Source organism: Zalophus californianus, chromosome 5 (assembly GCF_009762305.2).
Source record: "Zalophus californianus isolate mZalCal1 chromosome 5, mZalCal1.pri.v2, whole genome shotgun sequence".
Taxonomy (NCBI): Eukaryota; Metazoa; Chordata; class Mammalia; order Carnivora; family Otariidae; genus Zalophus; species Zalophus californianus.
Window position 1 is genome coordinate 5,305,971 of NC_045599.1, and position 71,036 is coordinate 5,377,006.

Consider the following 71,036-nt stretch of genomic DNA (forward strand, 5'->3'; position numbering starts at 1 on the left):
CCATGAAAAGTGAGTACCTAAAGTCATTGCGCACGCACACACGCACATCCATAGTTTTCTAAGAGGATTCTGCCTTTTCTGGTTTATGAAATACAGTGAACATTTATGGACACAGAGCTGAGGTGATGAGGTGGGGGAAGGGTCTAGTCCATGCTTGGAAGAATGCACAGAATTTTAGTGGGGGCCAAGTGAGGGGGGGGTAGGGTGTTGCACACATGAGTATGACTGACCACTGACTTAGCCTGCTGGGTGTGGAGAAATAGTTGAGGAAGGCCTCCTGGATAGGAGGAATCCCCAGCAGAGGCTGGAAAGCTAGCAGGAATGTGCTAGGCCAGTGGTTTAGGCAGAAAGGGCACTGGGACCCAAAAGAGGTAAGCACCTGCATGCTGTCTTCAGGAAATCCAAGGTCACCTGGTCTTGCTGGAGATGGGGAGAAGTGGGCTGGAGGGTTAGTAGGGCCTTGAGGTGGACTGGGGCTGCAAACTGGAGATCCATGGACTCGCTTCAATTCACTGAATTTAGCCCAGTTTTGTTTGTTTTTTAAAAATTGACTTAGTTGCCAACATTTGCAAATTGGGAGCTTTCACTTGAAAAATCTCAATTGCTGGTTTCTCTTGAGTAGTTAGAAGCTCTGGCACCATGGGGCCTGCATTCCCATAAGGAACTGAGTGGTCGCTGCCCTTTTAGGGGAGGCCCCTAGGTCACCATAGTCCCTACCACTCCCTATGACCCATCTCTGGCCATGACTTCATTAGCCTTTACTTGCTGGCCCTTGGGGCATTTCGGGGTAGGGGCCCCATCTGTGGAGGGAGAGGGCAGATGTTGAGGGGTGTGAAGAAAGGAAGTGAATGATGTGCTTAGGTGTTTATTTTGGAAAGATCACTAGAGCCCATGGAGTTTCAGGGATGAGGGACTTATATTCACAAGACCAGTTAGGGAGCTACTGCAAAGACCCCTGTAAAAGGTGAGGCCTGGCCTGGGGCAGGTGTCAAGAGGAAGGAAGTGATTTTAAAACTGTTTCACGACTTGAGGGACATGAAGAGTCACAGTGAGCTGCCACTGCACAGCCACCAGGATGGCTCTAATAAAGAGAATATTGGTGGTGACAACGTGGAGCCATCGGAACTCTCATCCACTGCTGGTGGGAAAGCAGGAGGAGCATGCCCACTCTGGAAAACAGTTTGGCGACTTCTGGTAACATCAGACATACACCTATCCTACCACCCAGCAGTCCTATTCCCGGGTATGTATCCAAGAGATATAAAAACATGTCCACACAAAGAGCTGGACATAAATATAGCAGCTTTATTCCAAACAGTCAAAAACTAGAAACAACCCAAGCCCGTATGTAGCCTGATGGGTAAACGACCTGTGGTGCATCCATACAGTGGGATCCTACCTGGCGATAAAAGACACTGACCTGACAGATGCACGACATGGGAAAGTACCCAAAACATCATGCTAAGTGAAGGAAACCAAACAAGGCTACATCCTCTATGATTCTAGAACTTTCCGGAAAAAGCAAAATTGGGTCCATGGTTGCCAAAGTCAAGGTGGGGGTGTGGGGTGGGTGGGAATGATGACCAGCAGCCATGAGGGAATTTTGGGGGATGATGGGTATACTCTATATTTTAATTATGATGGTGGTCATATCACAATATGTTTATCCAATTTCAGAACTGGGCACCTAAAAAAGGGTGACTTTTAATGTATGTAAAGTATTCTAAAAAACTTGATGTAAAGAAAAGTCCGTTTAAGAGGTAGAGTAGTCAGTCTTAGAGGTGGGGTTGGGGGTGAAGGAGGAGGAGGAGTCAGGGAGGATGCCATGGTTCCTGGCTTGACTTTTGGAGAGGGGACTTCTGGCCTGGGCCTGCTCACTCACCTGCTGAGAGGAAGGCCTTAGTGAACCTGCATCCATGCTGCCCACCTGCCGTCTGTCACCTCCCCCTTCTCTGTCCCCTTCAGCTCTGCAGCCCTAGCGGTGTACCTTCTAAGCTGAAGGCCATTGGCTGTTCTTCTTCCTGAGACCTCACTGCTCCTTGCTTCCCTGCCTTTGACTTGGCTCCTCAATGGCACAGCTGGCAGATACCACCCACCTCGCAGACATTGCCCACTTCCCTGCCCCACATGGGAGAAGAGCACATCGGAGGGAAGGAAGAAGAGCTCAGGCTCCACTCCTTGCCCTGGGACTGCCAGGGGACACTGGAGGCTGGTCCAGGGGTCACAGTGCTGAGGGGTTTCCATGGCTCCAATCTCATCGTCCACTCTTGACTTGCCTTGACTGGGTTCCGTTTGGGCTTTTCACTGAGTTGTGCTCTTCTGGGCAAGAGGTTTGCTTCCCAGAGCCTCAATTCCATGGGGAGTGGGCATGGTTGGTGACCCCTGCCTGATGGGGATGCCGTGAGGACTCCAGGAGAGCAGTACCAAGTTCAGGGCATAGACTGTGCACACAGGGACAATGAGTGTCCTTGTGCTGGCTTCCTGTGCTCCCTCCTCACCTTGCCTGCTCTCTCCCCACTCCCTCATTCCCTCCCCATCTCCTTCCCAATGCTGACCAGGACCCAGTGTACCAGGGGATGCAAGTCAAGACTGTTTCCATTGTGTGTTAGAGAAGGCCAAACTGCGCTTAACCCAGTGGGGACAACTGTTGGGAGGTTCCTGCATTGTAACCCCTGGGAGAGCATGGGTGGAGCTGGCCCTGGGACCACAACCTAGAGAACTGGGCCAGAGCCTTGGAAGCTATGGGCAAACTCTTCATCACATCCCGTTCTCCTCTGGGTCAGCTTCCTTCTCCCTGTGTCACCTTCTGCTCTTCCACCGCCCAAGGGGGGCAGACCCTCTGTCCCATATCAAGTTTGAAAATCCCCAGAGGAGGACTCTGATGGGCTCCTTGGGCAGGGCTTCCCACTTCTGGGGTGGGCAGTCAGACTCATGTGAAGACATGGCAGCAGAAAGGGCAGAAACAGTTGAGAAAGGCAGAAGGCTGGGGGCTTATTCTCTGATCATAAGAAAGAGGGCATGCTGTATAACTGAATGCTGAATAACTGGTGCTGTATAACTGAATGCTGAATGCAGTGGCCCTCAGCCCCCCTTTTCCAGGCATCCCCCAGAACACCAGCAACTGGACCCTTGCTGTCAGGCAAGAGACTAGAAAACTCTTCTCTGGAAGTTGAACCAGCCCTAAAACCTAAAGCAAAGTTCTGACCCCTGCGCTCCCCAACCCTGCCACCGCAGACGCCCCCAGATTACCCAGCAGAGAATCTCAGCATCAACAGGCTTCACTGTGTGCTCAGAACTTTCCTCCCACCTTGAATCTGACCGGACAGCCCAAGGTCATGTGGCAAAAAAACAAAACAAAAACAAAAACAAAAACAACCCCCACAAAACTAAGACAACCCAAAAAACTATCTTGAAAGAAACAGAAACTATAGTGAAAAAGAAAGGAAATTCTAAAAGGAAAAATATGTTGCCAGCTTCAGAGAGAATGAAAAAGTCTCGCATCCTTGAAGCCGTTAGAAAGATACTTAGCACGCCTATATGTCCTTGCTCTCTCAGCTGAGATGGCCTAGAAGCGGCAACACCCCAGCAGGAAAAGCACACCCAGAGCCCAGGAATTGTTTTCTACTGCCCATTCTCCAACAAAGGAGACAGGGGTCCCCAATCAGCAGTGGCTGATTCTAGGGTCGGGGGAGGGGATACACAAGAGGAGCCTGGAGCATCTTGGGGTGCAAGACAAGCCGGTACCGAATTCCAAATAATTTACATAGACAATCCCCTCTCAGGAAGGCGAAGCATAATTCTCCACTCATTCAGTGGGGGGTGGGCATAGTGACTTCCTTCCAAAGAGTTCAGTATGGAAAGGGAGAAAAGTGAGACGACTGCACACAGGTGACCAAGCGAACATAACAATGACAAGACATGTCGATAGCATGTTCCCCTCTGCATATGGAGTAATGAGAATGGCACTTTACTTCTGGGGTCTTCCTTCCCAAAACACATAACCCCAGTCTAACCATGCAAAAAGCATCAGACAAACCCAGTTGGGGAACATTCTAGAAAATACCCACCAGTTGGCCTCAAAAATGTCAAGATCATTCAAAACAAAGGAAGTCTGAGAAAAGGTCACAGCCAAGAGGAGCCTAAGAAAACGTAATGTGATGTCAGGAAAAAGCAGGAAAAGGACATCAGGTAAAAACTAAGGAAATGTGAATAAAGTATGGGCTGCAGTGAATTTTTTTTAAAATATGCATTATAAATATATATGTATTCAGAGCAAAAAAAAAAAAAGGGCCCTTGGAAATTAAATCGTATTGGCAGAAATGAAAACTCTTAGTAGTAAACAGATTGGGCGAGTAAGTCAAATCTCCCATTAGTAGAGCAAAAAGATAAGATGCACAATAAAAAAAAGACAGGAAATGAGAAGCCTGTCCAGAAGCTTCAACCTCTGAAATAAGAGGGGCCAGCAAAACGAAAGAAATCCACAGAAAAGTAATTCAAGAAGATTCCCCAGAATGGAGGGGCAGGAGGTACCAGCCTGAAATCAACACTAAACGAGAAGAGACCCAAGACAGCTCGCTGGGGCATTTGAGAACACGGGGGGGGGGGGGGCGGGGAGAAGGAAATACAAAGGTCACCTGCATCAGAGTGAGTTTGAAACCCTCAACTGCAAAACCGTGAACAAGGTCATGGAGATTTACCTTTACAGTTCTGAAGAAAACATGTTTTGTGACCTAGAATTCTATACATAGCTAAACCCTCAGTCCTGTGTGAGGCATAAAGTCATTTATTTCTCAAGGTCTCAGAAATTTATCTCCCAGCCTCCTTTACTCAAGAAGGATGTACCCCACCAAGATGACAAAGGAAACTCAGAAGGAAGATGTGAGATGCGGGGAAACAGGATGACAAGGGACTCCCTTGGAGGATGATGGAGCGCTCCCAGGACGGCAGCTCTGCAGCAGATGTGGAGGGAGCTGAGCCATCCTGCAGTGGGGTGACTCCAGAGACAGCCGGGCATCACGAAGACCCCCCCCACTTCCATTGGGCCATCCTCTTAAACCAAGGACGGAACACCCAGGACGGCTTGGCCCAGATTCTCATCAGGACTTGGCTTGTCTTGACCATGTGCCCCCGAGGGTCTCTCCCCTGATGCTCTGCTGAGGGCACGCATATCCCCCATAGAAGTTCTCAGCATTTCCCTGAGAACGGGAGGCAGCCTCTTCCCTCTGGCCGTACTTCTGCCACATGTCCGATGCCTGCTCCACACCTCAGTCTTTTTTTTTTTTTTAATTTTTTATTGTTATGTTAATCACCATATATTACATAATTTGTTTTGGTGTACTGTTCCATGATTCATTGTTTGTTCATAACACCCAGTGCTCCATGCAGAACGTGCCCTCCTCAATACCCATCACCAGGCTAACCCATCGCCCCACCCTCCTCCCCTCCAGAAACCTCAGTTTGTTTTTCAGAGTCCATCATCTCTCCTGGTTCGTCTCCCCCTCTGACTTACTCCCCTTCATTCTTCCTCTCCTGCTATCTTCTTCTTTTCCTTTTTTCCTAAAATATGTTGCGTTATTTGTTTCAGAAGTACAGATCTGTGATTCAACACTCTTACACAATTCACAGCGCTCACCGTAGCACATATCTTCCCCAATGTCCATCACCCAGCCACCCCATCCCTCCCACCCCCGACCACTCCAGCAACCCTCAGTTTGTTCCTGAGATTAAGAATTCCTCATATCAGTGAGGTCATATGATACATGTCTTTCTCTGATTGACTTATTTCACTCGGCGTAACAGCCTCCAGTTCCATCCACGTCGTTGCAAATGGCAAGATCTCATTCCTTTTGATGGCTGCATAATATGCCATTCCACACCTCAGTCTTGCTAAGCGCCCAAGTGTAAAGAGCCCCGTGTTTCCCAAGACTCACTTGGGAGATGAAATGCATTTCTCTGGTTCTCATCCAGATAAAAAGGTTCTGGCTAGTTTGTAAAGTCTCCTAACCTCAGAAGTTGTAATGACCATCACAGTCTGATTAAAAAGACAGAAAGGAGGGGCGCCTGGGTGGCTCAGTCGGCTAAGTGGCTGCCTTCGGCTCAGGTCATGATCCCAGGGTCCTGGGATCAAGTCCCACATGGGGCTCCTTGCTCAGTGGGGAGCCTGCTTCTCCCTCTTCCTGCCTCTCCCCCTGCTTGGGCTCTCTCTCTCTCTCTCTGACAAATAAATAAATAAAATCTTAAAAAAAAAAGAAAGAGAAAGGATTGCTGGTGTTGCCAGCAAGACTTACACACCCTGGTGAATCTGTGGGAAGGGCTGGGGGCCGTGGCTCAGAGGATGCCCCCATGGCTCCTGGGTTCCTGCCAGCCCTTCACAAGTGGGATTCCGGAGGAGCTACAGGAAACCTCTGTTGGTAGCTGCCATTGCCTGGAGCACCGGGCGGTGGGTGAGTTTTAGGGAGCACTGCCGTAGCATGTGCTTTGGGGCTAAGGGCCATAGAAGGACCTCCTCTCTGCCAAAGCCATAATTCTGTCTGCTTCTGCCTGAGGAGAAAGAAGTCACATGATTTCTCCATAAATAATATGATTTCTAAACCGCCTCCCAGATCTTCCGTGAAGCATCTCACTGGTGGAATTTTAACTTGGAAATGTAATTCCCAGGTTGCCAAGCCCTGTGACACAGGGGAGGGCATAGGAAAGGATGGAAAAGTTACTGAGTAGCCCACACGTAATCCTGAACAAAGGTCTGATGGTAAACTAGAGTCACTCACACACACACCGAAGACACTATTCAAGCCATCTGGGATAGCCACTTTCTTTGGGAGCCTGAATTCCGACCCCACAAGCCTTCAGAACCCTGGCCCTGGCTTCTTATCTTCCTGCCTGACTGTATTAATAAAATTGGTGACTATGATGGATTCATGGAAATTAAAAAGTATGGATTTGAGGGGCGCCTGGGTGGCTCAGTAGGTGAAGCGTCTGCCTTCGGCTCAGGTCATGATCCCAGAGTCCTGGGATTGAGTCCCACGTCGGGCTCCCTGCTCAGCGGGGAGCCTGCTTCTCCCTCTCTCCCCTGCTCATCCTCTCTCTCTCGCTAGCTCACTCTCTCTCTCTCTCGCTCTCAAATAAATAAATAAAATCTTTAAAAAAAAAGGTATGGATTTGAGAGTTTCACCCCTTCATGTTGCCTTCGGGTTCTGGGCAACCGTCTTAAACAGCATCACGTGGTTCAACCCCCTCCAACAGCTGTTCAGTGGACTCAACCAAGAGTTCCAAATATCCTACAGTTTGTTCCCTCCTGTAAAATAAATACTCCTCATTTTCACACTAGAAGTATGCAGGTCACAGGTGTGGGCACAGTGCCATTGGCTATCAAGAAACAGGGCTCACTGCCACCAGACCCTGCTGATTTCCTGTTTTGAGGAGCCCTCAAAATCCAAGTACACAAAAAAGAATAAGATTACCAGAAATCTAAACACACAAGCCAGAAAAGAATCGTACTGTCTTTATTGTCTTAAAATTGCATAGTATTTTGATTGTGCACGCTTTTAAATAGAGGGCAAGGTGGCCCACTTGAAACTACTCTCTTGCATGGGATATTTCAAGCTGTTCTACTATAGATAGGAGCAGGGACCAAAATGCTGCCTGGGCTTAAAAAGAGCCATGATCAGATTTAACCGAAGTTGGAGAATCGGAGAGATTTATAGAAGAAACTGTTGAAGGACATTGAGATTTTGAAGGGATTTACAGGAGGCATCGGAAGGTGGGGAGCGGGGGGGGGCTTCCCTGATGTCAGGGGACAGGATTCAGGGGCAGCCCAGAGAGGACAGGAAAGGAGAAAGGAGTCCAGAGGGGCAATGCCTTGTGCTCAAATCTGAGATGAATGCCCCCCCCGCCAGGAGGCTGGGGGATACATGGTCTGGGAGTTACCTTGGCTCTAGAAAGCCACATACTAGAAAAATAACTTAAAAGCTATACAATCATCATTATAAATATTTTGTCTTTTAAAACTAACTAGTGTTGGTTAAAAAAAGGTTCACAGTTCCTCTGAAGAGAGCTGTGTCTCTATTGCACAGTAGTGGAGAAGTCCGCTCTGATCCCCATGTGTAAACAATGATTCCTTTCTCCTCTGGCAACTTCGGGACACAGAGAAACAGTATCTGCTGTAAGCGAAGCACTTGGGTACAAGGCACCTGGCAGCTGTCAAGCTCTACTGGGATCTACTCAGAACACACAGAATGCCCACTGTTCTTCCCACTTGGGTGTCCCTGGGACGGGCCTCGAAGCACACACGACAGGTGGCAACGGCCTCCTCAGGCTCTTCCTTGTTCTTTATTCCACGGTTACAGACTTGGCCAGATTTCTGGGGAAGTCGACCTAAAATGAGAGAAAGTAGCCGCTCAGGACCCCCTAGAGCTCAGCAATGTGCCATGGCATAAAGCCTATTATCAGAGTACTTGAAGAAAAGGAGATGGGTGTTCTGGTCACCTTGAACCATGAGCTAGTTCCTGGATACCAGCATCTTGGAAGTGGTTCCTTATTCCAGAAACGTCACTCAACTATATCATGTTTATTTCATTCAATAAACACTTAGTGTGCACCTGATTCGTGTCATGCTGCGTTAAAACTATTGAAAGGATCTGATCCATGCTATTAAAACCAATGAACTCAGTGTGTCCTGTTAAATATTCACTTTTCTTGGAAGGATATACACTCAATCTACGAGACTTGTTAGTCCAGAGTGGGGATGGTCAATAGAGCAGGCTTCAATTTTATCTACAATGTCTTCTTTTGCTTACAATAATGTTTTTTTTTTTTTTAAAGAAACAAATATGACAAAATGTTAGCCAATGGCAGTTCTGGATATGTGCACCGTTAGGTATTTGTTACATTGTGGGTTTTTTTTTTTTTTTTTGTATGGTTATGTATCTTTAAAAGCTTCTCGAAATTAAATTGTAATAAAACTTCTTTTTCTTTACACAGTGAGTTGTATGCTCTCATACACTTTTGCCAGTGGGGTAGTAAATTGGTTCTTTTCTGGAACATAAATTGACAATATATGTTGGGAGTCTCAAAATGTTGAATCATTTGCTAGACTGAGGACAAGTTTTAAATGTGGGAGGAAGACACATGTGCAGAGATGTTCACTGCAGTTCTGATTTATGCAGCCATTTCCTCCCAAATTAGCAACAGTTGAAATAACAGAAGACTGGCTAAGTCATTGTTACAATCCATGCTACAAGACTGTGAGAATATTGTACATGTTGCTTGTGTAAGTTATTATATTTGGAATACTGTAAATGTTGCTTACAATAAGTTCAAGATGTAAGAAAATGCTTGTAAATATATTTAAAGGGAAGATGTAAAATGTCATCCTCGATATAATCTCAAAAAATGTTCAAAAATTCACACACACAAGGAAAAGACTGGAATGAATTATTAAATTTGCCCCTTTGGGTGATGAGTTTATAGTCTAATATGGTCGTCATAATCTCGCGACTTGTTTTCAAGGGATGTAAGTTACCTTAAAAAGAGAGTTGTTTTAAATGAAAAAAATGTCTCCTATGAATATTTACACCCAATAAGCACTCCAGAACAAAATCAAACTCTGGGGTTATGTTTTCCCCCTTTGGGGGGTTCGGCGCGGTTTCAGACGTACATCATATCCTCGGAGAACAGCCAGATGAAAGGACAGGAGCTGCAGCGGGATCACACTCAGGATGCCCTGGAGGCAGTCCACTGTGTGGGGCAGCTCGATCGTCTTATACGCGAACTTGGAACTCTCAGTGTCGTCCCTGCAGCACAGTATAATCGGGCGACCCTAAAGCAGAGAAATAGGATCACGACATGCAGACTGTCTCTGAAAGAACAACCCCTCACCTACAGCAGAGTTTCTGAGATCAACCTCATTGCCATGATCACAGTGGTCTCTTGCTTCTGCTGCAAGTATGGGGGAGGTGATGTGTGTGGCTGGTGCGAAGGACAAAGTGTTGGATGCTGTTGAGTGAGTTTCTCTCCCTTCCCTAGTAAGGTGATCGCCAGCCTGTGGCATTCATTTCTAGCACCCATCTGTTGAGTGGCTTCAGTGTGCCTTGCCAAGGGCAGGGCACACCTACTCTTCACTCTCAGGGGACTCGCAACTGAGGGGTAGAAAACAAAAACAGAAGCAAGCCAACCAATAACTGATGATGAATTCCAGATAAATGCCGCAGAGTCCACAAAACACGGTACTATGATTGGAAGCCACTGGTGAGGAACAGCCAGCACCAAGGCATAGAGACAGAAATCAGCTTGGCCTGAGTGGGAAACAGAAGGAAGGGGCCAGATAATGCAGGCCTGTGGTCACTCTAGTTTTATGGGAAGCCGCCGGAAGGCTTTAAGCAAGGAAGTAAAGCGATTTGTGTTTTCTAACTTCTGTTATATAAAACCAGCAGCTGGCTGAAGGGCATTGTTGGATCTCACGTCCCTGTAACTTCATGAGCCCTCCCAGGATGGATCTGTGCTCCCACCTCCGGGCGGCTCCACGCTGGGAATCCGGGACAGCTAAGGCCAATCTGGGTCACAAGGTCTCACTGAGGAGCCGTGGTGCCCATGGCCACAGGCTGGCCAGTCGTTTATGAATGTGTGTGCCACTCATGAGGGGCTCTGGGAGAGAGTGTGTGGCCAAGCCTGCTCAGTGTCGGGACCGCTCATAACCAGTGCATGGGAGAGAACAGGAGACAGGGGGCCCCAGCGTAGCTGACAGCCCTCACCTGGCGGGCTGTGACCTGCTGCAGGGCGTTCTGGCATTTGGCAAAGCAAGGGTCCTTCATGATGACCATGATGACGGGCATCTGCTTGTCAATCAGCGCCAAGGGTCCGTGCTTCAGCTCCCCAGCCAGGATGCCTTCCGAATGCATGTAGGTTATCTCTTTAATTTTCTGGGGAAACACAAGGTGGGGTCCGTGTGACACCGGGCAGACGGGAGCAGATCAGCCAGAGAGGAGGGAGGGGAGCTGGGGGAGGGATGAATCCAGAAGGCAGGGAGCTGAGGGCTGCAGGGCAGATGAACGAATGAGTGAAGTGGTCAACAGCACTGAGGGCAGCTCTCAAGGCCAGGGCCAGGGCAGGCTGGTGTCCAGAGCATGCGCAGAGCCCAGCACGCAGCCTGCGTCCCCAGACCAGCCCCCAGCACAGCCGCCCCCCTTGGATGGACAAGTCAACGCTGATCTGGCTTGCCCTTTCCACCCTCTGTCCGGGCCCCATGGCCTTCCCACGGTTACAGTTTGTAATGATGGCATTACATTCTGTCTAGATACACCTTCCTTCAATGATCTGATTGGTCGGTGCCCCCAATTCTAGACCATTAATAACTTCCAAAGGGTTCCTTCAACTTACTTAGGAGGCAAAAATCACACACACTGGGCTGTTATTGGAATTCTTCCCTGTGTTTAGGGAGATCCATTTCTATTAGGTTATCATTAAACCTACGTCACTGAACTGGTGAGTGTCAAATGAAACATTTCTCAACTCCCCTAGAACTATTTATTTTGGTGGGGGGGAAACTGGCAGGAGCATGGCTCCACCCGGGATGTCGGGATGCCGCAGACAGCTGGAGTGCAGGCCCCTAGGAGACCACAGAGGGGCCATTGATGTGCCCTAGCAGCCGGTGTAAAAGCTTCTTTCTTCCCCCAAAGACTGACTTGGAGACGCAGCTGAATATGCATCTTTCACCAGCACACTGCAGCTGAGCCCCACCTCCCCAGCACCAGGCAGCAGAGGCATGGGGGAGCTGCAAGTGGACTCCCCCCAGGCCTTGCTCCTATGGTGCCCCCCCCCCCCACAAGCAGCGTGCCCAGCCCTTCACTTCTTTTGGCAGGGGTCGGAGCCTGCAGAGGAAGCCTGTGGAATTTGGAGCTCACTGCCGGTCAGGCATCTCTGGCTTGTGGAAACCACCCCCCACTCACCCCCACCACTTGTAAAACCCTCTGAGTGTTTCTCTCAAATAGAGGTGACAGGGAAGGAGCAAGGACTTGCTCCTGAGGAAGAGGAGGGGAGCCAAGCTGGGCCAGGGATGATGCCCTTGCTTGAGTCCTTAGTGCGGCCTCACCTGTGACACGGTCTCCCGTTTGCTTTGGTTGGGCATTCTCATCCATAAGCAGCAAGCATAGAGAGGGTTACAGGCTAGCACTAGACTCAGCCCCTGGACAGCACTACCCCACCCTCTTGGTATCCCTGTGATCCTGGCACCTGCCCACGCTCCAGCAGCTCTCGTACTAGGGTTTGGATCTTTAGTGCCACAACATAGACAGTTACCAATTTTAAAAAGGCAGGCTGGTCTTGGAAGCTCATTCCGTCAGGATTTCCAGCTCCCCTTGGAAGTTTGAGGGCTAACAGGGAAACTGCAGAGAGCCCTCATGCAGGGGCTGGTTGGGGGGGGGGGTTGGGCAGAGGAGGCTCACCAGGGCTCCTTCCAGGCACGTGGCGTAGTTATAGCCCCGTCCCATGACCAGGAGTGACCTCTGCGTGTAGAGCTCCAGGGCCAGGTCATGAATCTTCTCATCCAGTGACAGCACTTCCTTGATCAGTCCTAAATCACGAATACAGCAGAGAGGATGCCAGTCATACTAGATTTTATAGCAAGATTCACAAAGAAAAATCATGGTGTATAGACGAAGTTTGGGAACTCACACCACTTCATACACTTGGCTTCCTCTCGCATTAGTTTCAAAGGGTTTTAAATGTAGATTATGGGAAATAACTTGGGTGATTAGCCAGGATTTTGTTTATGTTCGTACTTTCTCGAGCATGTAAGGTAATCACAGAAGTGTTATTTCTAGCTCCATTTTACTGGTAAGGCAACTGAGGCTCAGAGAGGCTAAATCACCAGCTGGTCAGCCACAGGGCTGACACCCCAAATTAATGCCCCATCGCCCCACCCAGCCCACCTGCTGGAGACACCAGTGTAAGTTGGACCAACACTTCCCAAAACTTTTGGCCTCAAGACTTATTTGCACTCTTAAAAATGATTGTGAATCCTTAGGACACTTTGTTTCTGTTGGTTCTATCAATACTTACCGATTAGAAGCTGACAAAATTAAAGATATTTTTATTCATTCATTTAAAAGTCACAATAAAGCCATTATACGTTTTTAAAAGCTAGTGAGAATAATAGTGCTGTTTATATTTTTGTAAATCTTTAAATGCCTGACTTTGTAATAAAGCCATTTAGATTCTCACATCTGTTTCCTCATTCAACCTGTTGTGATACGTTCTTTTGGTTGAAGAATAGGAAGAAAATCCCGCCTCACAGAGATTTGTAGTTGGAGAAGGAAGGAGCATATAAATAACTTTTTCCAATAATTGTGAATGTTCTTCTCCGATATTATATCAAAGTCAAGAAAAGATAATTTCTTTTTTTAAAAATTCATTAATTTATTTAAGTAATCTCTGCACCCAACATGGGCTCGAACTCACAACCCCGAGATTAAGAGTCACATGCTCTACTGATTGAGCCATCCAGGCGTCCCAAGAAACAGTACTTTCTTAAAAGAGTAGTTGCAAATGTAGACTCTGAAATCCTATCAATAAATTTTCCTACCTTGTGACATTAAAATTTATCTGTCCAACTTGCACTTATTTAAATGGAGGTTTTATGCGTGTATACTTTTGTGACATCATGCATTGGCCGTTTGGAAAATATAGGTCCACTGAATTATGCAAATCTTCTAAAAATGGACACATTTCATCATAAAATATGTTTTTTTAGAAATGACATGTCTTCAAATCACCATGGCCTGATCAGAGATGTCTTTAAGTGATGGGAAGTGGTCAAGCTCACACTCACAAGCTACAAGTTTTCCCAAATCCTAAATTTCACATGAAAGCCTGAAGTTTATCACTGGCAAGAGATAGTCGGTTTTTCTTCTCAAAGTGTCAGGCTAACTTTGCTCATTTTTGAGAAAATGTCTGCCACGTACTCAAGTCAGCTTGCGACTCTAAAATTCCAGGGTGCTTTTCTTGGAAACAACCATCACACTCTTCAGTGTGATTTAGGCACACTTCCCATTTTGTCAAACAGAACATTAAAAAGTGTTGCAATTTACTAAGATTAATGCATTTTCCTGCTTCGTGAAGGACATCTTTGAGCAAAGCTAGGTGCGTGGTGGTGTGTGCTAAGGCCCCAATCAATGGTGGCCACCACCGCCTTTGCAAATGTCCACACAGTGAAAAAGGCAAACGCATTTATTATAAATAACGTGTTTACTGTGAGACTGGGGACCTACAGACCACATCTTGAGAACTGCAAAAGAGGGGAGTTTGGTGAGACAGAGGGAGCAGTCTGGGACAGGAAAAGGCTCAGGGCCATTTGCTCCTTCTCAGATATTTGCTGAGCACCTACTGTATACCTGCCCTGCCTGGACACCAGGCATCCAGCAGTGATTCTGATAGATAGGGTTGTATGCTCGGTGGGCTGACATGTTAGTTAGGAGATAAGCCAGTATATGGGAGAACAGGTAACTTCAGATCATTGCATGTGCTAAAAAGACAAGAAATGGGCTAACATTTTGTAGCTGGGGCAGGGGACTAGTTAGGATGGCCAGGAAGGGTCCCAGGAGGTGAGATTTGTACTCAGACTCGAATGATGAGAAGCCATCAGCTGGAGAGCTGGAGGAAGAGGGTTTCTGTAGAGGAAAGGGCCAGTGCAAAGGCCCTGTGGTGGAAAGAGCTTGGCACTGCTAAGGATCAGAAGGTCATGAGGCAGCCCAAGGAGGAAGGGAGGGAGTGGAATGAGGTCAGAGGAGGCAGGGGCCAAGTGTGCAGGGTTCTCAGGCCTGGTGAAGAGTGCGGACTTTAATCTTAGCCCAGGGGGAGCTTCTGGAGGCATTTAGTGGTGACCACGAAGTTTTGAGGAGGAGGAAGTGATTAACAGCACTGTTTATGAGAGACAGTCATAAGGAAACTTTAGTTCTGGAACATACCAGGTAAAGACCGTAAACCACAGATGATCTCTCGCCTTCTGTTTTGCAGTGAAATTCGGTCTTCGGACATCATCAAACCAAACATCACCAGGGAGATGAACTGACTTGTGTAAGCCTGCGGATAAAATGGTGACTCTGGCAGAGCAGAGGCGAACGTGTGCTTGTGGACCACACGGGAGGAGGCGCATCAGTGGGCGCCCCTGCCCCACAGCCCCCTGTCTGCCCAGCTAGCCGAGGCCCTCCCCTGGGGCACACCTGTCCGCCCGGCCGGGGCACAGGTGGGAGGTGCCTACCTTGGTGCTGGCCACGCCGATCTCTGGCCCCGCATTGATGTGGACACCGCAGTCGGTCTCTCGAGAGATGGAGCTGCCCACGGTGTTGGTGACACCCACGGTCAGGGCCCGGCGGTCCTTACAGTAGCGTAACGCCAGGAGGGTGTCTGCAGTCTCACCTGCCACATGGTCCCCCCCTCTCAGCCACGTATTCACAGGAGCGTGGCTCTGCCAGCTCGAACCCCCCGCCCCCCCCCCCCCCCCCCCCCCCCGCCGACCCTCCAGCTCTTGTACTCTCACTCTTAGGCAGCAATCAGGGCCCGGACATAGCTGGCATGTTCTCAGAAAGGAAAATTCATACATGACAATTTTTCCGGTTGATTCTTGGATTCAAGATTTGGCTACTCTTTATGTGGCAAGCATGTTTTCATCAATCACTGTTTCTCTGAGCTCTCACAGTAGCCCCACGGGGGCCATCACCCCCTTGAGGATGAGGACCTCGGAGATGGAGGGAACTGGTGCCTTGCTTCCTCGGGGCCACGCGGCTGTGGGTGACAAACGAGCCAACCCAGGTGCGCCTGGCTCCCAGTGTCCTTGCTAGGACTTTAAGCTGCCTTATTCAGAACGTGCTGAGATTTAACATTTTAAAAAGCAAGAATGCCCATTTCTCAAATAGATCTTGTTTTAAAGCAGAACGCCTCATGCAGCCTGCCAGTGCGAACTCAAAATTATTTTTTATGATAAAGCTACTTAAATTGGTGCATGAATAAGCCAGCACAGGAGCCCTGTATTTGTAAGTCCTGAAAGCTCAAACTAAATGAAATATGATCCGATCATAAAATTAAACCCATCGAGGGGCGCCTGGGTGGCTCAGTCGGTGAAGCGTCTGCCTTCAGCTCAGGTCATGATCCCAGGGTCCTGGGATCGAGTCCCGCATCGGGTTCCCTGCTCAGTGGGAAAGCCTGCTTCTCCCTCTCTCACTCCCCCTGCTTGTGTTCCCTCTCCTGCTGTGTCTCTCTCTGTCAAATAAATAAATAAAACCTTAAAAAGAAACTTAAGCCCACCGATGTCCTTGTGGCCACGGCTTTTCTGCAATATGCGTGTGTCCCCATCTCCTTTTTCTCTTCAGATATGTGTCTAGGGCACAGCCCTTCTTCAGCACCAGCGGGGCTCAGGGCTCGGAGGCAGGGAGCCAGATGGCTCTATCTTCATCAACCCCACCCCCCCCCCCCAGTGTTTTGATGCAGTATTTTTTTTTTTTTATTTGACAGAGAGAGAGAGACAGCTAGAGACGGGGAGTGGGAGAGGGAGAAACAGGCTTCCTGTGGAGCAGGGAGCCCGATGCGGGGCTCAATCCCAGGACCCCGGGATCATGACCTAAGCCAAAGGCAGACGTTTAATGACTGAGCCACCCAGGCGCCCCAATACAGTATTTTTTTTTTAAACTTAACCAGAAGGGCTGGACAAAACGAAACTAAATCCTTGCTGTGTAGACTCCCAGAAGCTGCCACTGCCATTATTTTTACACTAAATCAGCTTCTTTTCTTTGGTTGACGGCTCCCACCCAATTCAGGAAACATTCTGAGGCTCTGACGGGATTGCAAAACCAAAGGCGACACTGGCATCTCAAGTCCCAGGGCAGCACGTGGCTCCAGGTAGGCAGCCAGATGGTGGGTGTGTCTGTATTCGTTTTTCTGAGTTTGTCATTGAAATGGAAATGGCCTTAAAAATTCAGCTGGGCAGCAGGATTCAAAGTCCCAACGGATATTAGGGCATTGCTGCTAACGGGTTCATGGTGATAATGACATCGTGGTTATGTTTTCTTTTTTTTTCTTTTACCATTTAGAAATACATTGTGAGGTATTTATTAAGTGACACAATGTCGGATTGACTTCAAAATAACCCCGTGGAGGGGGGACAGGTTAATGAGGATCTGGATGACACCAGCTCTGCTGAGCTAATCATTGCTGAGGACAGGTAACTCCTTACGTGAATCTCTACTTTTACAGAGATTTGGAATTTTCCATAATTAAAATGTTTTTAAAAATCCTTCTAAAGGTCACAGAGAGTCCAAGCATATGGCCATGAATCACCTCCCTGACTCTCTGCCCAGCCGGACTGGAGCAAATGCCCAAGCTTTAGCGTTTACTGAAGGTGCCGTGAGCCCAACACGTGTGCGCTGTTTCTCTCTGTGTCCCCCTGCTGGGCAGCAGGGGCACTGCAAAGCATGCATATAGTCCTTGAAGTGACTCTCAACCAGCAGAATTTGGAAGAACTTTCACCTCTCTAAATACACCCAGCACACACGAATAAGCCCTTTGGTGAGTGGTCCCTTAAGTCCCGGACTTGGGATGACAGGAGTGGTGAGAAGCCCCGGCTGCACAGCCTCCTCCCCATAACACGGGACAGGAAGTGATGGCTCTGAGGGTTAAGTGACCATAGGCACAGGAGAGTTTGGCATATGCTCAGTGTGCAGAGAACTTCACTGCATGAAGGCAGGAGGGAGATACAAGGCGTATTACCAAGAGGACAGAGCCCTGAGGTGAACTAACGCAAACCTGTTATCCTTACCTGACTGGCTGATGAAAAAGCAAACATCATCCCTGAACACCGGTGTGTTCCTGTCCAGAAAATCACTCGCAAGTTCAACCATCACAGGGAGCTCCGTCAGCTCCTCCAAAACTTGCCGTGTCTGAAGCCAACAGGAATGGGGACCAACGTCAGTCACAGATGCTACAGAGACACAAGGCAGCTGGGCTTCTGGGGACGGTTTGTGAAGTGGCTGGGGCCAGGTGGTCAGGGAATTTCAGGCATGCCTGGTCCCCACCGCGGGAGTAAGGCTTCGGTGCCAACTCTCATGCTGGCTCACGGGCACCAGATTTGGGTCAGACACACCATAGCATCTAAGACACATCTTGTCCTCGGCCGCCGCTCCCTCCCCAGCACCAGCAAGGGCCCAGCGTGATGCACTTACAGCTACGGCGGCGTGGTAACTGGTTCCACAGCCAATCACGATGAGCCGGCGGCAACGCCGAATCTCCTTCAGGTGGTCCTTCAGGCCGCCCAGGAGCACTGCGGGGCACACACAGCGCGTTAATGCTGACCCCACCCAGGGAGGTGCGTCGGCCCAGGGCACAGACGAGGGATTACCTGTGTTGGTCTCAAAATTCACCCGGCCTCTCATGGTGTTGAAAACAGACTCTGGCTGTTCGAAGATCTCCTTCTGCATAAACGCACTGAAGTTACCTGGTCAAATAAACATCAACAGAACAGGTCAATTTTAATCTGGTTACATTAGCACTGCTTAACTTGCGATCAGGGTGCAAAGCCATTAAGCAGTTAGGTACAGAGACATATGTGGAGGCCGCTGCAGATTCCCAGGGGTCTCTCGGGGACTGTCCCCCCTCATGCTCACGGTGACAAGTGAGAGGGAAGCAGGCCAGATAAGATTACTACCTTCAGTTGACATATCGGACCCTGCAGCTTGAAGGAGGGAGGGCTACAGGCAGCAAATATGTGGCTGCTCTTAGCAAGGCCAGAGGAAAGGAAAATGCTTCACTTCCAAAAACCAACCTACTTAGGGAAGTACAAACGAAGTAAGCCCAGAGAAATAGGCAATTGTCTTTTGAACAGATACCCTCCTAGCTTCTGTATTAAAGAAAAACCTTTTCTGGGGCACCTGGGTGGCTCAGTCGGTGAAGCGTCTGCCTTCGGCTCAGGTCATGATCCCGGGGTCCTGGGATGGAGCCCCTCATCGGGCTCCCTGCTCGGTGGGGAGTCTGCTTCTCCCTCTCCCCCTGCTCATGTTCTCTCTCTCTCTCAAATAAATAAATAAAATCTTTAAAAAGAAAAGAAAAACCTTTTCTGCCACACATGCATTTCTAGGGCTCTGATCTGAATGGAACTGGATGACGTCAAAGGGATGATCTGGCCTCAGAGGGTTAAGGTCCTTGACAGGTGTCGTGCCTGAGGCTTTGGAGGTGTCCACACATGGGGTGGGAATGTTCTCTGGGATACACACACGTGTGATGATGTCAGACATGGTAGAGTGCCCGTCTGCTACCTTCAGCTGGGGACTTGCACAAAGGGCACCATGAAGCAAAGAAGGGTAAATGATCCAAAGGAGCCAGTCAAGAGCAGTGATCTGCTGGTGAGCAATCACTTGGCCGGCCTACGTCACCGTGAGGCGGCCAGAGAGGCAGGCGGAGCATAGTGGGAAAAGGGTAGAGTGAGGTGGGGCCAGGCTGGGCATGGGGTATTTTGGGCTGTGGCAGGAAGTGTGGACTTTCTTCTAAGAACAGTGGGAAGCCATCAGAAAAGGTTTTAAGCAGCGGTGGAAGATGGTCTGATTCACATTCCTAAGTGTTTACCCAGGCTGCCCTATGCAGAAGGGGGTGTAGGGAGACAGGCTCTCCTCGAAAGGAAGAAGTAGTCCACAGACCCCTGTTATTGCAGGCTTCTGACCCAGAGAAGAAATGACCTCTGGGTGTAGGAATGCGTCCCAGAGAGTCGGTAAAGGGAGGCCGTGGATGGACTGCTCAGATTGAGCAGGGAGACCTGGTGCCTGGTTCTAGTCAGGAGCTCCCCAATGGCCACGGCAGGCAGGAGGGCTGTGGTGCCTGTTCAGGGTAGGATGCAGAGTCTCAGGAGCGCCCCCATAGAGTATCTGCCCCCCAACCCAAGACCGCTGCACACAGACCCTCAGAGGACACCTGCCTTTCATGATTTGCTGCAGTTCCATCTGCAAGGTCTGGATGGCTCGAGACGGGTCGTCACTAGCCGAACGCTTGACCCGATGAATGGAGAGTTTCCCATCAGCCACTGCGGCAATGTCGTCATCCTCGAGGAAGATGACCCGGTTGGTGTGTTCTATGATGGCGCTGGGGCAAGGGAAACACAGGCATCACAGATGGTGTCTGCGCTCGACAGTTACAAGATGGCAGCACCTGCCTCCCAAGTGTGGGTCCACATCAGTAGCATCGGATGGCATTTTAGGAGGGACAGGGACATCACACTCTAAACATCAATTCACACCTCCTTCCCTGCCCTCAGAATTACTGTGAAGCCAATCCCAGACTTCCTAACATTTCATCTGTAAACATTTTAGCTTATATCTCTAAAAGGGAAGGATCATTTTTTAACCTTATTTACCTAAAATTAATAAGTTATTATTAAGTTATTCCTTCATCTCATCAAATGTCCAGTCTGTTCAAATTTCCCCAATAATCTCATAGATGTCCTTTTATGATTGCTTTCTTCAAATCAAGATCCAGACAGTGTCACCTTTGGATAATGCTCGGGAACCAACACATTATTCTGAATCGGAACGGGAAAGAATGAAACATTTATCTTGCCTTTCAAAATGATCTGGCTTTCAGAATAAGCACATTGTTTATGAAGGCAGGTTTCTCTTTATAGAAGGAATATAGCTAATGAAGAAGGAATGACGGCATTAGGATAGTCAATTTGTGAACTCCTAATTATTTTATTTTTATTTTTTAAAAGATTTTATTTATTTATTAGAGAGCATGAGTGGTGGGCGGCAGGGGGGATTAGTTGTAGAGGGAGAGGGAGAAGCAGCCTCCCCGCTGAGCAGGGAGCCCGATGCGGGACTCGATTCCAGGACCCCAGGATCATGACCTGAGCTGAAGGGAGACGCTTAATGACTGAGCCACCCAGGCGCACCCCCTTGATCAATCTTAACAGCACTAAAAGACAGACGATGATATATATATGCTTCCGAATGGACGGACACACCACCACATCTGAAGCAGTTTTGCCAAAAAAATCAAACCCGAAGGAGATCAAGTTTCTAGACACCTGTGAACGCCAGGGCACAGAAGTACGAGGGGCAGGGGAACATGTGAAGTGACACCACGGGGGCTTCATTCAGCAAAACCCCGACAGCAGGAAAGTCATCAGGACAAATGACTCAGTTTCATAACACAGGCACACATACACACAAACCCCCTCTAAGGAAAAAAGGGTGGTTTAGGGGCAAAGTATCAAATATGTCCACCAATGAAATGTGGGGTCACTGTGCTTACTTTTATAAAAACTTTCTCTGCATGGAAAGTGATGATTTTTGTCTTGCAAAATGGCAATACAAAGTTCCTTTTAAAAATAAATCGAGTTAAGGGTGCCTGGGTGGCTCAGTCGGTTGAGCATCTGCCTTTGGCTCAGGTCATGATCCCAGGGTCCTGGGATCGAGTCCTGCATCAGGCTCCCTGCTCAGCAGGGAGCTTGCTTCTCCCTCTCCCTCTGCTGCTCCCCCTCCTTGTGCTCTCTCTGTGTCACATAAATAAATAAAATATTTAAAAAAATGAATTGAGCTAGAAAAGTTGGTAAGTGAAAAAGAAAAGTAGTCAACAGCACAAGTGGTAAAAAAAAAATGCATGAAGGTCGTGCTTATAGGACCATGGGAAGAAAAAAACCCCTCAACCTACCCAGTGTCACACCCACACATGCCCCGTGCAGGAATATAAACTTCATAGCTCCTGATGCAAAGCTAAAGAGAGAAACGACCACCTGTAAAATGAGAGATGATCCCTGCCCTGTGCCTTCCCTAGAGGTTTGTTGTATTTATTAAGTGAGATCATCCTGATGCAGCCCCCTCCCATATAGGCTTCAGGACCACAGCAGTCAGTGCGGGGTGGGGGGAAGGGGGGATATTTGAAACCTCTGTCATTCTCACAATATGTGTTGGTTTTCTGGTCTACACACCACATACTGTAGGATCACCTCTTCAAGTTCCCCAAACCTAAGCAAACAAAGGAATCCTGAGGATTTTAATCATAGCATTGAATTTACTGGGTAATTTAAGGAGAGTCAGTATCTTTAAAAAAATAATTCCTAATTATTAAAATAATTTTAAGCCAATTAATTTTTAAAAAATAATATTCAGCCTTTTTACCCAGGAGTGTGGAGTCTCTCCCTTTATTACAAATCTGTTCTTGTTTCTCACGGTGAACTTTTATAGTCTTCTCCAAACAGATTCTGGACTATTTTTGTTAAAATTCATTTTAAGGGATTAACAAAAAGCTTTTCCAGGTCTGGCAAATGATTCCTTTTTGTTGTTGTTCCAGAAAGGTTTGCTGAGAGTTGAGTGTGCCAGCCATGTGAGGAGGCACAGGAGGAAACGGGATCCCACTGCCCCACTCAGCGGATAGCTTACCGCCGGGAGGTCAGATTTCCACGCCTTCCTTCTCTGACCAGCCTCTAAGGAGTAGTTCTAACAGGCTTTCAGTTGGATTTTAAAAGCATATGATCCTATTGCCTACACATCATTATTTCATCTCCTTGCAGACTTTCTTTCTTTCTTTCTTTCTTTCTTTCTTTCTTTCTTTCTTTCTTTCTTTCTTTCTTTCTTTCTTCTTTCTTTCAAAACATTTACTATAATTCATTGAATATAAGGTAACACTGATCTTAAGGATCACAATTATTTTATACACTTCTAAGCCATAGAACCTGCAGCAAATTATAATTGTAAGATGCCATAGACAGATGCTAAAATCTATAAGATAATTGTGTGCCTTAGAATCACTGCAATAGGATTAGCTTGTCATTGAAATGGGTACTCTGAGGAACACAGTTTGGGGAACGCATTGAGTACAATGCTGACTCTGGCAGGAACCGGACTTGACAGCCAAGGGCTCTAGGTTCCTATGACTCCATGTGTTCCAGGAGATCTCGTCTGGTGTCCTCCAGGCTTCCTCCCCAGTCTGGGAAGACCCTCCTGGAGGTTGGCGGGAAGGAGGCAGGAGAAGGGTTTGGACAGAGGAAGGAGTGGTGGTGTTTATAGTACTTTTCTACTTTGACGACTGGGAAAGTGTCTCGGTCTTTTCTGAATACGTGTGTATGTATGTGTATAAATTTTTTGTACTAAAATGAGTATGAAGCTGACTTGCTCAAATTTCAGAGTTATTTGCTTTGTCTGTTTAATGAGAACGTGGACTTTGAAATCAAGTGGACCAAACCCCTAAGTCTTGGCTCTGTCTTTTATGAGCAGTAAGACGTAGGCGGAGGCAGGCAGGGTATGAGAAGGACCAAAGGGCTGGGGACACCTGCCCCACCTAAAAGGGAGCAGCCTTTGAGTGGCCCCAGACAGCCGGGGCGAGAGGGAGCACAGCCCAGTGTGCTCAGACCGGGTCATTTCCCAGAGAAGCTAGAAATCCAGACGTTTATGGGAAATCTCCCACTTTTAAAATGTTGGCAAATAATTCAGGTATTCTGTGCAGACCCAAAACATTGTGTAGGTCCGTGGACTTGGCCTTTGGTCACGAGGTGCTCAGTGCAGAAGGATTCTCAGAGAAGGGTCACAGAGATCTGAAATCTGCCATCATCCCTGTCCCCTTGCCGTGCGTGAGAAAACAGCTGAAATGCAGGGATGCATTAGAAACGGTGGTGTTTAGCCAGTCACATTTGATTACATAATCCTAGGAAAGAAAGGAAACAAGGTTCAGCTACCTTGCATCAGAAGCAAAGAAGAATTCCACAGCTTTATCGCCAACGGCATGAAGGCAGGTCGAGCTGTCCAGCCTCTTCATCCTCGTTTTGCAGATATTCTTCACATTCTCAAAATTGCCTAGTGAATGAAGGAAAAGATCGCAAGTCCCATTAAACTATTTTGTTTGAATAACATGAAGCAAGGCTCCAGCTTCCCCTTTGAATATGTGTGGGAGAAATTTGCAGTTTTTAGCTTTGGCTGTGTCAGCCAAATCGTGCAAATGATGCCCAAATAGCACAGTACCACTGCAAGAGCATTTAAATGGCTGCAAACAAAACCAAACCCAATCAACACTCATCCCAGAGCATGGACGGCTTTATATAATAGAGCTGCGTGCCGGTCCCTGGACTTGTGTGTGTAGCTGAAAATATCCATAATAAAAAGCTTCTGCAAAAAACGGAGCCAAGTCTCAGCTGCAGGAAAACCTCTCCAACCTGGAGCCGTGTGCAGCCTGTCTCCAAGGAGGGCTGCCTCCACCAGAGCCCTGTTGCCCTGTTCAAGTCCTTCTCGAAACACTTACGTGTCCTATACAAGATGGGGATCTGTTCTGTGGAGAGTTTGTATTTGCTCCGCACCCCAATGAGCAGGGGACTGCCTCTCCTGTAGAGACAAGAGGGAGTCGAGTTACTTACTGCCGCACCAGGCCGAGGAAAGGCTGGATGGCCTCTGAGCACTGAGGAGGGGTCCCCGCATCCGGCCCTCCTCCCAGGGGAAAGTATCCTGTTGAGATGCCACTGGACAGAGTCCTTGGCCCCTGGACGATGTTCGAGGGCTCGGAGCCAGGACCCACAGGCTAGCAGGAGATTTCCAGCTTGTTGCCATGGTGCCACCCATCTGCCCAGGGAATCCACACCGGGTTAGGTCACAGAGGCTGAGACATTAGTAGGCCCTGGAAGCGTGCAGGAACATTCGGCTTCTCCAGCCGGCCTCCATGTGTTGCCATCTCCAAAGCGGGATCCCTCGAGGCCCAGGATCTGCTCAAAGATTCTTTCCCTGCCCCCCACACCCCTTTGCCTAGCTCAGTTGCTCTCCAGCTTTGGGGGGCATTATAATGACTGGCTTTGGGTCTGCTCAACTTTCTGGACCACTTAACCTGCTTTCAAGGGTGGTTTTGCCGGCCCGAGTGATACCTCTTGGGGAGAAGTTTCAAATCTCCCACCTGTACAAGGTGGATTCCATTGCAAAGGGGACAGTGCCTTGGGGCATTCTTGTAGCTGACCCAAGTAAGCACCTCAAACTCGAGTTTCCTTTCCCAGCCCCCCTTCTGGCTTCTCCAAGTCTGTGGTTTTGAAGAAGGTGCTGTGAGCACCTTGAATATTTTGGACCATCTTTTATCGTATCTAAAGCAAAGGGGGGGGCACCTCAGTAGCGCAGCTCATTAAGCATCTGACTCTTGGTTTCGGCTCAGGTCATGATCTCAGGGTCCTGAGGCTGAGTCCTGCATCAGGCTCCACGCTCAGGAAGGAGTCTGTTTGACATTCTCTCTCTCTTTCTACCCCTCCCCCCACTTTCATGCAGGTGCTCCGCCCCCCCCCCCCCCCCCCCGTCTCAAATAAATCAGTCTAAAGCAAAAAGGAGACACGGTTCTGGGTCCAACAGGGATCCAGCTTAAACAGCCTTTATAATATTGACAATGAGAAAATATTGCAGTTATCTAATTTTCTTGGCAAACGTCTCCCCCAAATTTTATTGTTGTAGATTGAGCTCTATGGTTTCTCTCAACCTTGCCACAAATAATGCTCCCAAGACATCCCAAAGATTGCTCTGGAGGTTACAGAGCCACTAGTTATAGACAATTTAGAAAAATAAGGCTTTATTGCATCTTCATACCGCCGCCTTTCTACGTTCATTTAAAATGGTAATACCATGATGATACCCGATCTTAGAAGGGGTTTCTAAACTTGATAGGGATCCAGTGGTCTTTTACAATTCTGCAATTGAAGGAGTTAACTGCTGAAGAGTCCATTAGTTCCTAGCCAAAAAAGACAATGAAATCATGACACATTCCCATCAGTTCCTGCCTAGAGGATATGGCAGTCCATGCGGGACCACCTCCTTGTTCCCGTGCATCTCCTAGGGCCACGGGTACATTCTCAATATGGCTTCTCAGAAACTTCAGAGCAAAGTCTGCAGCCCACAGTGCACCAGAGGCCCTGCAGAGCTGGGCCTCCACCCACATCCTCACTCCCCACCAGCCCTTGAAGTTCAAGGGGCAGTGCGCTCATGACCTTGTTCACGGCTGTCTCCCATGCCTAACACACAGCCGGTTTCAGTGAGTATGTACTGGAAGATCAGAAAGTCCCACCAGATCCCTGCAGTGCTGAGCTCACTCCAGGCCCCTTGCTTTTGCTCACACTGGTCCTCCTGCCTGACTCCCCTAGGCTGACACCTGCCCCCACTGCATTGTCCCCCCAACCCCCAACATAGAGCATCAAGACCTTCTGCCCCACTGCGTCCTCCCACACCAATGTTCAGTCCTTAAGGGGAAGACCAGGTTGGATGTCACTAGGTCCTCAGGGCCCAGTATGGAGTTAAGTGCTCAAGAAATATTAGTTGGATGAATGGAGGGAGGGATGGACAGAGGGACAGATAGATGTGTGCATGGATGGCCAGACTGATGGTGGATGGACAGATGGATGGATGAACAGATGGATAATGAACTCATCTGAATATAAAAGAACAGGCTGGCACTCACACCCCCACCTGAATGAATCCACACAGCACTGGGGGCCATGGGGCTCTAACAGAGGGATATGTGGGCTGACCCAGGCCCTCTCAGCTGATTCCTAGAGCCCCTGTTCTGTGACGGTGATGAGGCTTGAGCTTGGGGCCTTCAAGACCTCTTCTTTACTGGATTCAAATCAATGTTCCCTTGTTCCTAGTTTCATTCTCATAATTTTGCAAGCTTTTTCTGAAAAGAACCTCCAATACTGACCTGCAACCTGGATCTGCCCCTCACTATATACAATTTTATCTTTAATTTGAATTTGTTGTCAACTTCTGAAAATATGGAGATTTCAAATAAAAATCCAACTCTCTGGTTTCTCTTTTAAAGATCAGAAGCTCTGATCACAGAGCTGGGTGGGATACCCAAGCCACAGTTGTCCCTTAGAGACTACCTTCCAGATTGCCAGATGCCCTACCTCTCTCCCCTGGGCCGCAAGCTAAGCAATTGCATTTTATTTATTTATTTATTTATTTATTTATTTATTTATTTATTTATTTGTTTGTTTATTCTTGCAATGTCAATGTGTTGAGCCTCACCTGGTGGCAACGGCTTCTCCCGGGTACTGGATACTCTTGAAAACCAATGCGAATGCACCTTCCTGCAAAAACACAGCAAACAAGAGTGAAGAACGATGTGCTCTGGCCCAGCCAGCCTGGCCCACTGCCCCAGACAGGGGCCACTCCTCCCGGTGGGAGGGTCCTAAGGCCACTCCCTCAGGGGGCTGAGTGCAGGACAGCTCGTGTAGTCTGATGGCAGGAGGAGAAAGTGAAAACAGCCAGTACCACGCTGAAGGACCAAAGGCCAGAACTTGTGGATTTCATGATGCTCAACAGACACCCCCCACCCTGCCCAGGCCCACAAGGAACGAGTCCCAGCTCCATGACCATCTGGGTGGGCAGGTGCAGTTAGGGCCTCGGGAAATGAGAACTGGGGCCAGGGGTCCTGCCCTGCGCCTCTGGGACGGCACCTACTCTGGGAGCAACTCTGAGAAGGAAAATTCATGATGCACGGTAGCGCCTGGGTTCAAACCCCAGCTCCGCCCCTTCACTGGGCAACTGCCCAATTTGTGCCTCGCTGTGACAGAGATGAGAATGGTCCTACCTTGTTTGGCTGCTGTGAGCTCATGCACTTGAAGTGCTCAGAACCGTGGCTGCCATATACAAAACCTGAGGGAGGCACTAACATATTCGTATTGCTATTTCTTTAGCGAGGACCGTCTTTGCCCTTTGTGATTTAGCTTCTTACGTAGTGCAAACCAGCACAGATCTAGTTCTCCTAACTCATGACTCCCAGTGCTCTATTGGTGCAAAATTCTTCCTTGGTGCAAAATTCTCCCCTATATTCTGACCATCCTGTACTAATTTATCACGACCCTGGTAAGATTTGGGTTATGTACGACCAGCTATAAATCAGGATTTCCATGTGAAATTCCCCATGCTTTGGAATCCTGGGCAGACCCAAGGCCCTGCGTAGCCAGTATGCATTGGCCAGTCTGCCAAATCAGTCACGCAGCCAGAGGGACCCAAAGTCAGTGTCTGCAGGCCTCTAAGGACCTTTCCAACTGCCCAAAATGAAGAGGCTTCAGGCAGATCCCAAGGAGTGAAGGAAGAAGGCAGGGTTGATTTATTTATACAGGTGGGACCCGTAACTCACCAGCTGCTGAATGACTCTTTCGACCAGTGTTGAAAATGTAATGTCCTCAGTTTCTCTGTTGTCAAACACATACTTAATCAGCTTGGCAATGGTCTCAGTATCTGTTTCTGACTCAAACTCGTAGCCTTTGCTTTCCTGGAATATTTCGTGGGACAGAGTGTCAGATAAGGGGCATTGCGAAACCTCGGTCGCCTGGCCAGCTCCCTGTCCTCCCTCTTGACCCACTCTCGCAGCGACTTAAGATAAGAACAAGGAAACCGGGGATCAGAAATGTCTGCTCGAAGCACAGAGCCCAGCACAGCTGAGTCATCCAGTATTCCCTGAGACCATCCTGCCTCAGAAGCCTGACCTTGCCATTAATCTGGACATTGCAAAATAACAGCAGTCGAAATGATCAAGTATGTTGAGTCAAATCCACCCACATCCCAACCAACACCACAACCTCTTCATACGTTAGACACTCGCCATCTGCCTTCCCACCCCACATTCCCGTTTGGTGTATGAGTTGATGTGTTTATGTAAACACTTGATTAAAGTGCAGACACCTTAATGAAAGGAAGTTCGTGTTCTTTTGATTATGTGAATCTGCAATAGCACTTGAGGGACGGAAAATGCCCTGCTATCTTCTCCAGCAAGACGTGGGGAGCTCGGCCGAGCCGGGACGCCGTTTATTCCAATGAGGGTATGTGACTGAGAGCGCGTCTCACTCAGCTCCCCGCTCTGTTTCCGGTGAGAAACAGCTGGTTGGAAAGTTTCCGGGGAAGACCACTTGACTTACATGTCAACCCAGGGGAAGGATCTTACCAGAAACTTCCTCAGGTCTTTATAATTTGTGATGATCCCGTTATGGATGACCACGAATTCTGGAAAAGAAGTTTGGTGAAGACAGAAAGGCCATGAGATAGTGACATTCAAGTCAGAAATGGACAGTGATCTGACAGCTTGAAACTCTGCAAGTTCTATTCCCACGGAGTCTGCTGTTTACTGTCACTTTTGCTGATGAGAGCTGAGGTCTACCATCTACTACAATTACAGTCCAAACCCAAGGAAATACACAGTTCTCTTTGGGTAAAAAGCCAGCCTGACTGCACACGGAGCTCTGACTTGTGGCCTACAGCATCGTCAAACATGCTTTGGTATTTATGTCAAATGGGGCAGGTGAACCCTTCATTATCCAGAAACTAGCCCAGGCATTCCAAACCGGCTTTGGGCTCAATGGGGCCACAAGCTAGCAGTCCGCACGCGTGCTTTGTTCGACCCACACTATATTGTAAAAAGAGTTAAGTTTAAAAATTTTGAATTTTCACTTAAAAATCCTGATTTTCTTGGGGCACCTGGGTGGCTCAGTCGGTTAAGCAGCTGCCTTCGGCTTAGGTCATGATCCCAGGGTCCTAGGATCAAGCCCCGCATCGAGCTCCCTGCTCCGCGGGGAGCCTGCTTCTCCCTCTGCCCCTCCCCACTGTGCATGTGGGCTCTCTCTCTCAGATAAATAAATAAAATCTTAAAATAAAATAATAAAATAAAATAAAATAAATTTAAAAATCCTGATTTTCTCATGGGAGGAAAAATCCCCAGAAATTCTGGCATCCCTGGGCTCACCCACATTCCTGTGGGGCCCTGACCACTTCTCTCTGCAGGGTCTGCGGGATGGGCTGCGGCTTCTCCTGCCTCCCCAAGCACCAGCAGCAAACCCTGCTCACATCAGGCTACTCTCTGCATGGGGGACCCCCTGGTCAACCCTGGAAGAGCGAGGGATATGTCTGCTTAGTCACCACTGCATTTTCTCAATCAGTGGCTAATGAATAACTTGGTCTAAAACCAGCCTGAGGTTTTTTTTCTGGGTAAGTAACTCCCATTCCTCCTGAGCCCAGATGATAGAAAGACCTTTTATTGACCTTGAGATTGAGTAATTCTACCAAAATGTGTCCACATATTATTGTTCAGTGAAACTTGGGCTCTCCAATTCAAGTTTTTTTTTCAGTACAGGATAGTCCTTTACTCTTTTTCATTATTTTTATCATCGTTTCCTCTCTACCTTTTTTTTTTTTACAGCCTATTGTTTACTTTGGGAAGGTCACCCAAAATCTGGGAGGGCTCAAATAGAAAAGCCATTTTGGCAAATGTGCTAGGCACAGCTGAACTCTATTACAGCTTTACAGTTTTGTTTTTGTTGTTTTTGTTTTTGTTTTTAACTTTTTTGTTTCTTCTGTTCTCTTCTTGGGGACGTTAGTAATTCACCAGTTGGATCTCTATAAATTCACCTGATGGATCCCCGTATCCACCCCCCTCTTATTTCTCATACTCACTCTGACACGGTGTCTTCAGATTATTTTCTTAACCCTGTCCCATTTTTTCATTTCAGTCAATACTCTTAGCTTCTCCTCAGTAGTTTGTTTCCCAGAATCTGTGTTTTTTTTTTCCTTTTTTTGCGAGAACTCTGTGTAATTTTCTTGTGTAATGCTTTTGCTGGGTGTAAGTCTTCCTTCAAAATAGACTCTTCAGTTATCCCTGATGAGTTGCTAAAGAAATTCTACGAATCTTTGCTTACTTCTCATGTTGTTTTCAATTACTCATCCTGAGTCAGGGCAGGCATTTTCAAGTTTGGGTGTGTGTGTGTGGGGGGGATCTTCTCGGAACCTCCTTGCTTGGGGGGACACGGAGTCATCGTCAACACTGAAGTGGGGGTTCACCTTATCACCTGGGGTGGCAGCATCTCAGGGTGCATGGTCTGGGGACAGTGTTCTCTCCAGGGATCAGCCTCTGTATCTGGCTTGGGATTTGGCGGGATGCACATTCTAGGTCTTCAGCACCATGGGGTCTGCTGTCTGCCTCCTGGATGTGGGGCACCTGCCCCAGTAGTGGGATGCCCCATGGTTCAGGGCATGGACCAGATCCAAGGGTCAGTCCCTAGCAAAAACTCATTACCCAAGACCCCAACTGTTCTGCCGAGCAGGGGGCTTGGGGCTCATCCTTCCAATTTGGGCAGGATGAGCCACTGTTCACAGGGGAAAAGGACACTGAGCCGGGAGGCACCAGTCTTTCCCATGGCCCAGCTTCCATGACGATTAATGGCAATGAGGCCTGCCAAGTGTGTAGCTAAGTGCCTGCCAATAAGCACTCCTCAACGACTCTGATGTATCTGATTTCTACTCTAATATGGGGCTTGGTAAGAACTTGCATTATGTCTTGGGGTGGGGGTCCCAGCTGACCAGAGATCATTCTCTCTGCCCAATACCCTCCCCCATCATGCCCAGGTGTGGGCCATTGGGGGCTTCTGACCTGACCAGGCCTAACCTAGAATGGAGACCCACTGGAATCTCCAGACCTGCCAGGCCTTCCCCCACGAGAGGGGCCGGGGGCCATTCAGAACTATGGCATGGAGAACTTTCCAGGGGGCCCAGGCATGTGATGTGGCCCTTTGAGCTGGGGCTGGCCCAAGGGGGCAGCTGGGAGAACTGGGGAGCCTGCAGCACACCAGAGAGGGCCTGGTATCCCTGTGAGTGTCCTGAGCAGTCTCCATGTCCCCAACCTGTGACCCTGGACCGCTGCTTAGCAGTGGAACTCCAAGGTACTGCGAGCCCAGCTACCATACCTTTCAGTTTTTCAAGGGATTTCTAGGTATGATCATAGGTTTAAAAACCCTGCAGCGAGCCAAGGGGAGGGCTCTGCTGCTTGGAGGGAGCCCCTGGGCTGCCTGTTGCAGCTTCTGCTTCTCCAGATCTCAAGCCTTTGGCAGCGAAGGCATCACTGCAGGGCCCAGGATTGGAGCGGGCACCTCAGACATGAACCAAGATCAGCACTGCCACCCGCCCTGGCTCAAGACCACTCTCCTTGGGGGAAAGAAGCACATCCTTCCCTGAGGCGCCCAGCCCTCCAGAACACTGCAGTCCCTTGTTGAAGAACAGTGCCCAGACTCTTCGACCCCTCATGCTGCCAAGTCCCACTCAGGCTGGGTCTCAAGAGCCAGCAGCAGTCACGGGAAACGCCACAATTTTCCTTTGGAGGCCTGGAGTGTCAGCACCGCCCAGGAGCCAGGCTGAGTTTGCCTCCTGTCTAGGGACCAGTGCCACCCCGTGTGGATCCTCAGGGAAGACAGGGAGGGCTGGGAGATAAGCAAGCCAGCTGGTGGTGGGTGTGGGTCAAAACTGGCACAGATCAGGGCCATGCAGAACCTTCAGAATGGGGGTGGGGGCGGGGGGCGAGGCCATATTACATACCGTTGCCTTTGTCTGAGCGCTGTGGATGGCTGTTGACAGCGTTGGGGACCCCATGGGTGGCCCAGCGCGTGTGGGCAATGCCAAAGTGGGTCTCAAACTCCACCTTTAAGTCCATGCTGTCTTGTTCTAGATCAAAGAAAAAAAAAGGCATTGACACAGTACCGTTGGGGTGAGGTGACATCATTATATGGACACACCTCAGCTACGTCAAAAGCACATCCCACCTTCTACCGCAAGGGCCCCACCCCAGGGACTTCTGCCAGATCCCTGCTGTGGTTTACTCAGTACTTACCAGTAACCCAACTCACTAACCGAAATGAGCTTACTCAAAAAAAAAAAATTATGGATTGCTACTATAAATGGAAAAGCAGTATCATCTGCCAGAAAAATTAAAATAAATACTTAAGTACTAAAAAGTTTTAAAAAATGCTCATGCACCACCTCCTAAAAAAAAGAACAAACCCGTCCCACACCCTGAGGAACACAGTTTTACAGTGTGGGCTGAACCCGCCTTCTGTTTATCTACCATATGAATCCATCCATTCATATTTTTAGTCTTAGGTGCTTCTGGAATAAAAGATTTTAAACTGACCCATGCTGCCTTTATTGCCCTGACTGGGCTTATGTTCCACTTACTATAAAGTTCCTCATCAAGAGCCTTGACGTTCCCTCTTTTCTTGACCAGCTGGATATGTCTTTCTTTGACTTCGTTATTATGTCCATCGATGGCCACACCTGTGGTATACACATGATTTTTTTTTTTTTTTTTTTTTTTTTGTATTGGCATTCAAGCTTTGTCTCCCAGCCTTTGTTATAAGTATGACCCCGGGTGAGGGCTGCACAGCGCTGTGGGTCTACCAGATCTTGTTTGCCAGGCTGGTGGCCTGGAAGAGAACTCGATAGCGTTCAGGACGCTGACTCAGAAAGAAGCCATGGCTGCCTGGCCGGGCGTCTACCCGGGGTGCAGCCCCGGAAGGCTGCCTGCGAGGGAGGCACCTCCAGGCACACCACTGAGGGCAGCGGGCTCGCCGGAGGGTCTTCATCACGCTGTGCACTGGGCACTCTCCTGCTATAGCTGGTACCCCCCCTCCTCGGCGTTCCTGTGAGCCTTCATCTGACTTGCTCCCTGTGAAGAATTAACAGAGACATAAAACTATCCAGCTCCCCCTTGCTCCCCAGGCTGCTTAATTTAAAATGGGAAATGGACCACCTATCCATCAGAGGAGTGTGCAGCCACCAAGAAAGACTGTCAGGGAGAACGAAAAATGCGGGAGAGAGATGAAAACAGGACATAAAATTACAATTCTGTAGTAACGATCACGTTAAAAACAAAAAAAAAAAAATCTATGTACGAGACCCCCCACCCCCCAGACCACCCCAACGTGGGCAGCGACCAGAGCAGGGACGCAAAGATATCGACAGGAGTGCTTTGGGTGGAGATTTTTTTTTAACCCTTATTTCTTCTTTCTACTTTTCTCTAGTTTTCGCGTTAAACAAACAAATGCTCTGCGCACGCCGTGGCGGCCCGCAGGACCCACCTGCCGAGTCATAGCCTCTGTACTCGAGCCTCTGTAGGCCCTTAATGAGGGTCTCAAAAATCTCCTTCCTCGTCCGGGGGACTCTGTAGTTCATGTACGCAAAGATTCCTGTGGGAAGATGGGAAGACCACATGTCTATCAGTCACTCGGTCAGTGTCTGGAAAACACCAGCTCTGGGGACACCTGCACGGGTGGCATCGCCCAATGGCTTCCGGGCTGCACGCGTGGCCTTCCCCTGGCGTAAGTGAGAGCCGTGCTCCCCTCCTGCTTCGGGACGCACGTCACCAACTGCCCAGCCCGTGACAAAGGTCTCAGGGGGCATATCAGACACCCTGGCCTGACAATTGTACTGCGGAGAATTTCTCCTATGGCTGAATATCTGAGACACGGTTTCATTTATAATAGCAAAGATCAAGGGGCGCCTGGGTGGCTCAGTCAAGTGTCTGCCTTCGGCTCAGGTCATGATCCCGGGGTCCTGGGATCGAGTCCCGTGTCACGCTCCTTGCTCAGCGGGGAGTCTGCTTCTCCCTCTCCCTCTGTCCCCCACCCCTTGCGTGATCATGTGTTCTCTCTCACACAGATAAGTATTTATTTGACAGAGAGATAGAGAGAGCACAAGTAGGCAGAGCGGCAGGCAGAAGGAGAAGGAGAAGCAGGCTCCCCGCTGAGCAGGGAGCCCGACGCGGGGCTCGATCCCAGGACCCTGGGATCACAACCTGAGCCGAAGGCAGGCGCTTAACCAACTGAGCCACCCAGGCGCCCCGCTCTCACACAGATAAATAAATAAAATCTTTAAAAAAAAAATAAGTAAGCTCTATGCCCAACATTGGGCTCAAACTCACCACCACAAGATCAAGGGTCCCATGCTCTACTGGCTGAGCCAGCCACATGCACCTCAAAAGGGACGTATATTTTTAATGCTTTGAATATATAATATATTTCGGATAGCCCCCCAGAGAGACTGTACCAACTTACATTGCAACCGCAATGCAATGAATGTGTATGTCACCTCCGTGCATTCTTTCCAGCTCTTTATTACTCTTTTTAACAGTCATTACTTCGAAAAATCAGTGGCAAAAGGTGTTGCACTGTTATTTTATTAAATTTGTATTTCTGTGGTCACAGTGTTTTAATGTAACACTAACATAGTTTTACATGGTCTATATACTACTTGTTAATATTGTTTTCTGCTCTTTCCCCACATACAATTATATCACAAACATTTCTTCACAATTTCAAAAAATCTATTAAAACATAATTTTATTTTATTTTTTAAACATTTTATTTATTTATTTCATACAGAGAGAGAGAGAGCTCGAGTGCACAAGCAGGGGGAGGGGCAGAGGGAGAAGGAGAAGCAGACTCCCCGCAGAGCAGGGAGCCCAAAGCAGGGCTCAATCCCAGGACCCTGGGATCACGACCCTGGGATCTCGACCTGAGCCAAAGGTAGACGCTTAACCAGCTGAGCCACCCAGGTGACCCTAAAAACATAATTTTAATGGCCCACAATGTGTCATCACAAAAATTAAAAAGTGGAATATACCAGTTTCCATAAAAACTAAGATGTCATCGGGATGCCTGGGTGGCTCAGTCGGTTAAGCATCTGCCTTCGGCTCAGGTCATGATCCCAGGGTCCTGGGATTGAGCCCCGCATCGGGCTCCTTGCTCAGCGGGGGGAGTCTGCTTCTCCCTCTGCCTGCTGCTCCCCCTGCTTGTGTTCACTCTCCCTCTCTGATCAAATAAATAAAAACTTTAAAAAATACATAATAGCAAAGATCAGCAAAACGACCTGGCCACTTGGGGACATCTGGAAGTCCTATGTGGACTCCTTGATCTGCACAGAACAGGCCTGGGAAGAGTCCTCCTACAGCAGGTGAAACAGGGACTGAGGCCTCGACTCCTTTCTGCTCGGCCCTGCTGCCTAGAGCTTTACATCAGTAAATGCGGCTTTTACAAAGGCAAAAGTAAAACCATCTCTTGGCTCTGGAGAATCCCTATCTTCCAGGGAGATCTGCACGCCCTAAGGTTTTATTGGGCTGTATTTTCTGTATTTGTATTTCAAAATACTATTTTCTCAAATAGGAAGTATCAGTCGTCCTGTTGGTTCTCCCCAAACCCCTCCGCCCCCTCCCTGCTTGAGACTATGGACCCCTGGTCTGTCTCTGTCCCGCCCTGCGAGTTTCCTATTCTGTCATCCCTCTGTTCTTTTGTCCTCCCTGCTGCACTTGGGGGAAACCTGCCCTCCTTAAAGCTCAGCTCCCACTACCTCCCAGGGCTGGCTTGTCCCCTCCCGGGCCCCCTGCTGGATGTGCTCCCCTGCTCTGGGCCACCCCCATGCTCGTGCATCTTGGAATACCTTCATCCCCTGATAAGTACACCGGCTGACACTTCTATCTTTACATTTCTCACTAGGTCTTGGCACACCATCCTTACTCAATAAATGTATGTGGAGTAGAGTGACTGTAAATCTACTTTATTCAGGGAAGCGAGAGCATGGATCGTGAAGAATACTGGCCTTCAGGAATATTCAGAGTAACTCATCTTATTGAGAACTCACTATGTGCCAGGCACTGGGCCGAGAGTTCCCACACAGGTGTGAATCAAAGCTCCCATCAGCCTTCGAGGCTGGACCTACCATGACCCCCCTTTACTTTCTGGAACATGAGCCTGGGGGGCTGTGACCAGGAACCAAGGAGATTTGACTTCAGAACTTAAAATGCTCCAAACTACTGGGCAGTGTTGCCTCGGGGACGAATGGGATTAAAAGGTTTATTTCCCCAATATTTTAAAAATTAATTAATTCATTCATTTTTTTTAATGTAGTGTTCCATGATTCATTCTTTGCGTATAACACCCAGGGCTCCATGCAGTGCGCGCCCTCCTTAATACCCATCACCAGGCTAACCCATCCCCCCACCCCCTCCCCTCTAGAACCCTCAGTTTGTTTCTCAGAGTCCATCGTCTCTCAGGGTTCCTCTCCCCCTCCAATTCCCCCCCCCTTTCATTAGCACTCACCATAACACATACCCTCCCCAATGTCCATCACCCAGCCACCCCCTCCCTCCCACCCCCCACCACTCCAGCAACTCTCAGTTTGTTTCCTGAGATCAAGAATTCCTCGTATCAGTGAGGTCATATGATACATGTCTTTCTCTGATTGACTTATTTCGCTTAGCCTAATACCCTCTAGTTCCATCCACATTGTTGCAAATGGCAAGATTTCATGTTTATTTGAGGCTACATAATATTCCATTGTGTATATATACCACATCTTCTTTTTTTTTTTTAAGTGTATTTCTTTTTTTTTTTAAAGATTTTATTTATTTAATTGACAGAGAAAGAGAGAGACAGAGAGAGGAGGAACACAAGCAGGGGGAGTGGGAGAGGGAGAAGCAGGCTTCCCGCCGAGCAGGGAGCCCAATGCGGGGCTCGATCCCAGGACCCTGGGATCATGACCTGAGCCGAAGGCAGTTGCTTAACCAACTGAGCCACCCAGGCGCCCCTATATACCACATCTTCTTTAGCCATTCATCTGTCGATGGACATCTAGGCTCTTTCCACAGTTTGGCTATTGTGGACATTGCTGCTATAAACATTGGGGTGCACGTACCCCTTCGGATACCTACATTTGTATCTTTGGGGTAAATACCTAGTAGTGCAATTGCTGGGTCGTACGGTAGCTCTATTTTCAACTTTTTGAGGAACCTCCATACTGTTTTCCAGAGTGGTTGCACCAGCTTGCATCCCCACCAACAGTGTAGGAGGGTTCCCCTTTCTCCGCATCTCCGCCAACATCTGACGTTTCCTGACTTGTTAATTTTAGCCATTCTGACTGGTGTGAAGTGGTATCTCATTGAGGTTTTGATTTGGGTTTCCCTGATGCCGAGCAATGTTGAGCACTTTTTCATGTGTCTGTTGGCCATTTGGATGTCTTCTTTGCAGAAATGTCTGTTCATCTCTTCTGCCCATTTCTTGATTTTATTTCCCCGATTTTAATGATTTTATTTTAATTTTTAATTTTCCCACTGTTTTCCTGGGATGACAGAATTGTCATTATCCTGTCTGACCAGGATTAAAAATTTGCCAGATATCCGCACCCCCATGTTTGCTACAGCATTATTTACAATAGCCGAGACATGGAAACAAGCTAAGTGTTCATCCACAGATGAATGGATCAAAAAATTATAGTATCTATTTACAATGGAATATGACTCGGCCATAAAAAAGAAGGAAATCCTGCCATTTGCAGCAACATGGATGGAACGTGAGGGTGTTATGCTAAGTGAAGTAAGTCAGACAGAGGAAGACGAATATTGTATGATCTCATATGTGGAATCTAAAAACACCCAAACTCAGTTACAGAGATCAGATTGGTGGTTGGCAGAGGTGGGGGAGCAGGAGATAGGGTAACCAGGTAAAGAGGGTCAAAGGGTACAAACTTCTAGTTATAAGATAAGTAAATCCTGGGGATATAATACACAGCATGGGGACTACAGTTAAGAATACTCTATTGTATATCTGAAAGTTGCAAAGAGAGTAGATCTTTGGAGTTCTCCTCACAAGGAAAAAGTGTTAACTATGTGAGGGGTAGATGGTCGCTAATCTTATTACGGTGATTATTTCACAATATATACACTTAAAGACTGAGCCACCCAGGGGCCCATCAATACAGTGTCTCTGAAGAAGGGATTGGACGTCCCTTAAAGGAATGTGAATATGGTCATAGCTGATGAATATTTAACTTGCTAAAATCCATTCTAGGTGCAGTCGAAAGCGAGGCAATAAGATTAAACAGCGCTAAAAATGATATTTTGCATTCTTATGTCCTGTATGTTACTGTACATGGGATATATTTGCACACGAGTATGAAAGTGCAGAATTTCTATATAAAAACATGCCCCCCATGCTTTCTGAGCAGGGACAGACGCTTTCTTTTTAACATGGCTGAGGGTAATTTTGGCGGTCAGCTATTTTTGCCTTCCTGGCTAAGTCCAGGTCAGGTGAGAGCCGCTGAGTCTGAGGCCCCGTGTGCAGTTTAGGCAGCCCTCCCCCCCGCCCCGGGCAAAGGTGCTGAGTGTCTGGGTCACACAGGAGGCTCACAATTTACCCTACCCTTCAGACTTCAACACGTCTGGGCAGAGGATGTATTTTTGTCCCATTACACATTAAAAACAAACAAACAAACAAACAATCCAACAGCTATCTTCTAATGGAAACATTAAAAAATTTTCAGCAGCTTTATTGGGATATAAGTCCCACACCATAATATTCTCCCATTTAAAGTGTATAATTCAAAGGTTTTCAGGACAGTTGCCCCCTGAACAACATGGGATTGACTGCTGGGGTTCACTTTTATTTATTTATTTATTTTTGATAACTACAGTGCTGTACTATAAATATATTTTCTCTTCCTTATGATTTTTTAAAAAAGATATTTACTTATTTATTTATTTGTCAGAGAGAGAGCACAAGCAGGGGTAGTGGCAGGCAGAGGGAGAAGCAGGTTCCCCGCTGAGCAGGGAGCCCCATACAGGACTCGATCCCAGGACCCCGGGATCATGACCTCAGCCAAAGGCAGGTGGCCCTCTCCCTTAGGATTTTCTTAATAACATTTGCTTTCCTCTAGCTTACTTAATATGAGAATACAGTATATGCTCCATATAACATACAATATATGTGTTAATGCTTCTAGGTGAGGCTTCCGGTCAACGGTAGCTCAATTTTGGGGGAGTCAGAGTTACACACAAGATTTTCGATGGCACGGGGTGCTGGCGCCCCTAATGCCCCCATTGTTCAAGGGTCAACTCTGTGGACCGACCACCACTACAATCTAATGTTCGGGTGAAATTTTCATAACATTAATTATTCTGCAAAATATCAGGAAGTTCCTGGGGGTGGGGTGGAGACGTGGGCACATTCCAGGTACTGTAAAGACCACGGAGGCACGGGAGACAATTATGTGAAGGGGGAAGCTGTTCACAGATCATTTTTGGAGTCTTCCCTGGCATCCCGGGAATCCTTCTAGAATTACAGCGGCACCTCACGAAGGGGAGCAGACACTCTGCAGATGACTCAAAGGCTCATATCCCAACTCAGGAAAGGTTGGGAATCTGAAATGCCTTTATGAGAGTGCTCTAGGGCTCTGCTCTCTAATTCTCCCCTGCGATTCCCCTTCCGCTGGGCCAAAGTGCACTTATGAAGTCCTTCTGTCAGGCACGTATGTTCTTGGAGGTGCCTCTGGCTCTGAGATCTGAGCAGCCTTCTTTGTGGGGAGCTGGGGGTGCTGCCGCCAAAGTCCCAGGAGGGGCGGCGGGGCTGGTTAAAGCGTCCTTGTCCTCAGGACCACCAGCTGCGTCCACACCCAGCCAGGAGGCTCCCAGCCGCTCATGTACAGTTTGGGAGAACCCTGTGGTGAGGGGGGCTGCCAAGGAGTGGTTCTCAAGGTCTTTGCACAAGAAAGCATAAATCTAATTTCAACATAAAACCTCCTGCATGCAGACATCTATTCAGTAAGCTCTTTCATTAACTAAGCGCCATCCCTCCTTTCTTGCAGCTCTCTCTCGGCAGGCTTCTCTCTGCACTCTCTTGAGATGAAGCGGAAAAACAAACCAATAAACAAAAAACAACAACAAAAAAACCACCCAGCATTGACACCAGGCTCTTACCATTTTAGAAAAATAAAGAAATGGAATAAAGTTGCTCTCCCAGGCATTTCTCTTGCCATTCACATCAGAATGCCCTTCTGGAACCCCTACCATCCCTAACAAAAGCTCCACCGAGACTCCATTTTTTACCTATGAGATCAGCGACGATCAAACAGTTTGACAATCAAGTGAGAGTTTAAATTTGCGCACCCTTTCTGGAAGGCAATTTGGCAATCTTTCAAAATTAAAAATGTACACATCTGTTGACCAGAGCGGTTGCTAGGCATGGATCCAACAGATAGCTGTGCAGAGGGGCGTGCGTGCGTGCGCGCACAAGGACGGTTGCTCAGCGCTGCTTGCGGTCATTGAAGACAGGGGACAGCCTGATGCTTGGCAGGGACCCAGTAAGTGACCACAGCACAGCCACATGGCAGGGCCACCGTGGGACCATGGGCAGGTGGCCTTCCACAGAAAACAAGACGAGGCTCTGCGATCTCTTGGAAAACAAGCTACATCTCCAAGATGTGTCAAGGGAAAAAGCAGCTCGCAGAACATGATTAAGTTATGCAGGGAAGGGTGGGGAGACGCATACGGTATTTCTGGAAGGGCATCCAAGACCCGGGGGTTCAGGAGGGTGCAGTGATTGCCTTGGAGGAGGGTACTGGATATAGGGCAGAAATTCCCTTTCTATTGCCCGTGGGTACTTTGTACGGTCACAATATTTCCCTACGTCCCATATACACCATCTTACCATGTGCTGCTGTAGGCATTAGATATTGGTAGGCATGGGATTGTCATCCAGCTCAGTCTGACTTCACTGACTTCTCCATGGCTCCCCCATCCCGCTCACCCAGAAGAACAAGGGCCACAAGAAGGAGAAAGCTCTGTCTGAGCACACCTTCCAGTGCGTAAAAGGACGGGCCCAGGGTCCCCCAAGGGTCTTCCAGCTCCTGGGGAGTGTGAGATGCCAAGCAGCAGGTGCACGGGGCACCCAGGAAGCCAATACTTTCAGGACCGATCTCATCTGACCCTCCCCAGGTCCTGGGCCAAGGACCCAGACAGGGCACCTCTGACTCCAAGGCCAGAGACCTGAGTAAGTTGCAGCCAGGTGCTATCCGAGTGATGGCAGGGGGGTCTCCCTGTTGCCCCCCAAAATCAGCATAAGCCCCATCTTACAATCCTACCCCAAGGGGTGAGAAGTGGCTCATATAGAGAGAGATAGCTCACACCTAGGGACAGATGCCCACCTCACCCCTGATGGGAAGACTTCCGAGTCCCCGCCACGCCCCCGTGGGGTCCGGGGTCATGTTGACATCAGGAAACGTCTCTTGGCCCCCAACAGACGTTGCTGCTTCTGCCTCCACCTTCTCTGTCCCTCCAGGCCGTGGCAACGATAGTAAATCTTGGCCCCCCTATATCCCTCCCTCCCTTGCACAGGCAGGATGATGAAATCTTCCCGAGGTGGCTTCGAGAAATGTCTGGCCCTGGGACAGAGGCTGCTGTGGCCTAACCACCCCAGCTCAGCGCATGCCCCGTGCCCGCACCCCACCCTGGCCTCCAGAGCTTCCAAACAGCTTTTCAGCGCCCTACTCTTAAATCTGAGGGGGAAAGTGAGTGAGCAAAGGTTCTAGAGGGAGAAAAGCCGAGATAAACTCCAGAAAAGGCTCCAGACGAGAAGCAGGTTGGAGACTAGCCCTTTGAAAGGGGGTTGCAGCCCCTCTGCCTGGCTCGCCTTGGGGGGCTGGGGGTTCTAACACCCCCTCTGTAAAATGCTTTGAGAGCTCATACAGGTGACTCAGGACCAAAGGCACCAGGGTGAGGTTCTTCCACACACGCAGGGGACGCTCAACCTCCAAGTGACAGATAATGACAATGACCAGATCGAGAGGCAACGTTCCCTGAACACATGGCTAGAACTAGGAGCATTGAACGCCTGGAGTCTTTATAACCCCTGGAATACCTGGGGTGGTGGAGGGGAGCAGGGGTTGTCTGAGGTCTAGAGGACAAGGGGAGAGGTCAAATTCACCGTGGGCAAGCTGGGGTCTGTGTTCTGAAAATGTGGCTGTAGTTTTGGAAAATCTCTCCCTCTCTCCAAGCATCAGCTTCACAATGAAAGCCCTGTCATCACTGTGAGGGATCCAGCCTGCGTGCCACCAGGCTAGGGGCTTGCTCCGTGGGTCCAGCCCAACTGGGTCCACCCCCCTCCCCTGACTAAGGGTGCCCCTTCCATCACCATCCCCTGCTTCTCAGCCTGTGCCCCACAAGGCTAGGGGTTCGTTCTGTGGGCCCAGCCAGACTGGGACCACCCCCCTCCTTAGTCGTAAGGGTGCTTCTTCCACCACCATCCCATGCTCCCCAGCATTGAAGGGGCTGACCTTCTTGAAGTCCACGAGCCTAGTACAGATTAGAAACTAGTCCAGTTCTCGAGTTGGATACTCCCCACCCAGACAGAGGACATGCATGCCAGTTGGACTTCTGCCTCAGAAAATTCCCGAGTGGTGTGCTCGTGAGAGTGTGTCTATGTGTGAGTGTCTGAGTGTTAGGGGTGTGTGTATGTGTGTGTGTGTGTGTGTGTGTGAGCCATGTTGCTGTGTGTGAATACATATGAGTGTGTGTGGTGTGGGAATGTGCAGGAGTGTGAATGTATGTTTGAGTGTCAGACGTGTGTGAATTTGAGCATTGGGTACGCGGGAGTGTGTGTCAGTGTGAGCGTGTATGGGCGTGACAGTGGGTTTGAGGTTTGGGTGTGTGTATGTGGTATGCTAGGAAAGGGGGGTGCAGGTCTACTGTCCAGGGTGAGGCCCCCAGGTCGGGGAGGCCACTGGGCCAACAGGGAGGACAGAGAAGCTATGGCCTCTCTGGGCAACACCATACTGATGAAATGGGGACAATTGCTGATGCCTCCTCGCAGAAGTGAGAGCAAAGGCAGAGGTCCCACGACAGGGTTCTCACACAAAGACACAGGGACCCGAGGGCCTGGCTCGGGGTCAGGACAGCCTCCCCCTGCCTCTGGCCTCGCTGGGACTCCATGGGTTAAAGTTATCGCACCACAGGAATCTCTGTGATAACAGGAGATTCTGCTTCCTGCCTGCAAGGCATTTCTATTTTTAATAAAAAAGTTTGTGGTGTCCCTGTCATTTTAGGATTTCACGAAGAGCAAAGGGAGAAGCAACATATACTCTCAATTGTACTAAAAAATACTTTTAAGAAAGTGTGAGTCTTGTTTAACCTGCCAAAATTTGGCTATTAAAAAAAAGTCAAACTTTTTTTCAGGGAAAGATTCCCTTTGAAAGTGAAAGAGGCAGATGATCAGATGAAATTGCTTATTTTTGCATCAAATTAATCTCCAGAACTTTCTCCTTAGGGTGTTTGTTACCTCAAGTCCATCTTCCTTTATAAGCAAATTTCACTAAGTATAAAAATAATCGTTCAGTTTAAAAGCACTGTCTACTAATGTTACATCACAAAATTTCCAGAAGGTTCCTGTGAACTTGGGAAACCCCGGATGAATAAGACTGACTAAGGGAGGAATGGCGTGATGATGGGAGGGAGGAGGGGGAAGTGGGGAGATCACTTCCAGCGCTGAGCCCCTCTCCAGCTGGTCTCTGCGAAACCCTCTGTCTGAGAGGGCCCATGGGAGCCTTGCAGGCAGGATGTGAGCTCCTGAGAGCCAACCACACGCATCTCTTCTCAACTCCACGCTTAGGGACCTCACAATGATAACCTGAAAATAGCCATGGCGAGCCACTTGTCAAACATTTATCTGCACATCCCCGAGCAGGGACTCTGTTTTGCAAGGTTCTTGTGGCTTGGAGAGGTGGCAAGGCAAGTGACCTGACCCCAGAGTCTATGCCCCATCAACTCCAGCTTAGTCCCTTCTGTGGCATCTGTCCATGAAATGAACTGCTACAGGGAGGAAAGGGGTGTCAAATACGGTGGGGTTCCCAGAGCCAGAAGAAGTCTCGGACAAAAACGTGAGCTCTCCCCCATGTCATGTAATCTTCCTGGATGGCTGTTTCCTCAGATGAAGTGAGAAACAAGCACCCTAAGCACATGACAAGCTCTCATGACCACCATGCAAGCGAATGGACCGTGTGTGTGTGTGTGTGTGTGTGTGTGTGTCCTGGTCCCTCTTGATTCTGGAGGAATAAAACCATACCTGCTTCTGGCAGGGAAGAGATGAGTGGGAAGAGTATGTCCATGCATGGAGGGCAAGACGGAGTGAGCGCCATATTTATAGGACGTAAGACCTGACTTCTAGAAAAACTGTGTGAACTATTTGGTCCAACTGGGTATATGGTGCCATGCCGGTGAAGGATGGGGTCTTTAACTGATGCCTACATTCACCTTCTGACTATGGTGGGTCCATTCTGCAAGTTCTGGGACCAGGGGACTTGGGTGTGTGTGTTGGGCATAGAGGGTATACGGGTAGCCCTCTGGTCAACATCCTTGTGGCCATGTCTTGAGCATCTGGGATTAGCAACACAAGGCTATTCTTGGGGAAGGCACCTAAAAGCAAGAGCCCAACTGTAGCAGGATACATAATGGCCATCAAAGACACCAGGCCCTAATCCCTAGACTCTGTAAAAATACTTATATGGAAACAGGTCTTTATAGATACAATTAAATTAAAGATCTGGAGATGCGAGATTCTCCTGGATTATCCAGGTGGGCCCTGGAGGCAATCACAAGTGTTATAAAAGGGAGGCAGAGGGAGATTTGACCTGGAACAGGGGAAGGGGACGTGACCACAGAGGCACAGACTGGAATAAGGAGACACAAGCCAAGGAATCTGGCAGGCGCCAGAAGCTGGAAGTGACAAGGAACAGATTCTTCCCCAGAGCATCCCGAGAGAGTGGGGCCCTTCTGACACCTTGATTTTGGCCCAGTAAAACTGACTTTTGGACTTCTGGTCTCCAAAACTGCAAGAAAATAAATTTGTGTTGTTTTACACCAGCGAGGTTGTGGTAATTTGTTACAGTGGCTGGTGGACACCAATTCATCAACTAAGACAAAAGATAATGAATTCAAAGCGAGGGCTTTAACTTCTAGCAAAAACTAAGAATTCGTTCATTCTCCACAGCCAACTTTTTCACCCAGCCACATAAATTACTAAATGCAGTTCTAAAGGATAGGGAAACTTTACGATTTCACAGACTGGAAGTGCAATCCTTTTTGCCCAATGCCCACGCATGCGTGGTCCCTGCTACCATGCTCTAGTACATCCTGTGCCTTCATTCAGCCTGGTGCACCTGTCCCCCACCCCTCTTCTCTCTGCGAAGCTCCTACTCAAGGCCAGGCTCTTGTGGCACTGTTCCTGGCAAAGTCAGGGCACCCCGCCTCCACCACGCTGGGGTCTCATGCTCAGACTGCAATGGGGGCCATTAGGTAACATCAGGGAGTGAGGCACCTGGGCAGGAGAACCAAGGAAGCTTGCACCCATCATCCTAGGGGCCACGGTGCACTCTTCAGATAGACACACTCGGGGTTGCTCATCTTCGGATTTTTTTTCAAGAGAAGTCGAAAATCCCACCTACTAATGGGAAATCTCCCAACTGTGTCATTTGGTGGCTGTAAGAAATAGTGTGAGCCCTGTGTACCACACAGACAGACGGGTGCCTACTGGTCTGGCACAGGTCCCAGGGTCCTCCCCGTCTGGCAGGTTTGACCTACTGCGTTATCCCACCCCTGCTTGGTGACCACCTCTGCACCGCCTCTCCAACTTCTGGCCCCTTCTCTGAGGGCAGGATCATGCCCTTGTGGCCCCAGGGCCTGGAAAACACAGGACCTCTCCGGGAGCGGTAAATCTCTAGTGGCTGAGTGAAGAAGAAAGGAGAGGAGGAAAGGGAATATGGCAACCTTTCTGTTGGCACAAAGTCAGCAAAATGCCAGCAACTCTCAGACACAACAAAACCACCTACGAGGACCTATGTGTCCTTCAGCTAAGCTCTCAGTGCGCTGCTTAGTGTGCGGAGGATCAGCCAGGCCTGGGTCCGGCTTTCTGCGAGAGACGCTGGGAAGACGACCAGGAGCAAGAACCAATCTGAGGGGGCGCCTGGGTGGCTCAGTTGGTTAAGCGACTGCCTTCGGCTCAGGTCATGATCCTGGAGTCCCGGGATCGAGTCCCACATCGGGCTCCCTGCTCGGCAGGGAGTCTGCTTCTCCCTCTGACCCTCTTCCCTCTTGTGCTCTCTCTCATTCTATCTCTCTCAAATAAATAAAATCTTTAAAAAAAAAAAAAAAGAACCAATCTGAGCCTGGTCATTATTAGCAACCGCTGACCCCTGTAGGAACTCAGCCCTGGAGATTCAACCTCTGAGGAGGCTTCCAAGTGGCGGATCGCAGTGTGGCCACAGCCAGCCCAGAAAGAGGACCTAAAACAACTCCTCTTCAGACACAGGTGGGTACAGACCTCTTTGGGCCTAAGTGTCCCCACACGGAAAGCGACGAGGGTAAGCGGCTGCTTCCGGGAGCTTCTTCACAGTTTTCGCCGTATCCTTGTACCAAGTATGCAACCATTTCCTTACTGTTTTTTCTATAAAAGTGACTACGTTTTTGAAAGCCTAAATAAATGCACTACAAAAGGACACAACAATAAAAGGAAAACCAGTATCACTTGCCAAACATATACAGGCCATCATCCAGGGGGAAAAAAACCCACAAAACCCCAGAACAACATGTTTAATGCTAGCCGGCGGCTGCTGCTGCTGCGAGATTTGAGCTTGGGACAGCTTCCTCCCTGTGAGGGGTGCCTGGCCAGTATAGCAGAGCTGTAAAAGACACATTAGCATCCAGCTGAGACTTTCTCCTGGCTACTTGCAAAGGAAATAACTTTCCCATGTGGGAATTCCACATGGCTCCCTGGCTTCACCAACGCCTGCAGGGTGGGATCCACCAGGGGGGAGCCTTGATGTGAGCACCTAGGTAGTTACAGCCCAAAGCTCGTCCTTTCCTTAGGGGACCAAACATGTGCAACCCCTTAAGACAGCAGAACAAAACCCCAGATCTGGAGAGTCTGAGCCCATGTCTCTCCACTAGGCTCAAAGCACCACAGAGAAAGCTGGATGCAGGTAGGAAGCAGGAAGGAAGGCTGGGGTGCTGGGGGCGGGGTGGCACAGCAGGGCACCTGAGAGGAGGAAGGAGGGAGGCTGCCAGGGCCCGAGGGGCCAACCCTCCCAGAGCAAGGGTCTTGGTGGGTCCACTAGTCTGGCTCTACGGCTTCCCATCAAGGGCCTTGAATGCCACACCGAGGGGTTTAGAACCAAAAGGGCTTCTGGCAAAACTGCCACGTTTGCCTCTTCTCTCTGCCCAGACACACCCACAGGCAGCCCTATACATTGTTAATGATGCCCCGCAGCCCTGAGATTTTTGCTGAAGATTCAGGAATTTAAATTGATGTCTGCTTGGGCTGGGGGAGGCTGCATCCCAAAGCGGGCTGCCGGCTCCTTGGTCAGACATTCTTTTTCACTTTCAGGATCGGCTGGCCTGGGAAACAAGGCCTGTACAGATCTGGCCCAGGGCTCGCCGCTGGCGCATCCCACCCCACAGCCCTGGGCGAAGTCAGACAGAGGCCTTTCATCGCTTCAAAAGTCCCACCAGGTCCCCCAGCCACAGGAGGCTGGAAGGGGTAACTGAATCCCACTCAAGGGAAAAAAAAAAAAAGGCACAGTGACCTTTTGTCCCAGCAGAAGTTCCCGGCTCTCTCCCCAGCCGGCGGAGGCGGCCCAGCCAGGGGAGTAAGGAATTGCAGATGTGCGCGCCGGGCCGCCGCGGCCCTCCCCACGGCCCAGCAGCCTCCCCGGACAGCACCGTGTCGCCGCGCAATTCAGGACGCCCGAGCCCAGCCCTGCTCCCCATCCCGGATTCCTTCTCCCAGCTTCGGCTCGAGGCTCGGCGGTCGATGCTGCCTTTCCCCTCAAGCCTCGCCGAGAGCTCTTTCAGCAAAGAGGCGGCAACACGCAATCAACCCTTCCCGGGAAAAGAGGTTCATTTTGGGACGCGAGGAGAACGCACAGGCCCTTCCCGAGCGCACGAGGGCTGCTCCCGACGCCACGGGGGCGAGCCCGGCGGGCTGCCGGGAGGGTGCAGGTGGGGTCGCCTCTCCTCGGTGGGCGCGGTGGGCTGAGAGCCGCGCTGGGCACCCCGCACCCGGGATGCGTGGGCTTGCGCGTGGCCGCCTTTGTGGGCGACTTGGGGGCGCTTTCCGTACTGGGATGGGGGGGTGCGGATACTTCTGTATTTGTGAAGGTCCAGGCCCGGGACAGGACCAATTCTGTCTCCTCTGTTGGGGGGCCGGGCCGGGTCGCCCTCACCAAGTCCGAGACCGGGGTTGGGCACCTTCCTCTCCCACACCTCCGTAGAACAGCCACTCGGGGACGGGGGGGGGGGGGCAGGAGGAGACAGGCCCGGCCGGTGCAAGCCCCTAGTTCTAGGACGGGGGCAGATCGATGCCACCATCCGCGCCACCTCCGGGTCCCTGGCTCCCGGTTCTCGGGGCCAGGCGCCTAGAGGCTGGGGGCCCGGAACGCGCGCCCACCACACTCACCGCACATCGTGGCTGCTGCTTGCGCCCTTCGCGGCTCGGGGACTCTGCACGCTCTGGACGCTCGGAATTCCGTGCGCGCCTGGCGCTCCGCGGGCCTCGGCTCCCGCCGCCCGGCCTCCGGCCCTTTTAGCTCGGAGCCCTCCGCCAGAGGCGGGGCCGGGGCGGGGCCTCCTCCCGCCTGCCTGCTCCCCATTGGTCCCCGGTTGTCGTGACAACGGTGAGGACTGGGCCCCCAGGAGTCAGGGAACTGGGTGAGGGGCGGTTCCCGGCTCCGGGGGCGAGCGGGCGTCGGGTCCTGGAGATGGACGGGGGGTGGCTGACGGTGTGAGGTCAGATCCAGACTCAACACGGTCTAGGCGTGGGCCCTTGGGCGGGGGAGTGAGTCGCTCTGTGCTTCAGTTTTCCCTTCTGTAAAATGGGATGACAGTGGAACCTCCCTACTGGGTCCTGGTGAGGATTAAGACAGTCAGTGCAAGGCACAGAGCACAACGTCGGCATGGTGCACGCGCTCCCCTGCGCGCCCCTCTGTGTGCCAGGCCCCTCCGAGGGCGCACGGGAGCCCTTCAAGCCTGGTCCGCTCCCTGTGAGGTCAGAACTCTAGAGCCGCACGGATAGATGACAAAACTCGGGCCCCTCCGAGGTGGGAAGGGGCTTTGCCCAAACGGGGCGGCCAGAATTGGCAGATTCTGGTGGTGGCAGAATTCGAACCCGGGATTTACTGGAGACCTGGAGCTCGAAGGCGGGGATTCCCCAGGTCGTGAGCGGAGCTGGGGTGACCTGGGGAGCCGTCCCCTCCCTGAGCCTCGCTGGCCCATCAGTCCTCAGCGCACTGGCAGCGCCAGCCAGGGGTTTCTGCGCCCGCCCGCCGGCCTGGAGCCCAAATCCGGCCCCGCCGTGAGTCACTGGGACCCGCGTTCCTCCGCCCTGGTTCCTGGCGGTCTCCTCCCCTCCCACTGCGCTCCGGGCTTCGGTCTCCCGAGGAAGGTCACGAGAACTGGCCCAACATTTGCGTACTTTGAAGCCATCTGGTGTTTTTTATTTTACTTAAAAAAATTTTTTTTTGAATTCTAAACAGATCCTCCCCAGTTGTGTTAGAGAACAAAACGAAGGTTTTTGCGTCTTGTCTGGGGCATTTTTCCTGATGTGAGCTCTCTCTCTCTCCTTCTCTCTCTCTCTCTCTCTCTCTCTCTCTCTCTCTCGCTTCACCACAGCTCTGCAGGTCCTACGGGGAGGAGGTGTTTGTTTTACGCATTTGCCCGTTGAGGATACTGAGGCTCAGTGACAGTAAGGAAGGGGCTTGGTTGATTCACCCTGCTGGGAAATAGCGGAGCCGGTCCTGGAGCCTCTGTATCTGCCTCTCACCCTTCACTGTGCAGGGTCGCTTTCATTTCATTTCATTTCATTTCATTTCATTTCATTTCATTTCATTTCATTTCATTATTTCATTTCATTCATTCCTAAGCAGCTGCTTCATGCCTCTCCTGATGCTTAAGGGGACTTCATGATGAGTGAGAATAATCCCGCCTGGGCACCTACCTGGCACTTATGGAGTGGTGGGAGGGAGACACTAATCCAGTGTCACACAGAGAGCGAGAAGACCCCCCCCCAACCAGGGTCCAGATCTGCCTCTCCTCCTCCTTGGGGATTCACAGCTCCCCGGTGGGGAGTGGCGTGGATGCTAGGACCCCTGTGGAGGTACCTACATCTGAGTTACCATTATTCCCCCTGCTTTGGGGACTAGTCATGTGGCCTGGGCCTGGCCACCTAGCCACTAGGTCCCGCTGGCCCTGGCATTGGTACAGGGATCAGCATGTGGTCCATGCTGGGTTCTTGACAACCTGTTCAGGGACATGGGGGTAATCAGAAAATCTGAGCTTCTTCCCTGCCTGGTGGCACAGCTGGCTGGAGGGTAGACTGGTGATGCTGGGGACCCTCTTGTCAACTTTGGGATGCGGTAGGGGAAGGCATGTCTGAGACTGAGGCAATCCAGAGCAAAACAGATCTCTAGGATAGAGGAAGATGCACAGTTTGGGGAGCCCCTGGATTTAGCTGGGGCTGAAACCAGGATTTATCCCTGGAATTCTCAGTATCAAGGCTCAATAAGTTCCCATCTTCCCTTGAGGCACTCTGAAGTGACTTCTGACATTGGCAAAGGAATAGAGTCCGGACTCCTTCCACCTGTGGGAGCAGTGATCTGAGGTTCATGAGTGCAGTTAGGCAGCTGGTGGCCCCAGCCTATGAGGTGCTGCTGGTTAGAGCCCCTTCCTGCCCTCGGTCTTATCAGGAACATGTCCTGGTGCAACCCAGTAGGCCCCTGGGATTTGGTAAGATTAAGCAATCTGCCCAGAGTCACCCAGCTCGGAAGTAGGGGGCTGGTCTGGATCAGGAGGCCCAGGCTTAGCCCCTGTCAGAGGAAGGAAGATGGAAGACCATGCATAAACACCTCGCCCAGCCTGGCCCCGTACCTGAGCTCCCGGGAGAACGAGCCTGAGTCAATAGAGCTAGAAGCCCACAGGGCCTGGCTCATCACCGTGGATGGTTCTGGCCTCACTTTCCAGGAGTGACCTTGACCCCTCTGGCCGACAGAGTAGGACCATGTGTTAGGATTGCAAAGAGCTGCCACAGACATGGCTCCTTCACCTGCACTGTTTTTTCAAACCTCAGGTCAGCTTTTATATATATAGTTGGGGGATTTGTTCATTGACTGGTTTCTCCCAAACAACCCGGAGATCTGCTTCCTTCTCCCACGCAGTCCACTAAGCTCCATGACTGTCCTGGTAGACCTGGAATGTGCCTGTTCTCCTCTGACCACAGGCCCTGTTCAGCTGCTTTTTTCTGTAACATTTCCACTAGGACCTGGGGAGGGTTGTGGGACCCATGGTATGATGAGGGCTGCCCTCTAACTCCTGTGCCAACTCCAGCCCTGCTGGGCTTTCAGCAGCTCCCGTTTTGTCATCAGGGTCCTCGCCACCAGCCTCTACTTACCCCAGCTGGGCTGTGGCCACCGGGTGACCTGGGGTAGTAACCTGTCACTCCTGATCTTCTTGTTCCCCTCTGAGAGCAGAAATGCCAGGCAGACCTCGGTGTCAGCTACTGTAGCCCAGAGAGCCCAGCCCAGCCCAGAGCTGTGAAGCACACGGATTCCCAGGCTTCACGAGAGGGTCCAGGGAGCTGGGGGTGCAGGGTACTGAGGCCTGCAGCTGGAGCTCTGAGTTGGATCACTCCATCTGCAGGGGAGCAGGGGAGGCACAAGATTCTAAGGCGGACCTTGAGTGGTACCTATGGCAGCAGACAGGGTTCGGGGAACCCAGGTCAGAAACCCCCGGGTATAGTGACCTGGGTGGAGATCATTGCCCTGGGGTAGCTGGTCCTCAGCTGAGACCTGTGGTGGGGAGCACAAAGCAGCGCAAGGAGTGAGGCCAGACCTGGGCTTGGGGCAGGAAACCACCTCCCCACACTCCTCCCTCTTCCCTTCTGCAGGATTGGGGATGAGGGTGGGGTTGTCCGCAAAAGGCATGGGGGACGGAGGGTCTGAGAGACTGGCCTGGGACCAGGGTTTGAGGACGGCCAGAAGTGGAGAGCTGGATGGGAAACTGAGGCAGGAATTCTCCCAGAGTGTCGGTCTGGAGGGATTAAGGCCTCAGGAGCTTGGCCGGAGCTTGGGAAGGGGGGGAGGGTTGTCTAGCGCGGAGTTGGCCGCTGGCTCCACCCCACTCCCATCCCCCAACCCCAGCGCTGGGGCAAAAGAGCCCCCGCATCCCTTCTGATCCTGCTGAGGTGTTCCTTGGAGCCACAGACGCGTTCCACCTTCTTTCTCTGTCCTGCAGGGACCGAGGAGGAGTTATGCCACAAGCCTCAACTGCCGTATTCTTTTATGACTGTAAGTTAATTAAAAAAAAATAGGGCTAATTATGTCTTTATAACTTTTTTCTTCCAGAAGAGATGCATATTCATTTTAGGAAATAAAGAATAAAAACATTTTTTTTAAAGATTTTATTTATTTATTCATGAGAGAGGGAGAGAGAGAGGCAGAGGGAGAAGCAGGCTCCCAAGGAGCAGGGAGCTCGATGCGGGACTCGATCCCAGGACCCTGGGATCCTGACCTGAGCCGAAGGCAGACGCTTAACCATCTGAGCCACCCAGGAGCCCAAGAATAAAAACATGTTTAAGGGTTAATCATGTCAACATTTTACAACCCCCTAAAACATCATTCTTTTTAAAAATTTTTTATTGTTATGTTAATCACCATACATCATTAGTTAAAACATCATTCTTTGCATTGGTAGTCATTATTTATTTATCTTTAAAAAGGATTTATTTATTTATTTTAGCGAGAGAGAGAGCATGAGTGGGAGGGGCAGAGGGAAAGGGAGAGAGAGTCTCAGGCAGATTCCCTGCTGAGCGTGGAGCCTGATGCGGGGCTTGATCCTACAACCCCCAAGATCATAACCTGAGCCAAAACCAAGAGTCTGATGCTCAACCTACTGTGCCACCCAGGTGCCCCTGGTAGCCATGACTTAAATAATGTGGTTGTACCACAAATACTGCTTTATAGCCAGAGTTTGATTTCTGATTAGAAAGAATTTCAAATTGGGGCGTCTGGGTGGCTCAGTCGGTTAAGCATCTGCCTTCGGCTCATTGGACTCCCTGCTCAGCAGGGAGCCTGCTTGGGCTCTCTTGCTCTCTCTGTCGAATAAATAAGTAAATCTTTCGAAAAGAATGGAAGAAAGAAGGAATTTCAAATCGTGCTGTGAAGCCCAGATCTGGCCCGGGAATGCCAATGCTGTCAATCCACTTCTGGGGCCATTGCACCCGGGAAACCTGGGCTCTGCCCAGCCAGGAAAGATTGGGGGTCCATGTGGGCGGGCAGAAATCTGGGATTGCATGCACTGGCTGTTGGACATTGGTGAGTGGAGAGCAGCAGTGTACCCTGGCCAAGACGCAGGGGCTGGTGATGGTAAGCAGTCTATTATTTCAGGCTCCATTATTTCAGGCAAGCATCTCCTCTGGGACAGAAAGGCACCAGATCCACTCTTTACTCCTCCCCTGGCTCTGTACCCTGGGAGACCGGCCTTCCTGGGGGTCCCAGGCCCTCCGGCTTCTGGTTGGCTCTAGCCAGCAGGAGGTCTGGAGAGGGAGGGGGTGCAGTCAAGATATAAATCTTCTCCCTGAGGCTTCAGGTTCAGTCTGGTGGTCTTTCCCACACTGTCCTGTCTGGGTCCTGCCCCTCAGGTTTCTGAGTAGTTATGCTCTGGCTGAGCACTGCTCAAGCTGGCCCAGTCCGGCTGGTTGCCTTAGCTTTGCACGTTGCCTTCCGGAAATGCTCTGTCATCCCGTCTGAGGGTGTAACCCAAGGAGACTAGCTGTCTGACTTACTGGGACTGTCCTGGCTTTAGGACTGAGGTTCCCACCTCCCCGGGAACACCTCGGTCCTGGGCAAATTGGGGCGGCTGGTCACTCTGACTGCCATGGATTTCGGCAGAGACTCTGATACTGCATTCTTGCTTTCTCCCCCTCTTGTCGGCTGAGACTAGATTAAGAAGGGCCTGGTCTGTGTGCTGAGCCTCCAGTTTCTCTGACCAGTTAGAAGAGCTGGCAATTTTGACAATTCTGGTTGCCCAGAGCTGAGTGCGGCTGTGTCCTTAGAGGGGCTTGCCCTTCACGATCTCCCCGTCCTCCCTCCTAGGCTGGGTGCAGCCTTGGTTTCCTGCCTGGCCCCGTAGGCAGCTGAGTGGACTGCTCCATACCACTGCTCATGTCCTGCAGGTTCTTGGGCTGGGTGGAGGAGGGGCTCTCTGAGGGTGGTGGCCCATGTCCCCTCCAAGTTGTCCAGGCTAGCAGTGGTGTTTGGCTATGATTCTTGGAGCCTAGGGCAGGGACAGAGAGTGAAGGTTTGGGGTCCAGGACTCTTCCGGTGTCCCACTGCATCAGACAGTGGAGAGGGTGCGCTTCTGGGTGGCCCATGCACATAGGGCAGTAGAAGGCATCCCATGCAAGGGTCTGGGCCCCAGAGCAAACCCGAAGCCATTCTTTCTTCCTGTGGCGGCCTGGTTTCCATGTTCGTTGAGGCGGTGGAGACATGAGAACCTTCTGGACCCTGCTGGGACAGGAAGGAGGCTTCAAGGAGGGTCTGCCTGGGTGTTCACTAGGCTCGTGGGTGGCTATGACTTCTGGAGTGACCAGTGGGTAGGGGGGACGTTTGGGCCTGTTTTCCTCCCCTCTGGGGACAACACCCTGGATTCCTCTGTGGAATCACTCCTTCTCTCCTCTCAGCCTGCTGGGTCCCATGTGGCTGGCTTCCCTCCCGGCTGCTGGGGCGGGTGCCTGGCCCAGGCCTAGACAAAATGAGGGCACCATCCTCGGAACACAGGGGTTGGGTCTGGCCTGGCCAAAGGACCTAAATCGGACTGATAAGAACCAGTGCATGTCACCGGAGGAGAATTGCAGGACCCATCGGAAAAAAGGAGTTTTCTTTCCAGTGAAGTCACTTAGGAATTAGAATATAGGACTGGGGTGTTCCTTGCGTGCTGGCTTGACCCCAGTGGGGAGAATTCAAGAGTGTAGATAAAACAGAGGAAAGCAGATCCACGTTGGCTCCAGCCCAGCCTGAAGGCATGCATGCCTGAATTTCTCCCGCATTCTGTCCTTGATGGGGTGGGGGCCCCCCCGGCTTACCTGGTGAGGTTGACCCTTGCCCTCGGGGACTGATGCACTGTTTGCCCTCCCCTACCACCAGCCCCTGCCCAGTCACTGAGTTGGTGGTCATTACCCTCCTGGGCAGTGCGCTGTGGAGGTGAGTCCTTCCTGGGACCGGGTCCTCCAAGCACTGATCTTTGTGAACTCTTGGGAGGCAGGTAGCACCACCACCTGTTTCTGGGACGTGAGAGCTGATCATTAGCGTGACTTTCACTTTCCGTGGAGCGTGAGGAGGTAGGGGGTCTCACAGCTGACGGGGCTTCCCCATTCTGCGGACCCATGAAAGTCTTACACATCTTCTGGAATAATTGGACCTGTCTACAAAAACCATCTTTCTTTTCTTGTCAGTGGCAACCAGAGAGTGCAGTTTTTAACTTCCTTAGAAATATTATCTTTGGAAAAATCTCTGTGATCTTCGCAAGTATGTATACACACGCACACATACACACACACTTCTTTTTGTTTTGAAAAATTTCAAAAATAGTCTAATGAATCCCCACATACCCATCACCCAGATTCAACAATTACTCACGTGTAACTGATTTAGTCTCAACTATCTCTCCAGCTTTTGTTTTGTTGGAATAAGCCCTGATATGATTTGATTCCTTAATAATTCATGATGTGTAAGGCTCTTAAGACTGTAATACCAGTATCACACCAAACAAAATTAATAGTAATATATTATGTTATCTAACACTCACCTCATCTTTAATATTGATATTCATTGGGGTATAGTCAATATTCCATGATTGTCTCAAAAATGTCTTTTTATAGCTTATCGGTTTATTTTTTATTTTTATTTTTTTTGCTTGTGGGTTTAAATCGGGATACCGACAGCATTTACCCATTGCCTTTGGCTGGTATGTCTCTAAGACTTTTAAATTTAGAATCCGTGAAAACATACACAACCTCCCTCCCCCATGTGCGATGGTCTGATACTAGCAAGTATTTTTACACCCTGCAAGGCTCCGAGCAGGCAGGAGGCTGTGTGCGGGCCACGTGCTGCTGGTAAAGCAGCAGTCCTAGGGCCCAGAGCAGGCAGGAGGCGTGGAGACCGGAGAGCAGGCCTCGGGCCCAGAGCTGGGCTGGTCAGGTTTGCACTCTGACTCTCTGCAGCCTTGGGGTATATGGCCTTGAGCAAAGCATTCTCCTCTTCCAGAAAATTGAGGAGAGCAGGCTATCATACAGTGTCTGAGAAAGCATCAATGAGTACAGCCTTCCAGAGAGAAATGTGGCGATACGTGTCAACAGGGGCCTGGTGTCATGAAGTGTGAAACATACCCACCAGGAAATGCTTGTGCAACTCTGAGACTTGGGGGAAGGCACAGGGTGTGTATAGGCTGTGTTATTTGGTTTTATATGTAATAGCTTTGTTGAGATAGAATTCACATACCATATAATTCAGCCATTTACAGTGCTCAAGTCAATGGTTTTAAGTCTATTCTTAGATTTGTACATCCATCACCACAATCAGTTTGAGGATACTGTCTTTCTTTTTTTTTTTTAAGATTTTTTTAATTTATTTTATCAGAGAGAGAGAGAGAGAGAGAGAGAGAGCATGAGCAGGGGGAGGGGCAAAGGGAGAAGCAGACTCCCAGCTGAGCAAGGAGCCCAATGCGGGACTTGATCCCAGGACCCCGGGATCATGACCTGAGCCGAAGGCAGACGCTTAACTGACTGAGCCACCCAGGCACCCCAGTTCGATCATCATCTTCCCATAAAAAAAGAAATCAAGAGCCTCCAAGCCTGGCAGGAAAGGCTTGTCCAAAGGGCATTCATGCTCTTAGGAAGCAGAGGGGCCCATCCTAGCCCAGGAAGAACAGGGGCCTCCTGTCCTACCTGCAAAGTGACTGGTGGCAGGCCTGGGACTCAGGTCCCAGCCGGCCCCATGAGGCCAAAGGCTATGGAGGCACATGCAGGTCTGGTCTCTTGGCACAGCCCTCCTGGCTGGCCCGCTCCTTGGCGAAGGAGCCAGGGCAGGGAGAACAAGGTGCTCTGTGTCCTCTAGGGATGCAAATTGTCCCACGTCATGAAGGTGACCAATCTCAGTCTATGGAGTGAACTACTTTGGATCTTCTCGTGTGTCTGCAGATGTTGGAGAGCAAAAATAACTGAAAACAGGCCAACATCCAGACTCTTGGCTGTCCATCCTGGCGTGTCAGTGTGCATGGATGGGGTCATGGCAGGGATACTGATAACGAGCAAGCGCAGAATCTTTCCTGGAAGGAATATGCTAACCCCGTCTCGACACCCACCAACCCTAAACACACAGGCAGGGCATGGTGACTGCCCGTTTCAGGGGTGCTGGCCACTCTGTATGCCAGGTTACCTTTCACAGCTGGCCCAGTGACCGTCATTCTGGATGGGACACTGTGATCTCTCATTGGCAGTCAAAGATGTCCCTGAGATCCTGTGACGGGGACGCCTCAACAGCCCCACTGTGATAGGACTTTCAAGATCTCCACTGGGCACAGGACTCTGGCTGGGCCCATCTTCTGCCTTCTCTCGCCTGAACCTGACCCCAGCCATGAGGCCAGCCTGGAGGGCCACATGGTTATGGCCTCAGGCCTCTGCTCGGTTCAAGGAGCAGGAACGCACTTTGAACTGGCTGTTTGACTGAATGTTTGTGACCCCTCAGAATTCATGTGTCGAAAGCCTAACTCCCAGTGTAATGGTATTTGGAGGTGAGGCCTTTGGGAGGTGACTACATTTAGATGAGGTCATGGGGGTGGGATGCTGTTGTTGGGATGTGTGTCCTTACAAGAAGAGGAAGAGAGATTTCTCTCTCTCTGCACCCAGGCACCAAGGGAAGGCCATGTGAAGACACAGCAAGAAAGTCTACGTGCCAGGAAGAGGAGCCTCACCAAGAACCCAAAGAACCGAAGGCTGCAGAGCTGTGAGAAACGAATGTCTCTTGTTTGAATCACCTGGTTATTTTGTTATGGTGCCTGAGCTAATACATCAACTTAAGCAAGAAAAAGGAAATGTTCTGTTCCCAAAAAGTAGATCCAGGGGCTCAAACAGCATCCTCATGGTGCTGTGCCCCACTTACCCCACCTCCCCATAGTCTTGGGCCTCAGACAGGGGGCCTGTCTGGTGGCCACATTTATACAATGAACCACCCCAGGGAAGGTAGAGAAGTGAGCTCCCTTCCCCAGTCAGGGGGACCAGTTCTGGGAGCTGAGAACCACCTGGAATGAGAGGTCAAGGGAGGGTCCTCAGATGGGAAAAAAAGAAGATGCTGGGTGGTCCAAGACCACACCCATCCATCATACTCACTGAGTGCCCGAGGGTCATAGGTGGGCTCAGACTGAGAGAGGCTACAGAAGCAGTGAGAACCTTCCTTTCTCATTGCTTCTCTTTCCCAAGAGGGGAACCATCTTGTCCCTTTCTTGAGAGGATCGGGAAGGAATGCAGCAACACCAAAGGCAAGGATGGGGAACCGCTCAGAAACTTCCTGCATGGCCCTCTCTCCCACCAGGGGATAGAATTCCTTTACCCCTTGGGCACTTCCTGGGCCGGCCATGATGCAAAGAACAGCCAAAGGCAGCCACCCACTCTTCCCAGAACTGGTCTGGATGGTGTGTAATAGGGAGAAAAAAAATTTAAACTGGTGCAAGTCAAAAACGGACTTTACTGGTTCACGTAACTCCATATTGCAGGGTTAGGTCCAGGTGCAGCTGGATCCAGGTGCTCAGAGCTTGTGTTCCATCTCTCAGCTCTGCTTTGGCTCCAGGTCAGCTTCCCTTACCTGCTGGCCCCTGGCAGCCCCAGGCTTATGTCTTACTGACTCAACAACTCCAGTGGGGCTCTTCCTTCCCCAGAGATTTCCAGCAGAAGTCCTGGGATTTCCTCAGCTTGTCCGGGGAGTCTTGCATCCCTGAGCTAATCACTGTATATGTCATCATCGGTCTAGGTTACACACCCTCCGTGGGGGTGGGGGTGACATCCCCAAGTAAAGTCTGAGCTGATGTTACCTGACTAAAGTCATGGCTAATGGGCTGTTAAACCCTTTGTCTATCACACATGGGTAGGACAGGGATCAGGCAGAAGAGAAGCATGTGGGGACCCCACCCAGCCAGAACCCGAGTTCTGTGGTTGGAGGCACAGTGGTTGTCCTTAAGCAGAAGTGACCTGGTGGGCTTTTCACTCTACAAAGATCTCTGAGGCAGGAGGAGGCTGGGTGGTTGGGCTTGGGTGCAGGCCTGGCAATAGCAGGGAGCTCTGGGAGGTTGCACGGGCGGAGCTCCGGAGCCATGAGTGAGGGGCAGTGGGGAGGAAGGGAGCCACAGCATGGCCCTCAGTATCCAGGTCTGGGGGCAGCAGGAGAGCCATTTGCTGGTCTTTGGAACCAAGATGGCAGCAGGCTGAGGGCGTTAGGGATGACTGATTGGGTCCTGTTGGATCTGAGCTGCCTGTGGACACATCCGAGCCCCCCTCCCCCCGTCCACCACAGATGTGAGTCTGGAACTGAGGGAGGGACTGCGCTGGATGCAGGGCTTTGAGCTGAGGACCTGGATCTGAAGAGGTGCAGGGGGAATGGAAATATTGAGGAATCCAAGTTCTGGTGCCCCGTCTTGCTGGCCTGTGACCCTGCAAGCACCTTTGCCTCCCAGAGCCTCATCTGCGAAATGGGGCTGAGAAAGCCCAGCTCCCAGGCAGTTATGAGAACAGAGGAGGATGCCCTCTGCAAACGGCATAGCACAGGCTAGGTGCTCAGAGGACAGTGGAGGTGGGGGAGGCAGGGGAGGCCACAGAGGGTCTGAGAACTGCAGCTCAGGGAGGGGGAGGGACCATCCACGGAGAGGGATTGCTGGGGCCCCGTTAGCTGAGGTTAAGTGGCTGTGACAAGGACCCGCAGGTGGGGCTCTAGCCAGGGCAAGGGAGCTTAATCAGTGGGGGACTCTGCCGTGGGGTCACCGCCAAGGACAGCCACAAAGCCACCCTCTTGGCAGTATTCAGACCCTTAATTATTTTCTCCTAAAAACACAGCTGGGAAGTGAATGATCATTGGCCTTAGGGACGGGTGTTGCCCAGATGGCCTTTCTGTCACCCTTCCCAGCATAACAGGATTTTTCGAGATCATCTTGTCATCAGCAGATGAAGAAAATGAGCTGTGTGTTACTTGTTTGCAGAGTGAGTCAGACTGCGACAGGCTATGGGGACTCTGGGGCCTTCTGGGCCAATCTGCCCATTGGACAGATGGGGAGAGGGGCCAGAGAGGCCCGGTGCATCATGCATTCATCCGGCGGGGCTGGGACCTTCAGGTGGGGCGACCTCCCAGGGTTGGCACATGCTCCATTAACCCCAAAACCTACACATGGCCCATGTTGGTTCAGGATGTTATCAGAAGGGCCCAGCATTTTCTGGGCAGTTGTGTGTGTGTGTGTGTGTGTGTGTGTGTGCGCCCATGTGTGTCAACAAAGAGCAAGTAGGAGACCAGGAGATAATATGAAAGACTTTGGGTGCCATGCTCAGAGGTATGAGCTCCATTCTCTGGTGAGCACAAGAAGTCACTTGTCCCTTCTTCCAGGCCCTTGTTGTTCCCTCAGCCTGGAAGCCTTCCCCAAGTCCCAAATTGCCACACAGGACTGGCTCGTGTCACCCCTCGCAAAAGCTCTTCTCCCCACTGCCCCTTTTGCAAATTGGCCACCTAATGGTCCTGGCTACTTGCCTGACACCCAGCACTTGCCCAGTGCTCCCTGGCTTTGGTCACCCCACCTTGCCTTTGGGACAACAAGGCTGACTGAGCAAGGCCATAGATAGTTTCCCTGCTGGCATCTTTCTCCCTCTGCTGCACAGAGAGCAGACCCTGGGCTGCTGCTGGGATCTGAGGGGTGGCTTCTCAGCCTGGGAGAGAGAGACTGCACATCCCTGACTGGATAGCATCGTCCCTCAGCTGCAACCCACTGAGAAGATGCAAAACTCAGGACAGGGCTGAGAACAGATGCCCAGCAGGCTCTTTCAGCAGAGAGCCTGTTCCTCTCAGGACAGGGGAGAGGGTGCTTCTTCCAGCCTGTTGGGTTAGGATTGAATCTCTACTCTATCCCTCTTGCCCTTTCCAGACTTCTGTTTTTGCATATGTAAAATGGGAATGGTACCCTAGCTGGATGAGCTGTTGTAAGGACTAAATAAGAGAAGGTGTAGGGAACACGCATGGAATACCAGTACAACAAAAGCATAGTAAAAAAAAAAAAAATCTTGAAAATAAAAAGCAAAACCCTTCTAAATAATCCTAGAGCAGAAGAAGGATTAGAATTGACACTGTTTAAGAATATCCACACGAAAACTTGAGGAGTGCATACAAAGTGGTATTCAGAGGAAAGTTCATAGCCTTGAAAACATTGTTTAGAATATCAGAAAGAAGAAAAATCCTTGCAAGCAGGGCCTTTTTTCCCTCCTTCCTGTTTTGTTCACTGATAATGTCCCAAGTGCCTAGAACAGGAGGCAGAAGAAGCTGAGAGAAAGAGAACAAGGAAGGCTCTGCTGTTAAGAGGGAGGAGGAGGATGCCACTGGAAACTGCAAGGATCGAAATCTCAGGAACCACAGTAGATAAGGCAGAGCGTGGCTGATGCCAGCTGGAGAGTCTGGACAAAGAAAAAGATTGTGCCCTAGGCAGACCCAGCACCTTCTATACAAGGTCACCAAAGCACATACTATCTAAACTGGGACTCTGGGAGTGAAAGGGGCACTATTAATAATGATGCTGAGACAACAGGTGTCGACTTGGGACTATCTGCCCCATAAGTCAATCATAGGGTCACTCTATTTCCATACAACCCCAGGGAAGGCAGGGGCAGGTGTCTGTGATACAGGTGAGTGTGAAAGCTTGATTTAATGGAGATTACCAGAAAACTACTGAAATTGAACCCAAACCTGGTGGATTCTAATTTAAGTTTAGTTATAGAAAAAAATAAGCCAAGTTATATTTTGTACCAGTCCATGGTTCCTGCAGGATAAGATGATACCTTCAAATTGGGTAGTTGGAGGAGATTTTCGTAAAAGGATCCTTCGTGGAAGTATGGGCAGGGTGGAGGGAAATGGCAGGCAAGACTCTGGTGCTAATTACAGCAGAGACCCATGACTGTGTCTGGGCTTCATGGGGTTAAGGGGAGGGAGAAGCTTCTGGAACTCTGAGACTGGAAGGGCCATGTGGAGAAGATCATCCAAGAGGAGCTATGACCTGTGGCTGTGGGAGGCTGACCCTGATCTCACTCTCCTCTCTCCTTCCAATCTCCTGCTAAATGCCTCCCATTGCTGGAAGTCAGACGAACAGAGAGCCCTTGAGGTGGCCCGAACAGGTACAGGATAAGGATGAAGGTGGTTGGAGTGGGTCTGCAGGGGCAAATGGAAGCTATCTCAAATACCCCACCCCTTTTTGCTCTCAGCATCCATTCATTCAAGGAAAACTTTGTGTCTCCACAGGGGGCCCAGTAATTTCCAATAGTAATAGCAGGGATTGGTCAACTTTTTCTTTCTTTTCTTAACTGAGATATAATTGACATATAACATTAGATAAGCTTCAGGTGTACAAAATTATGATATTCAATGCATATCTATATTGTGAAATAATCATCACAATAAATCTAGTTAACACCTGTCACCAGGTGTAGTTACAATTTTTTTTCTCATAATGAAAACTTTTAAGATCTACTCTCTTAGCAACTGTCAAATACACGATACAGTATCATTAACTATAGTAACCATGCTCTACGTTGTATTCCCAGAACTTATTTATTTTACAACTGGAAGTTTCTACCTTTTGACCCCCTTTACCTTTTTCTCCCACCCCACTCCCACCTCTGGCAATCATCCACCTGTGCTGTGTCTATGAGTTTGGTTTTTTGCTTTTATTTTTGGTTTTAGATTCCACGTATGGTGACTTCATACTATATTTGTCTTTCTCTGTCTAACTTATTTCGCTTAGCATAACGCCTTCAACGTCCATCCACATTGTTGCAAATGGTAAGATTCCCTTCTTTTTTAGAGCTGAATAATATTCCATTGTATATGTACCAAATTGTTATCCATTCACCCACTGATGGACATATAGGCTGCTTCTGCGTCTTATAAATACTGCTGCAGTGAACATGGGGGTGCGTGCATCTTTTTGAGTCAGTTCCTGCTTGTTGTAATTTGACTTTGCTGCAATAGCCAAAGATCTGGAAAAGAATCACCAGATAAAGTGACACTGAGTGTGGCTGGGCCCCAAAATACCTTCTTTACAAAAACAGGTGGCTTTATGGATTTGGTCCATGGGCCAGAGTTTGCCAACCCCCCAGCTATAGCATTATCGTGGGGGTGAATTTGGTTCCTCGATTGGTCCTACTGGAAGCCTAAAATGCTTACTACCACCAGGGTTTTTCGTGTGTGATAACAGGAAAACAAGTGTGGGCTGGGACAGTGGAGAAAAAAACTGATTGCCTTGTTTTGTGCTGTTCAGGAGACCTGTGTTGACAATTGGGGCTCCTTCTTTCACTGCCCATTCTGCATTCCCCTTACCCTCTGCCAGTGCCTTGACCAGGCAGCATTCTGTATCTGGTGATTCTTTTCCAGATCTTTACTCCTACAGCATCTGAATCCTTTCTTAGTGAGCCCATCTTTATTGGTTGTGTGCTTTCCATCGACTAGTACTAGCCAGGGATATGAGGAGGCACCCTAGGGAATGCCCTAGGTGCACATGGAGTCCTTCTTTCTCCCACTGCCTACAACAATCCAATTTCTTTCTCGTAATGGGGGTCCATTCCCTGCCCAGTACAGTGACCCCTTCTATCCGCCTATTGGTTCAGTGAATGGAGAGCCCACGTGGCAGGGGGCACTCTCAGCTTCCAGTAGTAGAAACCATAATTGTATTCCTCCCTGAATGCCGGGACCTGTAAGCTCCCACAGGGTCTAAGGTGACCGGGAGGGATTGCAAGGCTTCTTTAGGAAGGTGTCAGTGAAGTGGTCAAAGGGGAACACTCACATTTCTACTGCTGATTCCCCCAGATGGTGTCCTAATGGAGCCTTTGGGCAGGCTTTTCCATCACTCCCACAAGCCAGCTGCTTCTTAGTGATGGGCATGGGGGAGCCCACTGGCACACCTTTGCTGTAAAATGCATCTGTTGGTTGGAGGCCATGTTGTGTGGGATACCATGCAGTAGATAAGGTGGTCTCTGAGTCTATTGATGGTAGGGCTGCTAGAAGCTCTACAGACAGGGAAGGTGAAGATGCATTTGGGGTGTGCATCATTCCAGGGAGGACAGAGCAATTCTTCCATAGTGGCAGGGGTCCAACATAAAGAACTGGCCAAGAAATGGCCGGCCGATCCCCCCCAAAGAACCGTGCCATCCTGGGGATTTGGCACTGGCTCGTGCTGTTGGCAGGTTGACCACTCAAGAGTGACAGTGGCCAGATCGGCCTTGGAGCAGCAAAGTCTGTGCTCCTGAGTCCATGCACAGCCTCCATCTCTGTCACCATGGCCACATTACATAGCCCTTCAAAGAAGCATGTGAGAGGTGGGAGAGAAGCTGGCTGACAGGCACAGGTGGGTTAACTTGTCCGTTTGATTACTGAGCGTGGCCTCCACTGTGGATGCCCTCGGGTAGGTGTTCACGCAGGACCCAGATGTCATCATCCTCTGGGCCCATCTCAAATGACCCAGACCACCTGGCCCCCAAATTTCCAACCTTCTTCTCTTCAGGCTCTTTCCAGCCAGCCAACCCGTTAGCCACTGCCCATGAATCCGAGTGTTTGTGCCTCCACCATACTTCCTTCCGCAGAGAATGGATAACCAGGTAAGTCCCCTGAAGTTCTGCCCGCGGGGAAGATTTCCCTTCGCCATGTTCCTTCTCTGAGAGCTGGGGGAGGGGACTGTAGGGGGCAACCAGTCACCTCCGGCTTGCTGTGGAGCCCATGCATGGAGCAGGGCCTTGAACTCTGTTAACTAGTTGTGAGGGCGATCTCCCAAGGAGCCCGCGGTTGTTGGGGCAGAAGCACTGAAGCGGCGGGGGCAGGTGTAACAGGAACCCTAACTTCCTGTTCATCCTACACTCTACCTTCCAGACTTGCTGGCTTACCATTTCCATTTTTAAGATGGAAGGCTGTTCTGCACATACAATTTTGTGATTTGTTGGTGCAGACAACACCCAGTTCCTGATGGGCCTTTTGGGTCATGCAGTACCACTTGCTGCCCCAGGGTCAAGGTGTGCAGGCTGTCCCAGGGCCCAGCTGCAAGTTTCACGTGGAGAATTGTGTTGGCAGAAGAGGGCATGACTTTCCTCCGGGACCCTGGCATCTGTGCTGGGGAAGACTCCTGCTCCAGGCCCTGCTCACAACCATAGGCTACTCAGGAAGTGGGTCAGAATAGGAGCTCAAAGGTGCTATATGTTGGCTCCAAAATCCAATGGTTTTGCTTCTCTTTTTCCTGGCAGGTGGCATAAGGTGTAGAAACTTGCCTCTACTTTGGAGCCGAGCTTCCTGGACCCTTAGAAACTTTGCTGATGTGGGGGTCCCGGAGTTTCCTATGGTTTCCCTCCTACCCTCTGTCAGGAACGTGTCTCAGTAGGGCTCTCCCCTCCAACCTCGGGCTCTGCACCTCTCTGAATGGTTGTGGTGGGCTGTGACTCCCCAAAGGCCCCGTGGTCCTGAGGGCTACAGGTACTGAGGGAGACAGGTATGGCCAGGCACAAAGAGGCTTTTGCGCAGAGAGCTCTACTTCCCAGATTGGGCCGCCTCTGGTCAAGGGGGGTATAGGCACATTTGGGGATTCAGAGTTCTGTCTCATTTGTGTATGTCTGGTGTCCCTGTTTCATGTGTCAGGGGCCCCCTCTCCCCTGTGTGTCACTGTGTGTCACTGAAGTCAGCAGGGCCGAACCTTTGTCACTGCAATTCTGGGCCCCACACAGTCATGCCCTGGCTGGGGCCTGCCACCACACCTGCCCTGCTTCTCAGGAGATGAAAAGAACCTTCAAGACCTCCAGAGCCTCCACCTGCATTCCCAGATGGCTGTTCTTAGCTCGAAACTTCTCCCTGGCCCTAGGTATGCTTTCTCAAATGTTCTCAAACCCTCTGTGGGGAAAGGTCTTTTGAAGACATTTTCAATCCACTGCAGACTGATACTTATGTAAAATACAATAAAAATGATTTACTTTAAAAAATAAATGAAAAAAAACAAGACAGAATATTAGATTCAATACATATAAAATTACTTTTCAATAAATATAATTAGAATAAACAGCATGGGAAAAAACTATTAAAATGACAAAAGCTGTGTATTTCACTGAAAGTATATATAGATGATTAACATAAAGAATCACTGGGGCGCCTGGGTGGCTCAGTTGGTTAAGCGTCTGCCTTCGGCTCAGGTCAAGATCTCCGGGTCCTGGGATCGAGTCCCGCATCGGGCTCCCAGCTCAGGGGGGAGCCTGCTTGTCCATCTCTCTGTGTCTCTCCCCCTGCTTGTGCTCTCTCTCTCTCAAATGATTAAATAAAATCTTAAAAAAAAAGAATCATAATTATAGTAATAACATTTCATCATTCTGCAACTGTAAATAAACAAAAAGAAGCCCAATGATGATTCCCATTTTTGAAGTTTTAATGGACTGGCTTCTTGCTTGTTAATTCATTAGATACATTGAATTGACCAGGGCTATTAAATTTAGTAATTTTAGTGGTAGAGAAACTAGTCTCACACGGAGGTATGTTGACAGAAATGAGTGTAGAAATTTCAAAATGAGTCTCAGGATACTCATTTTAAACTCTTGTCTAAAGTGGAGCAAGTAATGTTTTTAAAGAAACAAAACAGAGGAACCTAGGGGAAGGGAAGGAAAAATAAAATAAGATGAAAACAGAGAGGGAGACAAATCATAAGAGACTCTTAACTCTAGGGAACAAACTGAGGGTTGCTGGAGGGGTGGTGGGTGGGGGGATGGGGTAACTGGGTGATGGACATTAAGGAGGCACCTGAGGGGCACCTGGGCGGCTCAGATGGTTAAGTGTCTGTCTTCAGCTCAGGTCATGATCCCAGGGTCCTGCAATCGAGCCCCACATCGGGCTCCTGGCTTGGCGGGGAGCCTGCTTCTCCCTCTGCCTCTGCCTCTTCCCCTACTAATGCTCTCTCTCTGTATCTCTGTTTCTCAAATGAATAAATACAATCTTTTTTTTTTAAAGGAGGGCACATGATGTGATGAGCACTGGGTATTATATAAACTGATGAATCACTAAACTCTACTTCTGAAACTAATAATTCACTACATGCGAACTAAATTGAATTTAAATAAAAAATTTAAAAAGTGCGTCTTCAATTCCTCATTAGTAGTAGTCCCAACAATTAATTCTACAGGTTAGAGAACTTAAATTATCTTTCAAAGAGAGAAGTGGATTCCACATTTTAAATACTTTCAGGTTAGAGCAAAGACTATAATCGTAACTCCCCACACCTGGTGACACGCCAAGGATGCGCTCACAGCACGAGCAACTCTGACAACGTCCGGATGGGCCCTTCTCCCCCGGACTGTAAGAACACTGCTCACATGCTTGCATGTACTTGGATGTCGTAGCTGGACCAAAATGCTGCAAACGCTTCCAAATTTCTGAGCCTATCTCATCTCTGACCAGCAACAAGCAGTCCGTGGGTGGCACCAGTCCATGGACCCGGCCATGTTTTGACAAATGATGCTCCAGCGTCCGCACTATTCCTTGGGCGGTGGTTGCTATAGCAACTGGGTGTCACAGCCACTTGATACTCCAATGCCTTGCCCTCCACCTGTACTTGGGACATGCCACCACTGGCTTCCTTTGGGGAATCATGACGCCCCTGAATGCCAGATATCCTGTGTCCCCTTTTCTCCTGGCCAGGAGGGAGTGATCAGTGTGTTCCTCAAATAGCTGAATGACAGGATCCCAGAGACCATTCTGAGGGTAGGTTTCCCGAAGCACATTCCTAAAGGAGCTCCGTGGAGGTGTGGAGAGGGGGTCGGAAACCCATGAGGGATGGTGCAGTGCCCCAGCTGGTGACAGCCAGGTGATACCACCACCCCTCTGCCTTTTGGTGGCAGAGGTGAGGCCATTATCAGAAGGAAGGGGCTTTGTGGAGGGGCCACCAATCAGGAGCCAGGAACCATGCATGGCCTCTGGTAAAGGAACGTAGCCAGCCCTAGATGACCCTGCAGGGAGGGGACCTTGGGAAGAAATACCTTGACCTCCTTGTTGGGGAAGGCCTGTTGGTTTATGATTTACCCTACAGGCTAGGCACCTGGGGCACAAAACAGGGCGTGGAGTGGCTCTTCGGGACACACTGAAGTCACTGGCATTCATGCCTTGCACGTCTGAGTTCACGGCTGGAGATTCCGGTCTCCTACAACGGGCACCTGGTAAGTTTCTGAACCTGCAACCTCCCCACCCCCATTCCACGACTGAAACCCTTTCCTCCAACACCGGGCCTGAGGCAGAGACCAACCCCACCCAAGCCGGCGGGGCCACCAGTAATTTGGGGACAAGAGTGTGCCCATGGGATCATTCCTTTGCATGTTCCCCGTGTCTTAAAAAATTCAAGTCAGACTCATGTGTGCACATGATTTGAAAACCATGCCAAGCAAAATCAATCTGTAACTAAATATTGGTGCACTTCACGCTCTACCTGGACATCTAAAAAAAAAAAAAAACCAGTAAAACTGGGCTCATTCCTGGCTTGTACCTTGTCCAAGGGAGAAGCTCGTACCAGTTCAGACCATTCATTCCCAGGGGTCCCCTCTGTGGTTGGACCCAGACCCCAGGCTGCTTCCCGCGCCTCCTCCCCGTGATTCTCCCCACCCCACACCCCGGCAAGGGCCCTGCCTGTCCAGATGCGGGCAGTCAAGTTTACCTTCTATGTATGGAAAATGGATTTCGTTTTGTGTTTAACTTAGTGATCTAACATTGCATTTTTAAATGAGTTTACTGATATTAAAACAAGGAGAGACATTAAAACAACACCCGGTGGTGCGTAAGCACGGCAGACTCTGGGTAGAGGCAGGCCCGATGGACCTGGGAGTCAGTGGGTCGCTGTGTTTTGGAGCGCCCCCCCATGCTGGTCTCCCCATTTCCATGCCTGCTCCCTCCTGTGCTGCATGTGTTTCCTGTGGTGGCCTTAATGAATCACCACAGAACAGGAGACAACACACGGTTCTGGAGGTAAGAAGTCTGAAATCAAGGAGTCGGAGGGACCCTGCTCTCTGTTGAAGGCCTTTGGGTGGGATCCTTCCCCCCTGTCCTAGCACCTGGTGGCTCCCATGACCTTGGCTGGTGGCCGTGTCATTCCCTCTCTGCCTCTGTGTTCACGTCTCCCTTCAGTGTGTCTGTTATAAGGACACTTGTAATTGCATTGAGGGTCCACCTGGATACCCTCAATGCCATCTTGAGATCCTCAATTCATCACGTCAGCAAAGGCTCTTTTTACAAATAAGGTCTCGTTCACAGGTCCTGGGACGTGGACATACCTCTTTTGGACAGAAACGCGCTTCAGGTGGTTCGTATACCTCCTCGGCTCTTAGCCCCCTCCCTCCACTTTCTGCGACTTCCCACCCCATCACTTCACTGCCCCCCCCCCCCACAGAATGGCTAGTCCCCTGAATGTTTCTGGAATATTCTGTTCTTTCTGCCTGGCACCCTCCTCCCTCAGAATCCTGCGGTCTCCTCTCTCGTTTCTTCAGATCTTTGCTTTTCTGTCACTTTCTCAATGAACTTTCCCCTGAACATCATGCTTCATGATGCAGCGCCCCGCCCACGTCCCAACGAGGTGTCCCTCCCTTCTTCCCGGCTCCAGCTGTCCTCAGAGCAGAGCTCCTGTCAGGCAGGTGACATCCTGCGTATGTGCACCTTGTCCATCTCCCTCATGAGAATGTCAGCTCTGTGGGGGGGAGAAATTTTTGTCTGTTTTGTCCCCTACTGTGATCCCAGATTCTAGAACAGTGTCTGACATGTCGTAGCTGCTCAGTAAATACGTGACTGGACAGCGTGTGGGGATGGAATGGGGGATGGGTCCCAGGACCACCACCCCCCAAAAGCCCCACGGATAGGGGTGGAGACCCGAACCCAGGACCTTCAGAATCTGGTCGGCTGCCAAGTCTAACGGCTCCTGTCTCTGTCTGTCTGTAGCAGGTTCTCTGTTGTTGGACGGAAGAATTCTCAAGAACTGAGTCTTGCTTCTTTTATTTTTCTCACAATGGAAAAAAGGGCAGATTCTATTTAGACTTGAAGATACTTCCAAATGGTTTCTCCATATTCTGTCTTAGGCAAATCTCCAAATAACCCAATCGGGGA

General features: G+C 50.0%; 1 protein-coding gene across 2 annotated transcripts; it reads right to left on the reverse strand.

The window, feature by feature from the left end:
* Positions 1 to 7,481: 7,481 nt before the first annotated feature.
* Positions 7,482 to 49,188, reverse strand: GFPT2 (glutamine-fructose-6-phosphate transaminase 2). Of its 2 annotated transcripts, XM_027605000.2 has the most exons (19): positions 49,061 to 49,188; positions 33,872 to 33,979; positions 32,970 to 33,068; positions 32,334 to 32,459; positions 28,921 to 28,979; positions 28,117 to 28,251; positions 27,000 to 27,061; positions 24,256 to 24,335; positions 23,696 to 23,813; positions 19,946 to 20,109; positions 18,380 to 18,475; positions 18,204 to 18,301; positions 17,801 to 17,921; positions 15,251 to 15,408; positions 14,958 to 15,072; positions 12,438 to 12,565; positions 10,749 to 10,916; positions 9,656 to 9,817; positions 7,482 to 8,373 (listed from the first exon to the last, which is right to left on the reverse strand). In XM_027605000.2, exons 1-19 carry the CDS (start codon positions 49,065 to 49,067, stop codon positions 8,329 to 8,331), a joined length of 2,049 nt encoding a protein of 682 aa, XP_027460801.1. In that variant the 5' UTR covers positions 49,068 to 49,188; the 3' UTR covers positions 7,482 to 8,328. The 2 variants fall into 2 exon arrangements, with proteins under 2 accessions (XP_027460801.1, XP_027460802.1); XM_027605001.2 differs by lacking the exon at positions 33,872 to 33,979 and having other exon boundaries at positions 49,061 to 49,167.
* Positions 49,189 to 71,036: the final 21,848 nt, after the last annotated feature.

Bases quoted from the DNA above. Each gene is read 5' to 3' on its own strand.
- GFPT2 (XM_027605000.2), bottom strand. The intron at 33,069-33,871 runs GTGGGTCCTGCG...TGTATACCACAG, and splicing joins CAGAGGCTATGACTCGGCAG to GTGTGGCCATCGATGGACAT. The intron at 24,336-26,999 runs GTGAGGCTCAAC...TTGTCTCTACAG, and splicing joins GGAGAAGCCGTTGCCACCAG to GAGAGGCAGTCCCCTGCTCA.